Source organism: Sorghum bicolor, chromosome 3 (assembly GCF_000003195.3).
Source record: "Sorghum bicolor cultivar BTx623 chromosome 3, Sorghum_bicolor_NCBIv3, whole genome shotgun sequence".
Lineage (NCBI taxonomy): Eukaryota > Viridiplantae > Streptophyta > Magnoliopsida > Poales > Poaceae > Sorghum > Sorghum bicolor.
The window spans coordinates 38679571-38751659 of NC_012872.2; the positions used below are offsets into that span (position 1 = coordinate 38679571).

At 43.1% G+C, this 72089-nt stretch overlaps 1 protein-coding gene and 1 long non-coding RNA gene across 2 annotated transcripts; both read left to right on the plus strand.

Annotated features, from left to right (window-relative positions):
* On the plus strand, positions 23177–25327 carry LOC8075502. Its single transcript, XR_002450854.1, has 3 exons — positions 23177–23263; positions 23344–23488; positions 25059–25327. It is a non-coding gene; the product is annotated as an uncharacterized LOC8075502 (long non-coding RNA).
* Positions 25917–27271, plus strand: LOC8069595. Its single transcript, XM_002455643.2, has 2 exons — positions 25917–26027; positions 26828–27271. Exon 2 carries the CDS (start codon positions 26834–26836, stop codon positions 27209–27211), a length of 378 nt encoding a protein of 125 aa, XP_002455688.2. The 5' UTR covers positions 25917–26027; positions 26828–26833; the 3' UTR covers positions 27212–27271.

The following is a 72089-nucleotide window of genomic DNA, read 5'->3' on the forward strand; positions in this document are numbered from 1 at the left end:
CTCGTGCTTTAGTTGTCTTCGTTGTACTACGCTCGTTAGCCCCTATTCTCGTCCCTCGGACGTGGCCGTCACAGACTCGATATCGTTATCGACGCGGTTCTTACCCGCACACTCGAGACCTAGGTGGCCTAGTCGAGTGGGATACGAATTAGGGGACAACCTTCATGGAATTGTCGGAGGCCAACTCGTTAGGTGAAGCTCATGCCGCAAGTCCACCTTGCCATGACCATCAGGCTTTACCCCATTTCTCGCGTGCTTTATCCTAACCATCTCGTATGCTTGTACCACTTCGACTATAGCATTTCCTCAGACCTAGCGGTGACAACCGCATCGCTACGGGCCTTAGGAATAGCCTTGTGCTAAATTAGATGCACAGTCGTGGTGCCCTACGAGTGAGTTCGGATCATGGAGTCGTATCTCTCTTTATCCAACCGTCGTTCATTCCATGATGAGTTGGTCGAAAGAGTATGAACTCCACTCTTCTTCTCTCTTGCTATTAATCCCCGCTGATACCGTAAGATGTGGATTGAGCCCCTTTTTCTTGTTTAATGTTTTGTTTCCAATCCCATGATTCCCGCCGTTGCTATGGCGAGTGGATCAAAGGAAGGTGAGTCCCGTGTCTTTCCTTGCCTTTTTGGTTCTTCGTGTTTAAACTCTTGTATGCTTGTACCTATTCGACCATAGCATTTCCTTGGTTCTCGTGGTGACAACCGCACCGTGAAGAACCCTGGTGATGTCTTAGTGCATTTAGTGCACCTAGGTTGTGGTACCCTACAAGTAGTGTGAGCACTCGTGTTCTTGTGTGTCACTCTTTCTGATTCCCCGTCTCTTACCATGGTGAGTGGATTGGAAGGAGTAGACCACTTCCCTTTTCTTCTATCTTTATTCCACCCTCTCTTGACTGTCGCCAATCACAATGGCGTATGGGTTGAGAGAGAGACTAGAACTTCTCGTGCTCGTAGTCTTTTTGGTTCCCGTTGATCTCTATGACACTTGGATCGGAAGACCGTAAGCCGTAGTGTTTACTCGAGAAAAGTTAGGGTCTAAGCCATTTATTAAAGCTGTATAGGTTGACACAGTCGACACGGGAAGTACCGACTAGGCCAAGACTCTAGCTTGTCCTTAGTGAACATCTGCCGAGAGGGCTAAGCCGTTTTCCTTTAGTTGCTCTTCTAGTGTAGTTGTTCTTCAGTGTTATGTCATCTCTTTTCGCAATCTTTTGAGGTCTAGTGGTTTGATTGTTTCGCCTTGTTTGTCACTTACGAGGTAGTTGCTATGGGGTTAGCGTTGATCGGATCAAGACCCGTTGAAGGAAGGACATGCGGATGGAAGAAATACCTTGGATGAGTACAACTACAAGTGAACTGAGGATCTTGGGAATGTCACTCAACAGGTGCCACGTCCCACCCAACCTCGTATAATCCTATTAGACATGCAATAATGTAGATGCTAGTGCTTTACTTTTATGCAAATAAACTGAGATACGTTGCATGGTAGAAGTGCTTGTGAGCCATTGCCTTGTTGCAGCCTATAACCATCGCACACCCGCTGTTAGGTTAGATGCTTGCACACTACTTGCTACTGCTTCTTCTACGCATTATATCTGTGATGTGATGCATTGTGGAGGATTAGATGTGAGTGGATAAGGCACGCGGTGCCGATAACTGGATAAGAAATGGATAATGGGTTTGGCGAGATCTTGGCGTGTGTCTTGGGTGTGTGGTGAGGGTTGAGTCGACCGAGCAGGATCTACGACGAGTCATGGGACAAGTTGTTGACACTAGCTAACACCACTTAGATACTAGGTTGTCATCCCCAGCATGGTGCCAGAGTGTACAAAGGTATTTATAAATGTAAAGGCTCTCTAGAAAATAATCTATTCTATCCGCAAGCGCACAGATAAAACACCTCATTGTAGCATTTCACCAGGATAAGTATTCCAGGTATCGTTATTTATAATTTTGCTTTAGAGGACAAGGGAGATGAAATTAAAATAAGGACAAAATCTATCAAGGCATAGACTAGAGATAAACTTGCAAGAACATGATTACTAATGAGAAACTCATCACACAGTCACTTACTTTAGGAGGGGGTAAACCATAAAGATAATGATAATGAATTATAAGTTCAAGGGATAAATAACACAGTGATTAGAAAATAGACTACTCCTCATATATGTAGGTGATGTCGGATTAGCTAGAGAATGGATTCTAAGTTATCTACTATCTACTAAGTCATAATCTACTCTAGTTATCTACAAGATCATGTATAGCATAAGAGACTCTTCATTCATGTATAAGGAACATTGATAAAGTAATTCAGAGCATCGCAAGACTTACTCCACAATACCGGTTCTGCCTGTCCTATCAACGGAGGGTGGACTATATAAGAATCAACGAAGCTGTCACTATCGCGAACTACCACACAACCCGGCCAATAGGACACATTTGCAGATAAATAACATCTAAGCACCACGCTCACATGTGATCTATCACCTAACTCCCTCGCGTCAAGAGCTAAGCGCTTTGCAAACTTATACATAAACTCATTATCAATCATAACTATATCAAATATAGAACTAGAGCAAACTAAGAACCTAATAATTAGAGACATAATACAATTAGAACAAAGAATTAGAGAAAGATATGAATAATACCAATCTTTATTACCGAAGATCCGAATCCAGAGCGTAGTGCTCTACTTCTCTAATTGCTATCTAATCAAACCTCTAAACTTGAAGGATTAGGGAGTAGCTAATTCTAATTCTCTGTGGGAGAGAAGCTCTAAACCCTAACTTTGATGGCTACCTCTGAATAATGATTTCTTCTCTTCTCCTCTCTCCTCCAGGGGTGGAGAGGCCTTGGTTATATAGTCCTTTCAAGTGAATATGGGCCGTTGGATCAAACCGACATTGATTGTATGGTTTAGATTTATCCTTTAGGTCGGTGGAGCATTGTCCCGAGAGAGAGTCCCGATCCAACTCCTGGCCAGGGCGGGCGCCCTGCCCCCGAGCCCGATCCTCTTCTCGTTCGTTCCCATGGCTTCTGGACTCTTCTAGATTGAGGAAAATTGCGCGGCACGTAATTATCTCGTTGTAAACATGAATGTGGGCCTTCTCTCCATATTCTCAGATAACCCCCTGCAGAAATAGATAAACACCAAAGCTCGTGGAATTCTGTCAGATAAAACCCTAATTCTAGATGTTTGGTGCATATTGATCCTTTTCCATGTTTATTTGATTATTAATTTTAGTACTTAAGGACCGTCAACAAACTCCCCCAAGCTTGCCCTTTGCTCGTCCCTGAGCAAAAAGCTAAACTCAGATGGATGAGGAGTTGCTTCATTGTTTTCTTTCCTGATAGACACACATGCTTTTATATAAAAATTCTTCCATATTAGAGTGAAGTGTTATGGAGCTTAGTACCTACACTTGAGTCTTAAGTAATCGAAAGACAAAATAATTAAGTCAAGCATTATTCCTCCTGTCTATACTTCACTTTTGTTCCAGAGTTTTTCATAAGTTTTCAAAATAAAACTCAGAGTTCCCAGAAATAATTCTCTCAAGTCTCTCTATATGTAGTATTTGTGGATCCTTACCAAAATGTCACTTACCTATAGCTAATGGAATATCTAAGTGGAGCTCATAGGAGTGAAAAAAAACAGCTCATACATGTGTTGTCTAATCGAGCCATGGATCCAAAGGAACTCAGCATATAATTAAATCAAGATGTGCATGTGTGGTGGAGTAAATGATAGTGATGGTGAAGATATGTAAGTGATAATAAAACTTACTTCTCATTGCTCCTCATATTGCTATCTCTCCACTTCTTTGATCTTTGCTTTGGGAGAACATGGGCTATCTTTTTTTTTAGAGATGGGTAGTAGATACCCCTAATTCTACTGTCGGACACTTGTCCATTTTTTTCGCTCAAGTGGGCATCTTTGTACCCCTAATTCTACTCCGGACACTTGTCCATTTTTACCTCTCGTCTCACTCTTTTTCTTTCTTTTTCGAGGTTCCGGGCACTTGCCCCTTTTTATTTCCTCGCATATTTTTGCATAACCCATGCCTCTTCTGCATTGGATCTTTTTGGAGAGAGAGAATAACAATATTTGGGACGGTGAGTGATAATATTATTTTTAGCAATTTTAATATATGGTGGTGAATGGTGTAGTAGATATGTGCAAGTGAATATCTTAATTTAACCATATGAAAAGCTCCAAAGGGTCTACACAGCTCGATCAAACTCAATGTAAGTGTAGTAAAAGTTGTTATAGCAAGTATGGCTGTGGTAGGTAGTTTGTAATGCTAGGAACTCATCATGTGATTTGTAAGTTTCCAAAATAAATCTCCAGAACTTAGTGTAGTAGGAACAAGATAAACAGTAGCTCAAACTTTATATCATACCTTTCGCTTACCTAGACTTTAGTTTTATGCTTCCCAAAGATAGTAATTTCAGTTTTAATAATTCCTAGAAGAACTCTAATATAAAAGCTAGGTACTTGAAAGTAAGCAAACAGAGCAACTGTTCATCGTTTCCATCATCTTTTTGGTCTTTTTATTTTTCTAGAGATTAAACTTAGCAGAAAAATAAAGCACACTTATCTACACACTCTTTTTATTTTGTTTTCATGTTTCTAGAATGCAGTAAAATAAAGCAAGAAAATATTTATTGGGTTTTCTAAGTTTTTCCTTTTAAGATAAAGTACTGAAATAGAAAAGAATAACTAAGAAAAGCAAATAAAAACTTACTTGATAAATTGGGGAGGGACTCCTCCAAGCTGGATGTTGATGTCGGCCTTACCCGATGTTCCATAACCGCATCGTGGTTGTGATATTGTCGTTCATTGTTGTTGTATCTTGTCTCAGCTCTTGTACTGTAGCGGCATGGTCCTGGTTCCATTTTTGTTGCTCTTCCAGGAGTCGTCCATGTTCTGCTTGCGTGTTCTGGATGTCGAGGAGGGTGTTGTCGGTGCGGGTGAAGAAAGCACCGGCCTCTTGATAGTAGTCATTCGTAAAAGCGTAAGAGGCGTCGGAGTATCGTCCTGCATCAAATTGGGGCGGAGGTCTGGATCCTGAAGCTCCATATGGATCAGTGGAGTACCTGCCCATTTGAAAAGGCGGGTTTGTCCACTAGTGATCTTGGCTCTCCGGCCATGTCTCTTCTGTTGGCTCTTGTGGTTGCGCATGTCGAACCCATGGGTCTCGAAGAACTCGGGGGTTGTAGTCGCAATAATGCAGGTGCGCTGCTTCTTCTAGTCCGGGATCAGCTCCATACCAGGTGCGTTCTCGATGGGTGGTCATCCTTTTAGATGCCACTCGTTGTGGAGCTCTCTGATTCACCGGTGTTGCTGCAATCTCAATCAAAAAATTTTGAACAACGTAGAGGCCAAGGTTCGGGTTAGGTAACCGAATCTTGCCTTTATCATCATATAGCATATTCATTATATTCCTCTCTTTCTTTAACATCCGAGCTTGTCTAAATGTGTCATAGCCATGATAAATTCTTAACTCATCTATGAAGTCCAACGACGAGTTTTCTAGTAAGTGAAGATTGGTGGCTAGATGAGTGATAAGTGAAGTACATCCTACTGGTCCCTGAAGACTAGGTATACTAAGCCAATGAGAAACTAAAAGTGTAACAGGTGAAGTAGGTACTTTATTAATAGCAGCATATAAAAGTTGCAAATCTCCTACTCTTACTTTCCTAATATCATCACGGTAGAAAAGATTGTACCCACGCCATTTGTGGAACATCCTAAGAGTGGGGTGTTCCATGTCACTGGTTCGGGCTTGACTATAAAAATTATCTCTAGATATTTCTCTCCAAAACTGGTGTCTCTCAAAATTGGGTAGGTCAGAGTCAATGTTCAGGATGCATCTTGAAGAGAAACCAAGATGGTCGCTCAGCTCTCTCCAAGACAACATAATTCCTTGTTTGAACATCCAAAAAACAATTCCCCCCTCATAGTATTGTAAAGTGCACAGAAATTCGAGGGTGAGAAGACGAGAACCTAGCTCAGTTATATTCCAAAAATTTGTCCAACCTATCATCTGGAAAATTAAGTCAAATTCAGTGTCCATACCTGTTTCTTGTAGTAAGATTGGATCAAGAGTAGGGGTGTGAATAAAATCTTTGTTCTTCAATTGCTGATAGATTTCCTTCTCCCTTCGGGTCTTCAGTCCAAGGTCTCCTATCTTGAGAAGGACCTTGACTTGCTGACCACATGAAGATGACGGAGCTTGCGTAGGCGTAGGGTCGACGCTCATCTCTGATGGGTGTGAGGAGTGTCGAGACGAACTCCTTGTACCAATGTTCTTGAAAGCCTTCCCTGCATTCTTCACCTTCTTGAACATCCTGTAAACAAAAGTTGGCAAAAACACAACTAGTGGAAAATGTGAGAGAAAATCTTAGTGGTCAGCTGTCCGGAATGTTAGTAGTCCAGGGGTTAGTCGTTCAAGACAAGTTTCTATTTTGGCAGAACCTCCCCTAAACAACTTTTACTTCCGCTTTGGACAGCGGGATCACTCCTTACTAGGTGAAACTCACTCTCTCACGAAAACTACCAACTTCTTTCCCACACTTCTCTTTCTCTCTACTCTCTTCTCACTTCACTACAAGAGCTCCTTCTCTGGAAACTGAAACTTGTGTGGTTTTCTGGAGTGTTTGTGTGAAGAAGATGGAGGTAGATGGTGGCTATTTATAGGAGGAAGAGGGGGCAGGGCGGGCGCCCTTTGTAGGTGGGCGGGTGCCCACCTTTGTTGCCCATCCTGGCTGCCCTTTCTCCACTATCTCCCTTCCTTAATCTTTAAGCCAAAGAATAATTCAATGGTGATGGTTGGTCGGTGGAAAAGTGCTGGTTAGTGGAGATATGTTGGTGGATGAAATAATGTGATGGGATGTATGTGAGGTGTGGTGTATGACATGTGGGACCCAAGGAGTGTGGGTCATGCTTCTAGAAAATTAATATATAATGCAGGAAAATCTATGAGAATTGAAACTTAGTTGAAATGATAATGAAAAATATTTTTGTGCCTTCACAATAATTAATAAATATGGGTTGTTACACACCACAAATATTATTTATATGGGGCTTTTTATTATTATAATAATGATGCTATGATTAATGCAAGAATTAATTATGCAAGAATTTAAATATGAGAAAATTAATAATGCGGATAAATACCGATTTACCTCCCGGTGAGGGTTTGGGATTTTTAGGTCCCCCAAGCTGGACCTCCAAATCTTTTAATCTTCTGAGTTACCTTCCTCTGGAGATGGTGTCTCCAGTGGTTCTTCATGAACTTCCTTCATTGTAGAGTCTCTCTCTGGTCTGGGTTTGAATGTGAAGTGTTCTTCTTGTCCATTTATGTTTAACTTGATTTCTCCTTTCCCGACATCAATGTGGGCATTGGCAGTGCTCAGAAATGGCCTTCCAAGGATAATGGACACTTTTGAGTCAGGACTCATGTCCAGTACTACAAAGTCTACAGGCACCAGGAAATCTCTTATCTTGACTGGAATGTTTTCGGCGATGCCCAACGGGTGTCGAACCGATTGATCCGCTAGTTGTAGACACATTGATGTTGGTTCTAGGGTCGCATGCTCAAGCTTTTTGTAGACTGATGCTGGCATCACACTGACACTTGCTCCGAGATCACAAAGTGCATTGTTGAAGTGTTGGTTTCCGATCGAGCAATCAATAGTGGGACATCCGGGATCTTCCTTCTTCTTTGGTGGTTTATTGAGGATGGCCGCACTACATTCTTCTGTCAGCTTGATAACCTCAGTGGTGGGCAGTGGTCTCTTCTTGTTAAGAATATCTCTGATGTACTTTGCATATGTAGGTACCTGTATGGCATCCAGCAGAGGTATGTTGACATATAATTTCTGAATGACCTCTATAAACTTACCAAACTGCTCATCCGACTGCAGTCCTCTGTTTCTTCTGGGAAATGGCAAATAGTTGGTGTCGTAAAAATCTTTCCTCATTTCTCCAGTTCTTGGTGGTTGCAGCAGGTCTTCTGCTTCAACTTGGCTTTCTTCTTCTATCACCGCTGGTTGCACTGGTGCTGATGTTCTTTGTTTCTCTTTTGGGTATGGGGGATCTCTGGTGGCTTTGCCTCCTCTAGTGGTTATATTCTTTACTTGCTCAATGTTAGTAGCAACAGGCAGTGCAGCAGCTAGCTTTATTAATTTAAGCTCTACCCTCTTATTAAGAGTGTTTTGCTCATCAAAGGCAGTTAGTAGAAAATCCATTTTATTGTGTATATCTTTTAGAGATGATTCATTTGTATCTAGCCTTTGTTTAACTTCATCATTAATTTTGGTTTGTTGAGCAATTATCTCTTTTAATGAAAGTTGCTTGAAAGTATTACCTGAATTCATACCTTTGCTATTGGGTTGACTCGAGGTTGGTTGATATTTATGTGTTGTCTCAATGGCTCTTTGATCTTCTTTGAACTTGGCCCTCTGGTCAATCCAATAGAGCAAATTTTCCATCTTATTTGATAATGCATTTACTTCTTCTGGTATTTCTTCAGTTTGATGACATTGTTGAGTTTTATCTTGGAACCAGTTTTGGTTTTCTTCTATCTTATCCAAAAGTATCTCTGCTTTTCTAGTTGTAAGCTCCAAGAATGATCTTTTAGCATATGCATCTAGGCACTCACGAGCCTTCTAGGTTAATCCATGGTAGAAGGTCTGCATAAGTAACCATGTGGCCATTCCATGGTGAGGACAATCTGATATGTATCCTTGAAAATTCTCCCGTGCTTCTTGAATGGTTTCTATCTTCTGCTGTTGGAAACTGACAATATTTCCTCTTAAGACAGTTGTTTTGCCTATAGGGAAAAACTTTGATAGAAAGGCATCTGACAAGTTCGTCCAGTTGTTGATGTTATCTTGATGAGTGTAGAACCACTTCCTCGCTTTTCCTTCTAGTGAGAACGGAAACAGGCGAAGTAGTATGACGTCTTTGTCAACTCCATTGATGTGGATTGTGCTTCCAATCTCTAAGAAATTCTGCAAGTGTGCACTAGCATCTTCATGTGCCTTTCCACTGAATTGTGTAGCTTGTACCAAATTGATGAGGCTTGACTTGAGCTCGAACTCGGGTACTCCTTCTTCTACTGCAAATCCTGGACCAGTTGGAATGTTCTCAAGACTTGGAGCAGAGAATTCTTGTAGTGTCTTCTGTGCCATAGCTTCGGCAATTGGTAGCTAGCTTCTTCTTCTCTTGATTACTTTGGTTCTGATGATGGAGAGTTGAATGTACCCAAAGTCAATCCTGATATACCCTGTATAAAAATATAAACATAGAAAAACAACAGGGTGAACCTGCCAATGCAGAGGTGCCTTGTTATGATTTCTCACTTAGTAGCTGTTTTTTATGCAATTATTTCTCTATTGTCTAGTCTAATATTTTATATGAATAACCTTGACTGATTTCCTGACTTACCTTACCGTTCCTATATATTACCCTTTTGTTCCCTTTATGACTTCCTTATGATTCCTCGGCAACGGCACCAGAAATGCTTGTTGACACTAGCTAACACCACTTAGATACTAGGTTGTCATCCCCAGAATCTATTCTATCCGCAAGCGCACAGATAAAACACCTCATTGTAGCATTTCACCAGGATAAGTATTCCAGGTATCGTTATTTTTAATTTTGCTTAAGAGGACAAGGGAGATGAAATTAAAATAAGGACAAAATCTATCAAGGCATAGACTAGAGATAAACTTGCAAGAACATGATTACTAATGAGAAACTCATCACAAGTCACTTACTTTAGCAGGGGGTAAACCATAAAGATAATAATAATGAATTATAAGTTCAAGGGATAAATAACACAGCGATTAGAAAATAGACTACTCCTCATATATGTAGGTGATGTCGGATTAGCTAGAGAATGGATTCTAAGTTATCTACTATCTACTAAGTCATAATCTACTCTAGTTATTTACAAGATCATGTATAGCATAAGAGACTCTTCATTCATGTATAAGGAACATTGATAAAGTAAATCAGAGCATCGCAAGACTTACTCCACAATACCGGTTCTGCCTGTCCTATCCACAGAGGGTGGACTATATAAGAATCAACGAAGCTGTCACTATCGCGAACTACCACACAACCCGGCCAATAGGATACATTTGCAAATAAATAACATCTGAGCACCACTCTCACATGTCATCTATCACCTAACTCCCTCGCGTCAAGTGCTAAGCGCTTTGCATACTTATACATAAACTCATTATCAATCATAACTATTTCAAATATAGAACTAGAGCAAACTAAGAACATAATAATTAGAGACATAATGCAATTAGAACAACGAATTAGAGAAAGATATGAATAATACCAATCTTTATTACCGAAGATCGGAATCCAGAGCGTAGTGCTCTACTTCTCTAATTGCTATCTAATCAAACCTCTAAACTTGAAGGATTAGGGAGTAGCTAATTCTAATTCTCTGTTGGAGAGAAGATCTAAACCCTAACTTTGATGGCTACCTCTGAATAATGATTTCTTCTCATCTCCTCTCTCCTCGAGGGGTGGAGAGGCCTTGGTTATATAGTCCTTTCAAGTGAATATGGGCCGTTGGATCAAACCGACATTGATTGTATGGTTTAGATTGATCCTTTAGGTCGGTGGAGCATTGTCCCGAGAGAGAGTCCCGATCTAACTCCTGGCCAGGGCGGGCGCCCAAGGGGGGTGGGCGGGCACCCTACCCCCGAGCCCGATCCTCTTCTCGTTCATTCCCGTGGCTTCTGGACTCTTCTAGATTGAGGAAAATTGCGCGACACGTAATTATCTCGTTGTAAACATGACATGTGGGCCTTCTCTCCATATTCTCTGATAACCCCCTGCAGAAATAGATAAACACCAAAGCTCGTGGAATTCTATCAGATAAAACCCTAATTCTAGATGTTTGGTGCATATTGATCCTTTTCCATGTTTATTTGATTAATAATTTTAGTACTTATGGACCGTCAACACAAGTCTTGTCGGGGGACGCTACCTGGGCGTTCTGCACGAGAGATACCTGTGGCGGGTACATGTGACAGGGAGAGGTCCCGGAGTGGAGTGTCTTCGTGGGACGAAGTACCGGGATGGGAGGTGCTGTTTAGCACGGGGTAGCCGGATGTCCCGTCGAGCGGAGCATCGGTTGGCCCCTTGTGAAGATGTCCTGTTCGGTCACCCTAATGACTGAGATGTTCTGAGAACCGGTTCGTAGGAAGCCTTGCACCCCACTCACTCTTATGGGGAGGAGATGGATGTACGACTAGTTAGGGCAATGCCACTACTACTAGGTTGTTGGTAGATAGTGTAGGGAGGTATGGGCATGAGGACCCACACCCTCCTAAGACAGCGTAGTGACCTTTGGGGGCCCGGTACTACGCCTCACAGTCTCAGCGTACCGGTGGTACTCCGGTATGGTCCCAGTTCTGAGTGGTAGGGTGGCATCGTACTTAGTTGGAAGGCACCCCGGCATCAGCCAAGGTGGGGCGCACCACCGATGATGGTGATCTTGTGGTTAGTGCAAACCTCTACAGAGTTTCTAGTTGATCGATCGATACATATGCCGTCTTTTCGGCTATGGACCTTTCCTATATTTCTGCTTCACTTGACTAGTGAGAGGAGTCCCTTCTATCTTCCCCTGGGATTGTGTTGGATCCGGCGTTGGCCATTGAGGCAAGGCACGAGCGGGAGTCGTACTTGCCGCCTAGAGAGTGAGAGTGTGGTGAGATGTGTGTGATGGGATGGATGGATGTGTGGATGAGATGGAATAAAACTTGATGATGAATTATTATTAAATATTGATGAACTTGCATAGGAAGACTACAGCCATACATATAGGCCTTTGATATACCCTTTGCATTTCCACCTACCACAAAGCATACGCAAAAGCATAGGGTGGGAGCCAGTGGCCAGTACAAATCGTACTGAAAATTGTTTAGCAGGTTTTGAACATGGTCTATGACGATAACTACGGAGGCTAGAAGGATTAGGTGGTCTCATTCCTACGCTCAAGTTTGGTTCAAAGATGAAGGCTACGCCCGCTGATAAACTACACCGACTCTGATGATTGCCCGTGAAGGAGGAGCCTTCACCACTAATGCGTCACATCGACTCTGATAAAAATCCGTGTGTGTGTTTCCGCTATAAAAATAATGTAATAGGCTTGTTAATCAGGAGTTGTAAAGTAAACGAGTTGTAATCTTGCTTTTCATGATGTATGACTATGATAACAGCTGAGATATGATAATGTGATGGCTCAATTTCTAAATTATCACATTATAATTTGAATCTGTGGATTTTCCCCTTTGTGGAAAAATCTAGGTCGTTTCAGTTGGTATCAGAGCCATACTTGACCCTAGGACGAGACCATTAGTACCAAACACTAGTTTAGAAGCCAAACGTTCCATCTTTTGTAGAGTTATAGATGCTAACACTTATTTTCTCCCTCCACCTTGAATTCTGCTGCTAACTGACGTTCCTGTTTCATAAAGTTGACCGTTGGAATCTTTTCCCATACCCGCCCATGCTAGATCGGTAGTCGTGTGAGACTTTGAAGATCTATGAGTCGCCTCAAGTCAACACTATGCATTAGGAGTTGTAATGCTGTTTGAGTGCTTGGATCTTACGTTGTTGTGTTTCTTCTGCTTCTTATTGTCTGAGTGTAAGCTATAGGCCTGTTTTATGCGAGTAAGACTCTGGTTCCCGTCCAACCTAGCTGGCTGAACCCAAGACTGTCCCGAGACTGGATAAGTGATCATGACTGTCCCAGCTGAAAAAGGGTGTAAAGCTGATGCATCATGTCTTGCCCATCTATTTCAAAACTATTTTTGGCTTCCAACTAAACTTGTCTTCAAAATTGCCCCTTTGGATGAAAATTTTCCCCTCCTTTTGGTTGAAAGAGTTTCCCTCTTTTACAAAAACATCTTGGTTTCAAAAGGAAAAGTGTTTCAAAACTCTCTCAATATCCTTCCTTTTCACAAAGAAAGCAAGTTTAACCCCTTTTCTCAACTCAACTTTATTCAAACACTACTTATGAAACGGTCCAAAACAAGTCGTCTTGCAAAAGGTATGACAAAATCGCTTCAGAAAAACAAAAGTTTTGCTTTCAATCAACAAAGTTGTTTTCAAACCAGAGATCTTTGGCTCAGTTTTGTTTTAAAGGCCTTGATTTCATCTCGAGAGCCAAATTCCTTTCAAAAGTCAACCTTGTCTCAAAGAAAAAAAAGAATTGCCAGTGATTTATTAAACAAAACCATTGCGACAAGATTTTATTTGCATCCTTTCAAAAAAAATAAGATTTGGTTGTGAAGGCTTTAACTTTCATAATGCGAAATGATTTCTTGTCGTTTTCAAAATTAGTTTGTTTGACTCTAATAAAAAGGGAGCAATGCCTTGTTTCAATGAAAATAATAATAATAAAATAAAATAATTTTAAAATCTCTTGATTTGAAATCTTTTATAACAAAACCTTCAGAAGATTTGGTTTTCAAAACTTATATTGATTTCAACCCTCTTCAAAAGCTCTCTTCATTTTTGAAGTCTCAAAAAAACTTGACTTTGTAAAGCGCGTTCACTCTATTTTTGAAACTTGTTTTCTGGAAAATCTTCCATTCAAAAGCTTTTTGCAAAGAGTGATGCATGAAAAACAGCTAGTGGAAGCCAACAACCCTAGCTAACTTGAGCCTGCCCTACCCTTTGTTGACCGGATGCCACTCTTTGGAAGAGTATCAAGCAAGCGAACAGGAAGGTTTGAGCATGATGATCTAGGTCAACTAACAATAGTCTCAACTTCGAGAGCCCAATGTTCATAAACCCGGTGCGATTCTTGGATACCCATCGCCTTGGTGTAAGAATTTGGATACCCAGCACCCACGAGCGAGCCTTGAATACGCTCGAAACTTGACTCACTCCTATTTCGGAAAAGGTTTGTGGAGCGATCATACTAAAAGCAAAACAACTCAAAACTAAGAAGAACTTCTGGAACAATGCCCTCGTTTCTTCACCGACCGAGCAACGCCTAAATCTCGGGGACGAGATTCCTGTAAGGAGGGTGGTCTGTAACATCCTAGATTTTTACGAAAACTAAAAATAAGAGCTTTTTAAAATTTTTCCTGCAATCGTGTGAATCATATAGTTTTTAGGTCTAACTCGATCCTAACCCGCTAACAAATCGTGGCATACATATAGATTTGTTTGTAGGCAAGTGCTTCTATTTGAGAGTCGTTTTGAGTTGGGACTTGTTTAGGGTTTTGAGTTTCTTTTGGAGTGCGCAAATCCGTAGCAAAGTTTTCCCGAATCTCCCTTGAGCCTATCTCAAAGGCGAAGCGAATCCCTTCTCAATCTTTCTGTTGGAGTACGTCTCAAACTCCTTTGAATTCCTTTGAACTCTTCTCGAAATTCCCCTCTCAATCCCCTCTTTAAAAATCCTTTGAACCTAATCCCAAATTCCTTTATCCATAAATAGGAAATCTTCTTTCCTTGGGCTCCAACTCTTTTTCTTTCTCCCTCTCATTCCAGCCCACACGCGCACCAAGGCCCAGTCTGCTCCCCCCTCCACCTTGTACGGCCCAAGCAACCCCACGCGGCCCAGCTACCTACCTCGGCCCACAGCGCGTCTTGCCCCCTAGCTCACCGCGGCCCAAAACCCCTTCCCCCTCCACTGCGCAGGCATGCGCGCGACCCAGCTGGCCCAAGCCGCGGCGCCCCAGTCCCTGGAACCCTAGGGAGCAGCTGCTCCTGACCCTAGGCCACCGCCGCCCGCCTGCTGGGGAGCGCCAGCGCCCCGATGCCTCGCGCCCTGGGCGTCCGTACCCACCCTGCGATCCGCGCCGCGTGTCCCGTATTCGACACGGACGCCGAGGATGAACGCCTCCACCCCGAAGCCCTAGGTGCCGCCCCTATAAAAGCGCTGCCGCTGTCGCCCCTCCTCTCTTCCCCATGGCGCCGCCGCCACCCTCTCCCTCATCCCTAGCCCTACTGTCCTCCTCAAGCAGCGTAGAACCAGCAGCCGAGCACCAACCTCGCCCCGCGCCTCGACCACGCCACGGAGCTTCGCCATGCCCATGAGGCCCCGACGTCCTCCGCGACCGCGACGTCGCGCGGACTCGCGGACACGACGACCACCGCCGAGCCGCACCGCGAGCACGTCGCCCCCGCGTCGTCCTCGCCAAGTCGAGCCACGACCGCACCACCGCCCCACATCGTCGCCACAACGCCGCCGAAGCCCACAGCGCCGTGCTTGTGCCCCGTCGGACCCGCACACCTGCACCGCGAGCTCCTTCCTGCTCGTGCGCCAGAGCCACTCGCCGTGCCGAGCTTCATCCCGTCCTCACCACGGTCACCAGGAGCCCATGACGCCGCGCCACCAAGGGCCCGAGACGATGGCGCCCGAGCGCCTCGTCCTCGGCACCACCCCGCGCACCCACGGCCCTCGAGCCACGCCTCTACCTCGACGTCGAGCAGGAGCTCCGCACAGTGCCGAGCTACCCCAAGCCACGACGTCGCCCAAGGACCTCGCCGCAGAGCAGCAGCAGAACTGCGACGACGTCCTCACCATGGTCGCTGCCGAGCCACCACGACGCCGTCGTCCGCAACGCTGGTCACGACCCCGCAACCCTTGGTGACCACGACCCCGACCCCGATGCCAGTCCACGCCACCTCGCGACGTCGCCCGTGGCCTCGCCCCCAAGCCCAAAGCCATGGCCCAGGACCTCACTTAGCAGAGGACCACCTCGGAACGCGTCCTCGTCGAGGTTCCGCCTCGACGCAGAGCTCCCCGTAGCGCTTCGCCACCGCATCGAGCTCCTGTCCATGTCTTCGCCAAGCCAAACCCCCGGTGAGCCTCGCCAAGACCAAAGTTTTCCCCTTCCTGTTCTTATCTGACAGCCGACCTTCGTGCCGAGGTTCTCCACCACTGCAGTGAAGCCGCAACTGGAACCATGGCCACCGCCTCCTTTCGCCTTCACTGGAACACGAGCAGCAACATCGGTGTCCTGCCTCGACAGCACATCATCGAGCATCATCCTCGCCCCGGAGACATCGAGGCCGCGCGCCAAGCCCGCAGCCGATCTTCGTCCAACAACAAGGTCGAACCTTGAACCTAGCCGACATCATCTCTGACGTTGGCAAAACCCTTGCCCTTCAATTCGATATCATACATGCCATGTATCATGCTCATGTATGCCTTATGATCTATCTGCATGACCATTTGTTCATCTATCCATGTCATGCACTTGTTATATGATTTATCAATATCCATGCCTGTGTCATGCCTTCGCGCCGGTCTATTTATCTATCTCTCTATCTTGTGCTATTGGAAAGGTGCTACTCCGAGTTGTCGTTGTGTCTTTGTGTTGCTAGTGGTCGAGTCGTGGTTCTTTTTGTGATTGTTGTTGTTTGTGGACCGTGCCATCGAGCCGGTTGAGAGAGCGATGTGTTTGAATGTTACGATCGCGAGCTCGTCTCGCCATGGCCATGACGCCAAGCATGACCCCTCTCTCGTACTTTAGTTGTCTTCGTTGTACTACGCTCGTTAGCCCCTATTCTCGTCCCTCGGACGTGGCCGTCACGGACTCGATATCGTTATCGACGCGGTTCTTACCCGCACACTCGAGACCTAGGTGGCCTAGTCGAGTGGGATACGAATTAGGGGACAACCTTCGTGGAATTGTCGGAGGCCAACTCGTTAGGTGAAGCTCATGGCCGCAAGTCCACCTTGCCATGACCATCGGGCTTTACCCCATTTCTCACATGCTTTACCCTAACCATCTCGTATGCTTGTACCACTTTGACTATTGCATTTTCTCAGACCTAGCGGTGACAACCGCATCACTACGGGCCTTTGGAATAGCCTTGCTGAATTAGATGCATAGTCGTGGTGCCCTACGAGTGTGTTTGGATCATGGAGTCGTATCTCTCTTTATCCAACCGTCGTTCATTCCATGATGAGTTGGTCGAAAGAGTATGAACTCCATTCTTCTTCTCTCTTGTTATTAATCCCCGCGGATCCAGTAAGATGTGGATTGAGCCCCTTTTTCTTGTTTAATGTTTTGTTTCCAATCCCGCGATTCCCGCCGTTGCTATGGCGAGTGGATCAAAGGAAGGTGAATCCCATGTCTTTCCTTGCTTTTTTGGTTCTTCATGTTTAAACTCTTGTATGCTTGTACCTATTCGACCGTAGCATTTCCTTGGTTCTCGTGGTGACAACCGCACCGTTAAGAACCCTGGTGATGTCTTAGTGCATTTAGTGCACCTAGGTTGTGGTACCCTACAAGTAGTGTGAGCACTCGTGTTCTTGTGTGTCACTCTTTCTGATTCCCCGTCTCTTTCCATGGCGAGTGGATTGGAAGGAGTAGACCACTTCCCTTTTCTTCTCTCTTTATTCCACCCTCTCTTGACTATCGCCAATCACAATGGCGTATGGGTTGAGAGAGAGACTGGAACTTCTCGTGCTCGTAGTCTTTTCGGTCCCCGTTGATCTCTATGACACTTGGATCGGAAGACCGTAAGTCGTGCTGTTTACTCAAGATAAGTTAGGGTCTAAGCCATTTATTAAAGCTGTACAGGTTGACAAAGTCGACCCGGGAAGTACCGGCTAGGCCAAGACTCCAGCTTGTCCTTAGTGAACAACAATTCCCATTTCTTTTAGCCCAGGGATTGGACATCCACCGAGAGGGCTAAGCCGTTTTCCTTTCGTTGCTCTTCTAGTGTAGTTGTTCCTCAGTGTTATGTCGTCTCTTTTCACAATCTTTTGAGGTCTAGTGGTTTGATTGTTTCGCCTTGTTTGTCACTTACGAGGTAGTTGCTACGGGGTTAGCATTGATCGGATCAAGACCCGTTGAAGGAAGGACATGCGGATGGAAGAAATACCTTGGATGAGTACAACTACAAGTGAACTGAGGTTCTTGGAAATGTCACTCAACAGGTGCCACGTCCCACCCAACCTCGTAGAATCCTATTAGACATGCAATAATGTAGATGCTAGTGCTTTACTTTTATGCAAATGAACTGAGATAGGTTGCATGGTAGAAGTGCTCACTACTAAGAATGTGAACATCAGTGACGATTTGCTCGTGACGCTAGCTACTGTCGTCATAGAATGGTATTTATCTATGACGAAATTTTTAGTATTGTCATAAGTACCCAGGGAAGAAGATTTGCCCTAAAAATTTGTGACGAAAATGAAAGGAACGTCATAGAACAACACAAGGAAATCGTCATAATCGTCATAGCTCGTTTCGCCCACCTAATGACGAATAACATATTCGTTACAAGATCATTTTTGGTAGTCATGGTCCCACTCCACATCAAGTTGGCACTGACGACCTCGGCCTTTTTTAGAAACACTTGACGCGAAACACTTGACGCGAAACAGTTGACGCCGTTGAGCTTTTTTTTAACTGATGAACTGGGCGAGCAGGGGCAAGTGGCCCGCACCTAGCTCGGCCAAACAGGGGCAATCAGCCTACAGCGAGCAGCGTCTTTTTTTTTGTTGGCCGGGCCCATCATGGATGACTTTGTTGGCCAGGCCCATCATGGATGATACAGCCAGCCCAGCCCGATCGGCCCATCATGAATTACACAGCCAGCCCCCAATTCAGCTTTAAGAAAATAAATCGGGCGGCCTCCGACAAAAAAATTCTGCTCCTGTGAGCCTTCGAACCCACGACCAGACAGACCACAAGTAGGAGCGCTACCACTAGGACTAAGTCATATTTGTTGTTTAGGTCTAGTATATATCCTATTTGTACATGCACTAGAGCCACCAGTGTACGTACACCCGTCGGTTTCCTAGATCGTTCACGGCCTGCATAAACACATGAACGCGAGGCTCAGGCACTTTTTTGTTGACCTAAACGCCTGGTCGCTTCGGACTTTCGCAGCACGCGTGGCAGCTGCGACAACGACGCAGCAGCAGAGGACCCCGACGACAACGCGACGGCGGAGGTGTGCTGCGACGACGACTTGGCGGCAGAGGCGTTACGGCGTTTACGACGCAGCAGCAGAGGTGTTCCTCACCTGTGTTGCGTCTGCAGAGCAGCACCGCCGTGCCATCACGTACCGTGGGTAAAGTAGCACCAGGGACGCGTAGCGAGGGCACAGCAGCGGCGGTGCGGGCAGACTACAAAGGTTTAGTTTTTAATTTCTATTATAAATTTTGTAGATACATGCATGTGTTCAATTTAGTAATGGATTTTTTTAAATTTTATTTACTGTGAAAACAGATGGATAGAAGTTGGGTTTACGAGAAACAATTCACAACTGCATATGTGAAAGGAGTTGAAGAGTTCATGAAATTTGTTAGTGAAAGATACCCTGAAGATGCACACATTCGTTGTCCATGTTGCCATTGTCTTAATCATGTTATGCGACCTCAGCCTGAAGTAGAAACCCATATACACATTCATGGAATGTCAGCTACATACACGAGGTGGATCCATCATGGGGAGTCGGCAGATGCTGTGGTTGATGAGGGTACAGATCAGGAGTTTGAAGGACATGATCATGACTTTGGAATACATGTGGATGTGGATGACAATGTGGACGATGATGATCATGGAGTACCAGAGATGATAGGTGAACTGTATACAGCTGCAGAGGCTGATGGACAAAAGCCAACGTTTGCAAGGGTCATTGAAGATGCGAAGAAGGCACTTAGCCTGGGTTCTAGTCATTCCAAATTTTCTTTTATGGTGAGGTTGTTGTATTTGAAGTCTCATTATCGAATCAACAATACAACATTTTCCGCAATGATGAAGCTGATGTCAGATGGATACCCTAAGAGTGAGTTGCCAAAATCATATGATGAGGCCAAGAAATATCTTAAAGAATTGGGCCTTGCATACGAGAACATCCACGTGTGCAAGAACAATTGTGTGTTGTTCCGGAAGAAACATGCTGAAGCGAATGTGTGCCCAGTATGCAAGGAGTCCAGGTGGAAAGATGAAACTAGGATGAAGCGGGTTCCACATAAGGTTTTGAGGCATTTTCCACTTTTGCCAAGGTTGAAAAAGAATTTTTGCTTCAAAACGAACTTCTAAGGAAACACAATGGCACAAGAAAGTGAGGAAGCCAGTCGCCAATGTGATGAGCCATCCAGCTGATGGGGAAGCTTGGAAGGATTTTGACAGGCGGGATCCAACTTTTGCAAATGATCCGAGGAACCTGAGGCTTGCCTTAGCTACCGATGGATTCAATCCATTTGGCAACATGAGTACCCAATATAGTATGTGGCCAGTGCTTCTATCACCACTGAATCTCCCACCATGGGAATGTGTGAATCCAGCAAACTGCTTTATGTCTTTACTCATCCCAGGTCCAAGATCTCTAGGAAAGGATTTTGATTTGTTCCTTGAGCCCCTAATCGAAGAATTGCTCGAACTGTGGAAGGGTGTCAGTACGTACGATGCATGTACTGGTAAGAAGTTTGACCTTCGTGCTGCTGTGTTGTGGTGTATACATGATTATCCAGCGCTGGGCACTTTATCTGGGCGGACAACAAAAGGATATTATGCATGTATTTATTGCGACAAGGATCCGTTGTCTCGGGCTATAAGGAATAAGATATGCTACATTGGACATCGTCGTTACCTTCCAATGACACATGCATGGCGGAACAACTTGGCTTTCGATGGTAAGTGTGAAAAGAAAGGTGAGCCTAGCAAGTTCACTATGGAAGAGGTCGAACAGGAGCTAGAGAAGGTGAAAGATGTCATGCTAGGGAAGCAGCCTGACATTACTGGAAAGAAAAGGAAACGCAGTGATGGCCCACAGATTTATAGCCGCAAAGCTGGGTTGTGGAGATTGCCATATTGGAAAGACATGAAGCTTCCACATAATCTTGATGTGATGCACATAGAGAAGAATATATGTGAAAATATTCTTGGCACATTACTCAATATAGTAGGCAAGTCCAAGGACACGCATAATGCAAGGCTAGATTTGTATGATATGGGCATAAGACATGAATTGCACTTGCAAGAGGATGGAAACTCAGTTTGTAGGGCTCCACCTGCGCCATATGTGTTGGGGAAGGATCAAAATGTCGAGTTTTGCAAGTTTCTCAAAGGTATCAAGTTTCCTGATGGATATGCGGCTAACCTAGCAAGGTACATAAGTGAAGATGGTTCAAGGGTGGTTGGAAAGCTGAAAACACATTCTTGCCACATACTCCTACAGAGAATCATACCCGCTGGCCTTAGAGGACTCATAAGGAAGGATGTATATGAAGCAATTGCAGAGCTGGGAAACTTCTTCAGGGAACTATGCAGTAGAAATCTAAGGATAGATGTTGTGAAACGACTAAAAGGAGAAATTCCATTGATCCTATGCAAGCTTGAGAAAATCTTTCCACCTGCCTTCTTTGATGTCATGGTGCATTTGTGTGTCCATCTTCCCGATGAGGCACTCCTTAGAGGACCTGTTCAGTATGGGTGGATGTACCCAATAGAAAGGCGACTAGGCACTTTGAAGAGTTTTGTAAGGAACAGGGCTAGGCCGGAAGGATCAATTGCTGAGGCATATATGGCAAGTGACACCTTGACCTTTTGTTCTAGGTACATGGAGGATGTGGATACTAGATTTAACCAGAACGATGATAGTGGTACAGAGATGCCATCGCCTAATGACATATCTGTTTTTAAGCATGGTGCTACTCTTGTTGGAGCTACTAGGACCGATTACATTGATGATGCTGTCATGAATAAGTTAGTTTGGTATGTGCTACATAATGCTGAAGAAGTAGAGGAATATTTGGATGAGCTCCGGCGCGACTCGGCGGTCATCTCCTTCTTGACTGGCCCGGAGACAAACCTGCCCGGCGAGGCATCGAGCCGCAGACGGAGCGGCGCGTTGGGACTATGCATAGCCACGAGGCAATGCGGCGGCACCGGATGAAATGTGCTCCGTTCCTTGCGAAGACATTTGGATAGCGTCCTGAACAGCGTTCTGAGTTTCTTATAGCGCAGCCCTCTTCTCCTATCAAATAGTCCTAAATAGCGCAATGGTAACAAAATCCCTTCTCATTCCTAGCCTCTTGGGTTCGAACCACCCTTGAGGCATATTTTTTTCATGTTTCCTGATATTTTTTATCAATTTTTTCTTTTATTTATTTAGAATGTACAAATGGCATTTTACAAATTGGTTTGTAAATTTCTTCACCTCACTTGTTACAAAACTTATTATTGCTCTTTTGTAACAACCCTTGTAGTTAATATAAATTTACCTTGTCACTTAGTGATACATGTTCATCCTTGTGGGGCATGTATAGTACACATTTCTCCGAATTATTTGAAATTTATTTGGGATGTTCATGGAGGTGTACCATGCTATTATGTTGATTTATTACACAACAAATGGTAAAAAACTCTAAATTAGCTAGAAAAACCTGAAAACATGCATGAACACTTATCCTTGTCCTTAAGTGAGAGATGTTCATCCTTTGTGGGGATGTATAGTACAACTTTCTCCAAATCATTTGAAACTTTTTTGGGAAGTTCATGGAGGTGTACCATGCTATTTATGTGCATTTGCGCAATTTTTAGAACAATTTTACCTATTAATGTAATTATTTGTTGATTTATTACACAACAAATGGTAAAAAACTCTAAGTTAGCTACAAAAATCTGAAAACATGCATGAACACTTTATTTTGGTGTAAAAAAAATTCAAATCATTCTGACAATGTGGTGATTCACATCCTCATAGAGTCATCCATCGCTCACACTTATCCTTGTCCTTAAGTGAGAGATGTTTATCCTTTTGGGATGTGTAGTACAACTTTCTCAAAATCAATATCATATTTTTCTAGAGTCCTCATACACCATAACAAGGTCTCCAATACAAAAAAATATTCCAAAAAAATATTTCAAATAGACAAGGAAGATGAAAATAATAAACATCACAAAATTAGGAAAAAAAAGCCTCCTGTAGGGATCGACCCTGGGAGCTATGGATTAAAATCAACAAGCCTCACCGCTGTGCTACTCAAGTGAATTCATTTGAGCACGGTTGCGATTTTATTTAAAGAAAGAAACCTCATCTCGTGGAAAAAAAATTAGCGCCAAAACCAGCGTCATCCCGAAAATAAATCCCGCCACAAACTCCAATTTATCCCCTTGTTTCCCTTTCCCCCGTCACACACCTCCTCTCATCCCCCACACACCTTCTCCAACCCTAGCTGCCGCCGCCTGGACAACCGCCGTCGACGACCTGCTTCCTCGACCACGACGACCAGGTACCTCATCCCCCATCCACATCTCTCTTGCCCCAAGCACATCTCTGGCCCCATCCACAACCTAACCCTAACCATCACAGGATTTGGGTCCTCATTGAGTACTTCGAACCCGATCTGCTTCGTCGTCGACAAGGATACGCCACAGCAGCTCTACTTCCCCTTTGACGACCTCGATGGTGGCAACTAGGGGGCAGCGCAGTAAGCAACCTTCACAGGAAGAAGAAGGTAATGCACCTGCCCATTAGGTTCAAGTAGGGATTCAAGTTTTTGGGATGGGTTGTCCTATCGAATAGTTTGGAATCAGCCTGTATGTGTTCTGTGGTCCGAGTCCTCATCGAGTCTTGTCTCTTGTTGTCTGATGCAGAGTCCTATGTTGAGTCCTATAACTCTGATTATTTGTGAACACTGCTGCTGTGCAGCAGTTTCATTGAACTATATAGAATAATTAGTCGATGCAACACATGTAGGCAAATGGTCATCGAAATATTTGTTTTTTCAACCTCACTTAATATTTTGCAACCTCACTTGTGATTAGAGTACAATTGAAGACTTATCTCTACTATAATTCTTGCAGTGAAAAATGGAATATCCTCTTTTCCAAAATGTACTCATATGCTAAAATGTTTTCATTCGTGATCGCTCAGGTTTGTCACCATTGAGCTGCAAAAATGAAACAACTAATAGTATGAGTTGTGCACTTCTATATGTTAGATGGTGCTGATTCCATGGCCATCAGAGGGGCAGGCATAGCTTTCCATTTGGGGCAACATTGTAATAGTAAAGATACTCACTGCATTAGCAGTTGTTGCCTTATTACTACTTTTTTTCTTTTTTCTTATCAACAATGGTACAAAATGCCAGCGCCTGATTCAACATCAGGCAAAACCATATAGTGTCTAATATAGGCATGGTTATTGCTGTTGAATTTGTGAGTTGTTGATCTCTTACCTGATATCCAACATCCTTCGCATGGAAGGAGCAAAGGCCCTGGTAATGGAACATTTGAATTAGATCAAAGATGTTTACTGCCTCTGTTGGGATCACTATGATATACAAACTGCAAAGATGAACTTATAGGCATAAAAATATTTTAATTTCTGGCAGGTTGACCTTGAGCGTTCCTGGCTTGATAAAAATATTTTGATTTCTGGCAGGTTATGACTTTTTGATTTTTATTATGTGCTGCACAAAATATCTTACCTTTGATAAAAGAACTTGGTATTTTTTCACCTTCTCTGTTTTGAGCTACATCCGAAGTTTATTAGACCATGTTGTTCTAGTTACTAACTTGCTATTGCTAACACTTTTTTCTCATAGCTGAATGCATCGGTTGTCACTATTGGCTAATCTACTTTTCTTTTGTTTTGGGTGACTGAAACAAAGTTTGGTGAACACTTCACATGGCATGTGAGCCAGATTATTAGGTCATAGCATTAGGCAGCACTAAAAGCATCTTCAGCCTTTTTTAGAAATTTTGATTGATCTTATTGTGTTTGGTGCCTACAGCCAGACAATTTGGCAATATGCCCTATGGTAGTTGTACTGTCGTGTTGGGCTGTTGCAGAAAGGACAGTTTTGAAGACTTCACATGATTTCTTTTAATTAACTGCATTTTTCTTTACACGCGGCATAGTATATGGTCCTTTTAGGACATGGTCCAGAGTATATGCTGGAGGCGTGTCCCATGCATTTCCATGTCCAACTATAGACACTAATGCATTCTTAGTTGCTAGTAAACTTGTTTTTTTAACTAATATAGACACACTGTGCTTGTTCGTATCTATGTTGCAAGTAGCACAACCTACAATAACCGATTATGAGAGAAGCCGGGAAAGACGTGTGGCGGCAAATTTAAAGAAGATGCAAGAATTGCGGCTGCACACTCTACGTGCTGATTTAAATAATTCTTTACCACAACCTGAATCATCAAAGGGGAAAAAATCAGCAAACAAGAAAACCAATAGTTCAGATTCAGATTCATCAGAGTATCTCCTTGACGATGATGATCAAGGAGATAGTGATGATGATGACACTGAAACTGATGAGCAGCCACCACCCCTGGCAATTAAGGTGCTTCTTCAACCTTCCATGTAGTAAATGGGGAATAATTGCATTGCATTTCAATGTTTTCAATCTGACCTTTGATATATGATCCTGCTTTTTTATTGCACAGTCTTATTATTTTGCAATCATACCTCTTATTAATATATGGTCTTGCTTATTATTGCGTTATCGTCTCAAGCAGAAATACTTCAATGGTATACCTGCAAATGAGGTTAGGACAACTTCTCCTGTTGAATACATGACCGATGCGGAGTGGAGGGCACTAGTTGCAAAGTGGTCTGATCCAAAGAACATGGTATGTGTATATTTTCATATATTCTTCTTTCACAATCAGTTTCCAAAGGATCTTCTCATCTAACATGTTCACTCTTTTGTAGGAAACATGTGAAAAGAACAAGCGAAACCGTAGTAAAGTTAAGTATCATCAAGCTACGGGTTCTCGCTGCTATGTGGCACACTTACATGCATATGTAAGTCAAAACTACCTTGTAGTTATACCTCCCATTTGCACTGAACAGCTTATCTTGCATTTGATCTGACACAACTTTGCTGTGATTATTTATCCATGTAACAGAAGCAGAAGAGAAACAGAGAAGAACCTAGTGTAGATCTGACTGAAGAACTAGATGCCGTGGAAGCCTTCCAGACCTGCCATACCAGCTCAAAAAAAGGCCTGACTGAACCGGCAAGGGAAGCACTTGTAAGTTTAGTTGTTTGCTATCTGCAATCTATTTTTGGAGGCTTGTTTGCTATCAGATTGTGTTTGCTACCAGATTCTATCTGCTATCAAATGTAAGTTGAACATGTTGTGTTTGCAAACAAATTGTTTCTTTTTGGTGACTATTTCCTAGTATTCCAAACATGCTACCAGAGATTTTAGTGATTGTTAGCTGCTATTTACCAACAATCTTATCTAGAAATCAGTTTCTGTCATTATTGTGACTGTTAGCTGCTCCTACTCTCGACAAATATGCAACACTTCCTACTCTCGACCTGCTCCAACTTGTTAGTTGGCTCCAAGGGATGGCCTCAACTATGAGTATGCTTTTGTGGGGAATATAGATACATGAATACTCTATATACAATAAAATAAACTGCTACTTATCGAAGGTGCCCAAGTAGAGATCCTTGTTCCTTGGCACCTGGAAGCATGCAAGGGACCATGTATGGCTCGATTTGGTAAATAGACATGAGAAAATATGATATGCAATCATTGGCTATAAATTGTACCATCTCATGTTAGTATAAAAACTGGAGCACCTATTTGATTCTGCAATGGTAAGGTTCTGTTTTATAAGATCTCGTAATAGTAGAGCTAACATCATGGAACTTTCAAAATTTGTTAGAAGCAACATCTTCTGCACTTCATTAGAAGTAGGCATGCTGCGTGCATGCTGCACAGACTAATAGTGCTAGACAACTAATTGAACGGCATGCAGCATAGCAAGGGCATTTGTCATTACCATAAACGTGACTGTTTTTATGTTTATGATATTTCAGCTCCGTATGGAAGCTCTGAGGTCTGAACCAGTTGCTGAAGGTGTGGCGCCAGCATCCAGTGTGGAGGTCGTGTCCAAGGTGCTATCCCATAATAGCTCACACCAGTTCATGAAGAGTGTTGGCATAAAAACTCCGGCATCTTCCAAGTCATCTTCATCAAATGAAAGCGAGCTTCGGGAACAACTCGCAGCTGAAGCGGCGGCTGCTGTTCAAGGAGAACTTGACGAGCTCAAGAAGAAAAGCCAAGAAGCTGAGGAAAAGCTAGCGAGGACACAGATCGAGCTGGAGGAGTACAAGAAGCTAACAGAGAGGAACACCAAGGAGATGGAGGAGAACAATCTAATCCTGAAGAAGCTATTGTCCTTGCATTCTAACGCTTCTTAGATATGAGGGCTGTTGGTCAGTGCTGTTGTGTTTGGCCTGTTCATTTTGGGTACTCAGTAACAAAAGTTGCACGTGGTTGACAACTTTTTATTATATGCTGTTATGTTTGTGCAAACAGAACTATAGTGTGATGTCGATCAAGTGTCTGGTGAACTAAGTTCTTTCCACTTTTTAGTAGTGTGATGCAAACAAATGCTGTGAACTAAGTTCTATGTTATCCAGTTAGTTAAATCATCACTGGATACTGGTTTTATTGATCTATGGAATTGTGTGGTCATTCAAGTATCATTTGGAAATTCCAATATTATTTGTACTTCTGTGACCAAATTAATTGTATATCTGTAATGATCTGAAGCAAATGTTGTGACGATTTGGAAGAGTCTTGTGTGTCGATTTCAAAAAGTACTATGTGACCATTTCAAACCAATAACGTCAGCAGCCACGTCACTGATGACGTCAGCAACAACGTCACTGATGACGTCAGCAGCCACGTCGTCGATGACGTCAGATGCCACGTCACCCCCGCTACATCAGCGCTGATGTCATCTGCCAGAATGACAAACGCCGTCGGATGCTTACAACGGTGACAAAAACTGGTTACATCTGTGACCAAAACGAATCGTCACTGAAAAATAAACACCGTTAACGGCGCCGTCAGGACGGTCGGCAGGTGGCGGATTATGACGAAAACGAGACTCCATCCGTGACCAACGCGTATCGTCATAGATTGAAATTGCTTCCATGACGACGTGCGTTTCGTCACAGAATACTTATCAATCCGTGACGAAAATGTCCAATTCGTCACAATAGAACAAATGTGACGCAGCTACAATGACGAAGTCATTTTCGTCACGAAAACGTCACAAATGAATATCTGTGACGATATTGGCATCTTTAGTGACAAAAGGTGAACGTCATCAATGTGAACTTCCCTACTAGTGGGTTGTGAGCCATTGGCTTGTTGCAACCTATAACCTTCGCACACCCGCTGTTAGGTTAGATGCTTGCACACTACTTGCTACTGCTTCTTCTACGCATTATATCTGTGATGTGATGCATTGTGGAGGATTAGATGTGAGTGGATAAGGCACGCGGTGCCGATAACTAGATAAGAAATGGATAATGGTTTTGGGGAGATCTTGGCATGTGTCTTGGGTGTGTGGTGAGGGTCGAGTCGACCGAGTAGGATCTACGACGAGTCTTGGGACAAGTCTTACCGGGGGACGCTACCTGGGCGTTCTCCACGAGAGATACCTGTGGCGGGTACATGTGACAGGGAGAGGTCCCGGAGTGGAGTGTCTTCGTGGGACGAAGCACCGGGATGGGAGGTGTTGTTTAGCATGGGGTAGCCGGATGTCCCGTCGAGCGGAGCATCGGTTGGCCCCTTGTGAAGATGTCCTGTTCGGTCACCCTAAGGACTGAGATGTTCTGAGAACCGGTTCGTAGGAAGCCTTGCACCCCACTCGCTCTTATGGGGAGGAGACAGATGTACGACCAGTTAGGGCGATGCCACTACTACTAGGTTGTTGGTAGACAGTGTAGGGAGGTACGGGCATGAGGACCCACACCCTCCTAAGACAGAGTAGTGACCTTTGGGGGCCCGGTACTACGCCTCACAGTCTCAGCGTACTGGTGGTACTCCGGTATGGTCCCAGTTCTGAGTGGTAGGGTGGCATCGTACTTAGTTGGAAGGCAGCCCGACATCAGCCTAGGTGGGGCGCACCACCGATGATGGTGATCTTGTGGTTAGTGCAAACCTCTGCAGAGTTTCTGGTTGATCGATCGATACATATGCCGTCTTTTCAGCTATGGACCTTTCCTATGTTTCCGCTTCACTTCACTAGTGAGAGGAGTCCCTTCTATCTTCCCCTGGGATTGTGTTAGATCCGGCGTTGGCCGTTGAGGCAAGGCACGAGCGGGAGTCGTACTTGCCGCCTAGAGAGTGAGAGTGTGGTGAGATGTGTGTGATGGGATGGATGGATGGATGTGTGGATGAGATGGAATAAAACTTGATGATGAATTATTATAAATTATTGATGAACTTGCATAGGAAGACTACAGCCATACATATAGGCCTTTGATATACCCTTTGCATTTCCACCTACCACAAAGCATACGCAAAAGCATAGGGTGGGAGCCAGTGGCCAGTACAAATCGTACAGAAAATTGTTTAGCAGGTTTTGAACGTGGTCTATGACGATAACTACGGAGGCTAGAAGGATTAGGTGGTCTCGTTCCTGCGCTCAAGTTTGGTTCAAAGATGAAGGCTACGCCTGCTGATAAACTACGCCGACTCTGATGATTGCCCGTGAAGGAGGAGCCTTCACCACTAACGCATCACATCGACTCTGATAAAAATCCATGTGTGTGTTTCCGCTAGAAAAACAATGTAATAGGCTTGTTAATCTGGAGTTGTAAAGTAAACGAGTTGTAATCTTGTTTTTCACGATGTATGACTATGATAACAGCTGATATATGATAACGTGATGGCTCAATTTCTGAATTATCACATTATAATTCGAATTTGTGGATTTTCCCCTTTGTGGAAAAATCTAGGTCGTTTCAATCTTCGTGCACCTTCCCACAGAACTGGTTGGCTTGCACCATGTTGATGAGCCCAGGCTTGAGCTCAAAGTTGCAATCGATCTCTGCAGCAAGTCCAGTGCGGATGTTGTCCGTAGTGGGAGCTGAGAACTCACGGATCGATTTGTTCGCCATAACTTCAAACTCTGAAGACAAGTTCCGGGTGAAACTTCGGTGATCTTCTTGATTGGATGAAGCTTCGTGCTGAAGTGTCGACGATCTCTTCTTGAGCTTGGCTCTTGTTTTTCTGAATAATGCTTCAGGATTGTCAACAAAATTTCCTAGAAGATGTCTTCTATTCATACATTACCCTGCATAAAATAATCAAAATAGAAAAATACAGGGGTAAAGCTGTATGAGAGAATTGATAATCTCAATCATATTAGTGATGCGAATGATGACTCAAAATTCCGTATTCATTCCTTATTAGTAATCAACCTTCCCCGGCAACGGCACCAAAAATGCTTGTTGGGCATTCTTCACATCATTACCAAAAGTAGATATAGTTTTCTAATTCTAATAACGGCGCCAAAAATACCGAACCTATCCCTCATGCCACTTAAGCCAAGTTATCATCCCTAGCATGACATGAGAGACGCGATATTGAAATATGCAATTGCTCTTCTGAATGAATAATAAATGAGATCTGCAAGCGCACAGATTAATACCGATGTAGCATTTTAACCGAGAAGTATTCCAGGTATCATTATTTATATTTTTACCACTGGGAAGGGATTGCTAATCATCAATGTTGATTATGGAATGGAATATGAAATTGAGTATCTATCATCGCATGTATAATAGAGAGCATTTATCTATCTCTTTCATACAGGGATAAATGTCATATAAAAGATAGATAAAGTATGAATGATGACAAAGATAATTAATCTGATCAGCATAACTAGCCACATATAATAATGATAAGCACCTCAACAGATATTCTAGCAAGTCATTAGCATGGAATTAGGATAAACTACAAGAATATTTCCTAAGTTATTCTTAACTATAAAGTCTAACATATCATAGTTAGTGCAATTATACTTGGCAATCATTGCGAGACAGGATTACGCCCAAGCATAGTGATATTATCAAAGAAGATGAGAAACATAACAATCACTCCCCTGTAATAATGTTGTTTTGCCTACCCTATACATGAGAGGGGGAGTATATAAAAATCAATGGAGCTATCACTACCACGAACTACCCCGCGATCCGGCATATAGGGTACAATCACAGATAAATACGGTATAGGCACCATGCCTACACAATACTTATCATTTACCCAGTGTACACATCGATAAACGCTATACGATCCTAAACATGTATATAATTCCAATCTAACTAAGCCAAGCATATAACTATGATAAACTAAGAACAATATAATTGTGAATATAAACAAGTAGAGCAAAGTCATAATCAATGTATTGAAGTAGAACAAAGTCATATCCATAATATTGAAGAACAAAGATGAACAAATGAAGAACAATAGAGGAATTACCAAGAATTGTCTTGACAGATCCGAAAACCAATCGAAGATTGACTCCTTCTAGTTCTAATCCTATGTAGCTATGCTAAACTAAAGATCTAGTTGATGTGGTGGCTCTAGGGCTTGATCAGAGACTTCTTCTCCCAAGATAGATGAATGAATTAGGGTTTCAGAGGTCCTCTCCTCTAGGCGTTAGGGGGTCTACTTATATAGTCCTTCCAAATGAATGTGGGTCGTCGGATCAAACCGACATTAATCGCACGGTTTTCCTTAATCCCTTAGGTCGGTGGAGCATGATCTGCAAGGTGGAGCATGATTGGCTCTCAGGCCAGGGCGGGCGCCCAAGGGGGGAGGGCGGGCTCCCTGCCCCCGGGTCCGCTCGGTCTCCCGCTCGTTCCCGTGGCTTCTGGACTCTTCTAGATGTTGGATAATTGCGGTGCACGTTAATATCTCTATGTAAACTCTACGTGTGGGTCTTTCCTCCATAATTCTTGATAACCCCCTGCAAAAATAGACAAACACCAAAACTCGTGGAATTTTGTCAGATAAAACATTAAGTCTAGGTGTCAGTTGCATTTGGATCCTTTTCTTCGTTTATTTGTTGATTATATTTGATACATAAGGACCATCAACAGCACGCAACCTTGGTGTACCTTGGATACCTCAGTCACTGGAACGGTCCTCGGGTACTGGCAGTACCTGCCGAACCCACAAATTGGTCCTGGATAGTGTAATACGGTGACCTATAGCTCACTAGTAGTATGGCCGTGCTAACGCTACGGTGAAAACCAAAAAACAGTATTTTCTAGGCACATAATTTTTTGTATCACCGGTGCATTCACGTTATTATATATATCATCATCGCGTTAATACAGGATGTTAAGAGGAACTTATTGTACAGGCTATTTAGTTCACTTCATAGTGCTTCTAGACACTTAAAAACTCTCCAAAGGAGATATTAAATTAAGGGGACAGAGAATATTTATTACCTCTTACGTTCAGTAAACCTGTTTGAAACTGCAATATCATTTGGACAATAGGGTTCTCATATATTAAACTGTACTCGATTCTTGAGAAATAACTTTGATTAAATATATATTAAAAATATTAACATTTACATTACATAATTATTATCATTGGAAAGTTCTTTAAATCTAGTTTTTTAACAAATTTATTTGAAGATACAAATATTGCATATATTTTGTACAAATCAAAGTCAAACTTGCGACACAGAAACCTAAAACGATACTTAATTTGAGACAGAGGGAGTAACTCGTAAACAACACAACAGCAAGTCATGTAGACTATCTTTTGTCTTTATTTGCTTTTTAGTCTCAGAGTGTATTTCCAGTGCATTGATATTTCCTATGTTCGTGTATGTCCACATCAGTAGCCATAAAAATTCGATATACAAAAGACACAAAGAAATGAAAACAACAAAAAAGAACAAAACACTGAGTGTAAATATCAAATAATATCATAATTATAGAGCAAAGCACTAAGGACACAATCCTAGTCATGAACCCGTAAACATCAAGTCAAATAAAAGATAGATTAAACCTTTCTGAATATGCACAAGGAGCAACCAAGGTACAATGCGCCACAAGTTTGAGAAGCCTCCACTGGTCCTGTATCTGTGTCTGCGCACGAGGCTCTCAAGGTGTATGTAGTACCTAACAAGCAACGTGTGCCCAGCCGAGCAGTCAGAATCATGGTCTATTTATTTCCTAAAATGATACCCTAACTCTTTAACTTTTCTCTTCAAATAAAGTTTATGTGAAGAAACAAAAGAAAACATTCCCTCACCAAGCCATCTCCTTTCTTCCCAAACCATATGCATGCATTCTGAACCTTAAGCTTCTACCTTTCGAATTCAACATGCAACCACTTGTTATATGATCTATTTTTTTCCAAAAATCAAACCCTACTCTTTAACTCTCCTCTTGAAACAACATTTATCAATGGTTTGGTTGGAGTCTGTTTTGTCTAAAAGTTTCTTATAAGAAATAAGAGAAAACATCCCTTAGCTAGCCATCTTCTTTCTTCCCAAACCTGGTTAGCACCTCCTTATTCCACGGGCCGAGCCTAACCCATATGTCGTTGTTGCCACTCGGTCCACCAATGGCACTAGGAGTCATGCTGTGTCGTGACACCTACATCATGCCACGCCGAGGTCGTCATCGATCCATGCCAACCCTGTTGACTCAAAGCCATGCGCCATGGCACTCTGGGGATCGACGTTTGCCACTTATGTGTGCGGGCCTAGCTATTGAGGACTAAATTTCACACACAAAAAGTTACATAGAAACACTATGACATAGATGGACTAAGATATTATTCTTTAATTCTTTATCCGCCCAGTACCGTGGGTGCCACACGGCTGACGGCTCAAAGATACCAAAAGCTATTTATTAGTAGTAATTACAAAGGAATTGCCACACAACTTCTATCCTGGGCTCCTTTGGCTCTGATTGGTTGGTGGCGTCGGGATGTTGGTCATTCTCAGTAAGCCAGATGCTGCACAAATACAGATAATAATAAGAACTAAGGCCTTGTTTAGTTTCAAAACGATTTTTTTTGGGTGTCACATTAAATATGTTGGCATATATTTGAAGTACTAAATATAGACTAATAAATAAACAAATTATATATATTTGAAGTACTAAACATAGACTAATAAAAAAATAAATTACACAGCTCACTTGGAAACTATAAAACGAATTTATTAAACCTAATTAATTCGTCATTAGCACATGTGGGTTACTGTAGCATATGGCTAATCATGGGCTAATTAGGCTTAAAAGATTCGTCTCGCGATTTACAACCAAACTATGCACTTAGTTTTTGTTTTTGTCTACATTTAGTGCTCTATACATGTGTCCAAAGATTCGATGTGATGGATGAAAAGTTTTTGGATGAAAAACTAAACAGGGCCTAAGAAGCACAAATACAAAAAAAATAAATTAGTACTCATTTGGAGCCCAGCCCATCGTAAAACAAAGTTCCAACAATGGTATTTAAGCACACAAACACCATTCAAGCTACCGTGACTAAATTTCTTCGGTGACCGCTGGGCGCTGGCGGCTATAATGTGCTTACTACAAAAGATATCCCCTCGGACTCCTAGGTCCACTTCAGCAGATATCTCGGAGAAATAAGCGTGCATCTATCAAGTATGTATCCAGTGAGTCGAATCCAAGCTCCACGTCAGCGAGAACGCCCGAGAGGAAAATGAACAGAACGCACAAGCAAACAGAAGGTACGTAAAGATAACAAAAAGAAGCCACATCGTTCTTGCCTGGGACGAGGAGTGAGGTGACGGTGGCGGAGGCCTAGCAGAAGCAGAGCAGCGCTGGCCTGGCAGTCCCGGCACCTTGCCCACGACGAAAAGGGTCCTTCCCCAGCGCCTCCACCTCCCTGGCTCGTGTTACTGGCTTTACTGCACAGCCACGCAAGCCGCCGCCGTCGCCGTCGCCAGCGTAGACGCTATTGGCCTGGTCAGGGAACATAACTGTCAGGGAACCCTCGCAGGGTCCTTGCGCTCCTTGATCGTGTCAAATTTTTGGAAACAAAAAATTAGGAGAGGGGGACGCGCGAGATCTGGAGGGGAAGTTTTGCGTGGTGCACGGTGCAGGGATTGCGCGGGGTGAGATGGGTGAGAAGCCAGGCTTCCCACATCCAATCGTGGCCATCAGATTTGATTTAGATGTTTTATTAGCCCTTGATTTTAATGAAGACGGATTCTTGTGTGTATTTTTCTGGGTGCACAATGGTTGGAGGCTCTCAGTAGGGGACGTTTTACTGGGTAGACCAAGTATAATTTAAGTGTTCCATTATAGTAGAGATTTGATCAGTGAGTGTGGTTTGTGTGGGGAATAACTCGCCAGCTAGTCAGAAATTGATTCAAATCGCCATCACTCCTGGATAGTGAGCACTTGACTTGAGCTTCGTCCTCGTAGTAAGGACTATGGAACACTCTGGTTATGTGATGTGATGAAAGTTGAATGCTATATGATGTGGTACTATCATATTGAAACAACTGTTTCCAATAGTACAGGTGCTAACCTAGATGGTAGCTAATGATACTTAAACTGAGCTAAATAAAAGCAAGAGGTTTCATATATAAATTTTTGGATGGGTTAAGCTTTTATGCAAAAGGGTTTATGATGGGTAAGTCTAGCTAAGTACATTCTCATACTCAGGGTTCTATTCCCATGTTGTTTTGCAGATGAGTAGATGTATTATGGTTATTGCATCAACTACTTGTACCTAGCAATGGGTGATGACTGGACCAAGGGCAATGGTCACTCTACCTCCTCTTTTGCTTCTGTGGGAATGATTAGACTTTGGCACTATGTGATTTCAAACTAAAATGCTTCCGCTACTGTTGAACTTGGTTTGTAATAACTATGTTGAACTCTGTTGTAATTTCTGAAATATTGTGAACTGAATGAAGCTTGACAGTGACTCCTGAACTTATTACGATCTTGGCTATGAGTACAGAAAAAGGTTTGAAATCCCTTGAGATTTTACGGACTATCGGGATTATATGGGCTTAAGCTACATGGTTTGACTATGTAAATGGTCGCTGTCAGGCTTAATATCTTATAATTTGGACGGTTTTGTTACAGCTGGTATCGGAGCAAGGTTTAGCAGATTATTGTTCATAAGTATGTTTTAAAACAAATTAAAATGGTTTAACAAACTAATTCCCTATTACTAATGATCAAGGTGTTAAAACGAATTTTTGGAAAACTATGAAGTACGCCAGTGGTCATATCCTTTATACCCTGTTAAGAACTCTACGGTGGCTAGTTAAGTACTAACTTGGGGGTTGTGCATCATATTTCTATTTTCATCGCTCATACGACGTGCAATAGTATGAGTGCCATTCAGTTGAATGGTAATGAATGGATCATTTTTCCCCTACGCCTTGGTAAGTGAGAGTTGTGAGAGCATGATCAGATACACTGCCGGTCTAGGGAAGTGCTTCAGGTTGCTATGTCCTACACACATATTTCGTGTGCTTGAAAAACAGTACCGCATGGTGGGTGATTCCGTCCTGAGTGGCGATGTTGTCATTAGGGTGATCATGTGGGTAGTAGCATGCCACATACAAGTGTGGGGTACCTGTGTGTGTGGAATGCGTAGCTTTAATTCCTTTTCTGCATGTTTCATGCTGTGGTTGGACTAAAATGAGTTTTCTGTAGGTACCCTAACCACGTTTCCGAAGAGAGTGATAGTTACGTTGACGAGAGAACATTGTATGCCACCGTATATACCGATTAGTATTAACCCTTGTTTCTAAGCTTGTGAGATCATAAGTTTCGTGCATGCATCATGTTCATTTCATATCATTGCTGTAACAGAGCCATCCAATTTATAAGAATTCAAGTGAATTAGCGACCACGAGAGTAGTCAAGCCAATGGACTTGAACGCATATAAACCCGGTAGTCCAACGAAATCTTAAAAGATCTCGATTCGACCAACATACAACTAGGACCGTACATGATCAAGCATTTGCATCACAGATTACAACCATTCAACACAGAACATAGTTTTACACACATCGGAGTTCAATAAAGTTATTACAACATAGTTCGGTAGTGGAAGCAATGTAGTTTTGAAACAACACACACTTAGTTTAATTATATGCCAGTTCCATGATCATCCCAACAAAAGCATAACCGAAGATACAAGAGGTCATCTTGCCCAAGATCTACTCATCATCCGCAGCTGGATGGTGACAGTTAGCACAGTAGCCATGATACACGACATCATCTACAACAAGGGTAAATAAAACCCTGAGTACGAGAATGTACTCAGCTAGACTTACCCGTTATAAACCAGAAATAAAGTGACACCAAGGAGTATGCAAGGCTCATATTTCTGGGCTGGTTTGACTCACATTTTGCATAAAAGCTTTAGTTTTTGAGTAACCCATTTATAACATTTTCAGCAGCAAGTTATTACTTAAAACAGCTATCCACTAGATTAGCACCTATTCTAAGTATACAATTGAGCATTAAGCATCACAATAATAACGATATCCGAATTATCACATAGCCATCATCATTCTCATCATAACCATTAAGTATATTTAGTGAGAACTATGTTGCCGCTGCTCGAGTCAAGTTCTCACTATCTGGGAGAGACGGCGATTCAAATCGATTCCTATCCAGCTGGAGGGGTATTCCTAGCACTCACCTAACCATACCTCGCGAGGGCAGCTCCGATCACCTTGAGCACAACTCTGGACCAATTCGCGGGTCCGTACGGCGCCACACCCCCAGGGACCGCCAATCTGCCAGGGTCAGTACTCTAACCTGACACCTCGATCTTACGCCATTGACTCCCGCACATCCTTGCTACCAACCGGGGTGTGCACTTAAACCGATTGATGTATCCGACCAGAGATGCACTCGTAGGCTTCGCGGTCGGAACGACTTATCTGTCCAACTAACTGTTAGGCATGTGTTCAACATGACAAGAGCACGTACAGCGTATCGGTCTTTAAACGACACAGACGGGGACAGATTCACACACAAGACCTCCATGCCTTGTTGCTTCACTATCGTCATCCCACCCGATCTCATTTCATTATTAGCGCATGTTTATTTCCACGATAGCAAATATAGCCAACCGTGATCAAGTATCCACCTATCTCTCGCAGGTGACAGGAATCACCCGGCTTCTACCAAGCTAAGCATGGCTAAGCATTAATTCGATCCTAGACCTACTCAGGTGAGATATAAGGTGGATGTTGACGGTCCTTAAGTACCAAATATAATCATCAAATAAATAAAGAAAAGGATCCAAATGCAACCAACACCCAGACTTAGGGTTTTATCTGACAGAATTCCACGAGTTTTGGTGTTTGTCTATTTCTGTAGGGGGTTATTAGGAAATATGGAGGAAAGGCCCACATGTCGGGTTTACAAAGAGATATTAACGTGCCGCGCAATTTTCTATCATCTAGAAGACTCCAGAAGCCACGGGAATGAACGGGAGGCCGAGCGGGCCTGGGGGCAGGGCGCCCGCCCTCCCCCCTTGGGCGCCCGCCCAGGTGTCTCAGCCAATCAGGCTCCACCTCGCGGATTATGCTCCACCGACCTAAAGGATTAAGAAAAACCGTGCGATTAAAGTCGATTTGATCCGACGGCCCACGTTCATTTGGAGGGGCTATATAAGCAGGCCCCCTTGCTCCTGGAGGAGTGCAATCCCATTATTCATTAGCATATTTTCCAGAGAGGATTCAGAGAGAGAGGTCCCTTTAGGGTTCCAACCTCATAGGGCTTAGCATCCAATGTGAGATTAGAATTAGTTCTTTTAGATTGAGAGAGATAGAGTGGAGGTGTAGAACAGAGGGAGCCTGGCCTGTCGGTGTCTACTCCGATGTTGTACCTGCGGGATCAAGTCTCCTAACCCGAGGCTTGCTCCTAGGATTCCTTAGTATTTCGACTTCTAAATTCTAGTAAGTTCTTTGTTCTTATTGTTTTTTTTGGTTTATGAGTTACTTTAATATCTTCCAGTAGAGTTTAGAGTAATCATTGCTAGCGTAAACGTGGTGTTTGGGCTAGGGTACTCATAGATATCCCCTGTCTAGCCGGACCGTGGTAGTAGCGAGGAACGTGACATTTCTATTGCTACCTTTGTAGCCCACATCCCGTTAGCAGGATCGGTAGAGTTTATCGGTGCGGGTCGAACATCCTTTGTGGTGTCTAGATTCCGTAAGCCTCCCCAATAGAATAGTAGATCATCCTTACCAAGGTTAGATCATCCTTTGTTGGTTTGGAAGTACTCGACATACTTCTATTGACATTTAAATTAGGCGTGGTGCTTATATTAAATAGCCTTCCTTAATCTGATTAGACATGGAGTCTAGTTTGGTTACTGAACTAAAAACTGCTTGAGTAGACATTGGTATATTTTGTCGGACTAACCCCTGTAGGAAAACTTTCAATATCAACCTAGGAAGTCCTAAGATACAAACTCACATTGGAGACAAAGGAGACACATGAAGTTTAATGATTTGAACAAGGAAGACATAGCTCATTCATCATAGAGAGATGATCCATGGAACGAGACAAAGAGTGCCACAAACACGGTGCACAACCGCTAAGAAAGGAAAGCTTCCACAATGTGATACTGTACCATAACTCTTCAAGTAAGGTAACATCTTAAGGTACTCGACTATCACTTTTATAAGCTTCTCCTTGGTTCTGGTGTTCACATGAATAAAGAGACAAATATAAATTAACCAACCCAATTAGTTCAACATGTTTAGTCCTTTAATATTTGTTCTTAGTACTACCTTCGTGATCCCACACTCCTAATCATATAAGCTAAAATGTTGCACATTCAATCTTCGGAAGATATAAAAAAATATAAATATAGATAGATTATCTTTCCATTAGGTCGAGCGATCTGATCTGACAAATGTTTTAAATGCTACACTCATGATCTTATTATCCATCAACTTTGTCTTGCTCACTATGCTTAAGGTTAGAGAAGAACAAATACACTTTTGGTTCTGTTGTTGTTTTTCACCAACGGGACCCATGCACTTGATCTCTGCCTTGTCTCTATAAGCAGGTACACTTCGAGCAAAACCTGAAGGAGTTTTACAACTCCCAAATTCCATCAAGTGAAGGACTTGGATCTACGAGCATAAACACACTGAGCAGGATGCTGCCAATGCTACACCTCGAACTACTGGACAAACAAATAACATGGGTGACACCGTATCAAGAGGTGCAGATGTCATGGCCCACACCTAAGCAAATGATGCACTTAAAGGATGAACACGGTGAGAAGTCTTGTCCTGAAGACTTAAAACATTGGATCCTTGCCGGAAGGAAAAATTGGTATTTATCCATATTTATCTTTTCTGCATTCCTTTTTCTTTTTATTCCATCACTTGCATTAACATATTTACTTTTCCATAATTAGCATTAGAAAAGAAAACAAAAATATTTGTTCGTTACACTGCATAATAAAATCTAAAGCCCCATGTGAGTAGACATGTGGTTTAAAACCCATAGGTATATTGACTGTGGTGGCATAAAATAATTTTTCATCTTACAATAAAAATATAAAAATAATAAGTGCATGATCCTACTAAATAAATAAAATTTATTAGGAGGAATCTCAATATGATAAAGGCTAAGAGATTTTATGCTAACACTTAACCAGTTCCACAAAGCTTTGTTGTCTATTTGAGCTCCACAGAATTCAAGGATCAAAGAAGACTAGCCGGCGGAGGACATAGTAATTGCTGTCAGGGTGCTGCTGACATTCAAATACACCTCCGTCACCTGCTAGCTACATCGGAAGAAATTATGTCAAAATCCAGCTTGGTTGAGAGCACCCCCATTTATCCAGCTAAGTGTCTCTACTCGCGTTTATACTTTACTCAAATAATAAAAATATGCATAATCATGAAAACCCAAATAAAATTTTTTTGTGCTTATATATATCTTTGCTTAGTTTGCTAAATAAATAAATAAATTGTCTAGGCCAAACTGAACTTAAATGATAAACTCTTACATGGATATGATAAATAGTTGCTCTGCCATGTACCTAGTTTTCAAGTTTGAGCTCTCTCTCAAGTTTAGGCATAACTATTATAATATAAACCTGCTCTAAACCTGAACTTGTGGGAAGAATACTTGATCTAAAGTCTAAGTCGTTAATGGATACGATATGGAAAGGTTGAGCTGCTGTTTATCTATTCCTAGAGATGCTAGAATTCTAGAGAATTTTATCTTTGAAAATCTTTAAAATATTGCATGATGAGTTCCTGTATGATGAGAGTTTAAATTCCTACCACAGCCATACATACATACATATTAGACTAAGAACCATACATTTACTTTTTACTGCTTATGAGCATTGAGTGTGGTCAAGCTGTGTAGACCCTTAGGAGCTTGTCATGCGGTTAAAATCAAGATTCACTTGCAAGTGCACTCATGCATGCTACTTCTACTCCGCAAGTACGCATCCACATACATCCACTAAATTCCATCTCCAGATTCACCTAAAATTATTCTACTCCTATCCGGGAGAGAATAGCCAAAAACTTTTTCCTATCCCTATTATTCCCTGTGAAATAAATGCTCGAGATATTTTGGTTACTACCACTTGCTACATTATTCTAGGAGGGTGAGTGCTCTGAAAAAAAGGGAAAAATACGAGGAAATAAAAAGGGGCAAGTGCCCGGAACCTCGAAGAAAAGAAAAAGTGAGACGAGAGGTAAAAATGAACAAGTGTCCGACAGTAGAATTAGAGGTACAAGATACCCACCTAAGAGAAAAGAAAAAAATTATAGAGCATCTCATTCTCCTAAAAAAATCTTCAAAGTGCAAGAAAGGTATGTATCTCCTAAAAAGAGCAAAAGTAGAATTAGACTTTCACCATTGTTATCACAGTCATCACCATACACCATTCACTTGCCACACATGCACATCTTGATTTGACTTATTGACTTGTTCTTCTGGATCCATGGTTTGACTATGCAATAAATACCTTGTAAGTATGTATTATCTGTCTCCCACCTATGAGCTCCAGATATCAAAACCTTATTAGAGTAGGGTGAGAGAGAAGGCAATATCACTATGCCCCATACCAAAAATACCACATACTTTGAGAGAAGGCATATACCATTACTGCCTTGGAAATGATCCAGAAATACCACAAAAGAGAGATCTGAGAGAGTCATACAAGGAATCTCTGAGTTTTATTTGAAAATCTACAAAAACTCCAGAGCTATAGCTGATCAGAGAACAAGAGACATGGAACTTGACTAGATTGTTCTATCTTTTAACTGCTCAAGACACAAGTGACGGTTGCAAGCCCCATGATGAAAGGTAAAATGAGTAAGTTCTAAGTCTTAAGAGTTTACTCTAACTCAGAGATGAGATCTTGCTTGAATGCATGTGTACTTTTAAGGTATGAAACCACTGCAGAAACTCTTGAGTCCATCCTTGGTCAGGGACGAGCAAGAGGTAAGCTTGGGGAAGTTGTTGACGGTCCTTATGTACCAAATATAATCATCAAATAAATAAAGAAAAGGATCCAAATGCAACCAACACCCAGACTTAGGGTTTTATCTGACAGAATTCCACGAGTTTTGGTGTTTGTCTATTTCTGCAGGGGGTTATCAGGAAATATGGAGGAAAGGCCCACATGTCGGGTTTACAAAGAGATATTAACGTGCCGTGCAATTTTCTATAATCTAGAATACTCCAGAAGCCACGGGAACGAACGGGAGGCCGAGTGGGCCCAGGGTGTCTCAGCCAATTAGGCTCCACCTCGCGGATTATGCTCCACCGACCTAAAGGATTAAGGAAAACCGTTCGATTAAGGTCGGTTTGATCCGACGGGCCACGTTCATTTGGAGGGGCTATATAAGCAGGCCCCCTGGCCCCTGGAGGAGTGCAATCCCATTATTCATTAGCATATTTTCCAGAGAGGATTCAGAGAGAGAGAGAGGTCCCCCTAGGGTTCCAACCTCATAGGGCTTAGCATCCAATGTGAGATTAGAATTAGTTCTTCTAGATTGAGAGAGATAGAGTGGAGGTGTAGATCGGAGGAAGTCCGGCCTGTCGGTGTCTACTCTGAGGTTGTACCTGTGGGATCAAGTCTCCTAACCCGAGGCTTGCTCCTAGGATTCTTCAGTATTTTAACTTCTAAATTCTAGTAAGTTCATTGTTCTTATTGTTCTTTGGTTTATGAGTTTACTTTAATCTCTTCTGGTAGAGTTTAGAGTAATCATTGCTAGCGTAAACGTGGTGTTTGGGCTAGGGTACTCAAAGATATCCTCTGTCTAGCCGGATCGTGGTAGTAACGAGGAACGTGACATTTCTGTAGCTAACTTTGTAGCCCACATCCCGTTAGCAGGATCGGTAGGGTTTATAGGTGCGGGTCAAACATCCTTTGTGGTGTCTAGATTCCGTAAGCCTCTCCAATAGAATAGTAGATCATCCTTACCAAGGTTAGAACGAGAGTGCGGTTGTAGTCTTCTCTATACATCGCTCACATCGAATCACATTGTTTGTAGCCAAAAGGGTAGTAGCAATAGATTTGGTTAGTCAGATGCACGCTTTCTCCCAGTGATAAAAATATAAATACGATACTCTGGATAACCTCCCGGGTGAAGTGCTCACCGATATCCGTGCGCTTGCGGATCATTTCCTGATGGCGTTAACAAATATCAACAGTGGACAAGGTAGTCAATATGCAACAAGGTTGTCATATCAACGCCTAACACTTAATGCAACAATACATAGCCATAGTTAATTGACAGCTGGACATGATAACAAAATAGTGAGAGTCTTATAATGCTCTGGGGCTTGCCTTCGATGTAGGTGGAAGGACGGTGGTCAGGACAATCTAGTAGATCCTCCTCCTCGTCAGCTCCTTCTCCTTGAGGTGGCTCCCTCTGCTGCTCCTCCGGCTCGGGTGGTGCGAATTCCAGAACCGTCACGCCCTTGGGTACACCTATGTATGCATGACAAGGCGATAAACATAGGGAATGCACATATGATGCAATATGTCATGACGAGGAGCCAAAGGAACATAAAACAAGGTGCAAACATGATCACAAGCTTCTAAGATTAAGTGAGTCATGAAATAACAGTAAGTGCATACTTCTTCTCTGGTAGAGAGGCTAACTAGACAAGCTAATAAACCTTAGCTACTCCTACTCAACAGCTGGTGTCGTGGACAAAGTGAGTAGTCACACGTTTTTGCTATAACATAGTCATCATTTGGCCAAATTAAGCAAGTAAGAACTTTCTGGAAAGCTTAACAAATTATCTACAAAACACTTTTAGACATCACAGAAGGATTCCCAACCGAAATAGGCTAAAACAGACAAAGTATCAGACCTGCTCTGGAAAATCCAGAGAACAAGCACTTCGCAGTAGCTACTTGTAACAGTCACAACTTTTAAACTACTCAGCCAAAAGCTATGAAATTTGGATACAAGGTGGACAAGTAAGTTAGCTACAAGTTTGTTACAGACAAGTTTTCCAGCAAACTTCATCTTCAAGCAGTTCTTAAGCAATTGCTATCAGCTACCCAGAATGTGCTCTAGACAAGGCATAAATAGCAAAATAATATTTTAGCACATATCAAGAATGCAACATTGGTTCAGACCAAAAGTACCAGTAGCTAGAATATGTCTAAGAAACACCATAAAACATCATGGCAAGGTTAAAACTCATTTTTATTATCCTCTTTTCTAATTAATCGCTTATTAAGGTGAATTAATGAGCATGTAGTACAAGTGCTCCAAAAATTCTAAGAAAATTACAGCAAGCTACCTAAGCTACCACAAGGTTACTGTAAAATTTTCATGGCTCTTGCACATGCAGATTGTGAGGTACAAAAATGACAAACTACTCATGGCATTAGAGGCATAAATGTGAAACCATATCAAAAAGTGTCAAACAACAAATTTCAGATTTTTCTTAGCTTTAACTTCACATGCTTACATCACCCAGCAAGTTCCATCATACAAGGAGTCATACTCTATTTATTAAAAATACCATAAGAAACTCCTATTTAAACAATAGCTATTTATAATTTCACCACAATGCATCCGAAAATCATGAGAAATTTACCAGAGCCTACAAATAGCATAAATAACCATCTCCTAAATTTGTATGGTTATAGTACTTACAGATCTCAAGATATAATTACCTTCTTTTTATCAAAGATTAAATCATATCTATTTATTTCTGCAAAAAACATGGCCTGTTTAATATTTTTATTAAAAACTAGACTAACTCGAGTGTGAAAAAATTGGAATTACTCCATTTGGATCTGTCTAACTCAAGTTATGATTTTCTAAAACAGCATTGAATCTACCAAAAACAGAAATAGGGGGAGAGAGGGACAGTAGCTGACAGAGGGGTCCCACTCGTCGGCGACACACAAAGCAGAGACGAGCTCGGCTGCCGGAGATCTCATCGACGGCGAGGTCTCCAGGGAAACCGAGGGCATCTACTTGTTCCTCACATCAAGGCGAACCTGTTGACCTACTTGGCTCACGCTCTACTGGACTCTAGGGTGCTCGCCGTCGAGAATGGCAGAGCGGCGGCGCTGCGCGGCGGTACGCCAGCGTATAGTAGAGGTTGCAGACGAGTAAGAGTGAAGCAGGGGAAGCATTAGGAAGAAGAATCACGACAAGAGGTGAACCAGAGACGTCTGGCCACGTTGTTGGTGATCTCTGTGAACTCCGGCGAGGTGGAGTTCGCGACGGAGTTGGCAATGTGACCTCACCGGTGCTCGGCTAGGGAAAAGAGATGGATGTCGAGGTAGAGGACATCGCGGTGGAGCTCTGGGCGAAACAGCTCAGCTCGGGACACGGTGGTGGGGCAGGGAGAGCTTAGCGAAGCACGGCGAAGCTCGTCGAGGATGATGGCGGGCGAAATGTGGAGCGCAGGAGGGATGAATGGCGCATCTGAGGCGTCCAGGCGGTGCGTGGCGCTCAAGTGGACATGCTAGGACTGACTGGCGGGGTCGCCTCGACGTACGGTCGACACCTGGCCGGACACGCGGCGGCGGATGGTGGCTGTCCAAACTAAATCGGCCGATTCGGTCGCCGTCGACAGTGATTGAATCCCGATCTTCGTCGACGTTTTACTCGTGATTCACTCTGTGGTTTTTGCTCGGATTTGTCCCAATGGATAGAGCTACACGATTTCTACAAGTTTGCTTAAAGGATCAAGGTCTGGTTTGGCCTAGAATTCGAACTACAAAGCTCCCAAGTACCCTACCTCGAATCTGCAAAACCCAGACTTAGCCAAATCGCCTAAGTGTTGAAAACAGCACTGATTTGTGTCTTGTGGGCCACGTTTGGTCAGGTTCCATCCATTTTCATGAAAAGGCACCAAAACAACTTTTGTAGCTTATACAATTTACTACAACGTTGCTTTAGATGTCATTTACATGCAAGGTCTCTAACACAGGTTTCATGAAAGATCTTTAAAAAGAGGTTTAGGGGGTCAACTAGGTCAACCTAGGGTTAACCATGACTTAGGGGCATTTTTGGAGGAAACCTCAAACACAAACTTTGTTCCAAATGATATTCTAAACATGAATAGAGTATTTTGGATGACAATGTGTACTTGTATACATTGGTCATACATTACTTACACTTATAACAAGCCATATAAGCATTTCAATCATATAGTGTACACCAAAATGACATGTGATCATGGTAAGATGCTCAAGAGTGTGTATGATGATGCTCATGTTGATGCAATGCTAATGGTTAACATGCAAGCTAACACTAGGAGTGTTACAGCCCTCCCCCCTTACAAAAATCTCGTCCCGAGATTTGAAAGACATACCATTTTTCATAGAAGGAGGGGTAAGCCACTTGTAAATAATCTTCCCTCTCCCAAGTGGCATCGCGTTCACTTTGATGGTTCCACAACACCCTATAAAGTTTTATCACTCTCCCTCGAGTAACTCTTTCCTTGACATCAAGAATTTGTACAGGCTTTTCTTCATAGGATAGATCTGATTCTAATTTAAGACCTCCTGTTTCTACTCTTTCTTCGAGCACGCGAAGGCATTTCTTACGACACATGGAATACAGGGAAAATAGTCTCATCTCAGGAGGCAGTTGTACCCTATAAGCCACTTTGCCACTTTTCTCAATGATTTGGTAGGGACCCACATACCTAGGGGCAAGCTTCCTCTTCACACCGAAGCGGTTCACTCCATGGGAGATACTTTTAGGTACACAAAGTCACCTACTTCAAACTCAAGTGGTCTTCTTCTTCGGTCAGCGTAGCTTTTCTGTCTTGCTTGGGCGGCTTCCATGTGTTTTTGGATAATGAGAACCTGCTTTTCAGCTTCCTTGATGAAGTCAATTCCATAGTATCTCCTTGCACCAGGTTCGACCTAGTTTAGAGGAGTTCTACATTTGCGGCCACACAAAGCTTCGAAAGGGGCCATTTGAATACTCACTTGATAGCTATTATTGTAAGAGAATTCAGCTAAGGGTAGCCATTTCTCCCATAATCCCTTGGAAGAGATGACACATGCCCTCAACATATCCTCTAAGATTTGATTCACACGCTCAGTCTGACCAGAGGTTTGAGGATGGTAGGCTGAACTACGAACCAACTTTGTACCAAGGAGTGAATGTAAATGTTCCCAAAAGCGAGCAGTGAACTGAGCACCTCTATCAGAAATAATAGTGCGAGGCACTCCGTGCAATTTAACGATCTGGGAGAAGTACAACTCAGCATACTCGGATGGTCGGTATGTAGAGTGTACCGGAATGAAATGAGCTGACTTGGTCAAGCGATCAACAATCACCCATATGGAATTGTAACCTTTTTGAGTAGGGGGAAGCCCAACAATGAAATCCATGTTGATTTCTTCCCACTTCCAACCCGGAACCGACAAAGGTTGCAATAGTCCTGCAGGCTTAAGGTGAATTGCCTTTACCCTGAAGCAGGTATCACACCTAGCAACATAAGCTGCTATTTCTTTCTTCGTTTTGGTCCACTAGAAACGAGGCTTCAAGTCTTGATACATTTTGCTACTACCAGGATGGATAGACAACTTAGAGGAGTGAGCTTCATCTAAGATTTTATTGCGTAGGTCACGGTCTTTGAGTACTACATGTCGATCATCAAACCATAGTACACCCTTCTCATCTACCCTGAAATGATTGGTGTCTTGTTCTTTCATTTTTCTCTTGATATGGAAGATACCAGGGTCGGTGTTTTGCAGTTCTATGATTTGACTTTCTAAGGAACAACTGACTACAATATTGTGCAAGACCACGAGGTGTAGTAAATTGAAACCTTTCTCGAGGAGGGGCTCAACATGTTGCTTTCGGCTAAGGGCATCTGCTACAACATTGGCCTTGCCTAGATGATAGTGCACTTCAAGATTATAGTCCTTAATCAACTCTAAGCATCTTCTTTGTCTCATGTTTAGCTCGGGCTGAGTGAAGATATATTTGAGGCTCTTATGGTCAGTATAAATGTGACACAAATTACCCAACAGATAGTGCTTCCAGAGTTTCAACGCATGCACATCTGCTGCTAACTCTAGATCATGAGTAGGATCAGTTGACTTCATGCTTCCTCAGCTGCCAAGAGGCATAGGCAATGACTCGGCCTTCTTGCATAAGTACACAACCTAACCTAGTGCCGATGCATCACAAAAGACATCAAATGGATATTCAATGTCAGGCTGTGCCAAAACAGGAGCAGTGGTCACAAATGGTGTAAAGCATTAAAAGCGACTTCACACTCCTGAGACCACACAAAATTTCACATCTTTTTGCAGCAGCTAGGTCATAGGTTTGGCTATCTTGGAAAAGTCCGGAATAAAGCGACGATAATATCCCGCTAAACCGAGAAAACTTTGAACCTCATGCACCGAAGTCGGGGCCTTCCAGTCTAGAACCTCCTGCACCTTTGACGGGTCAACAGATATGCCGTCTTCGGATAAAATATGGCCTAGAAAAGGCACTTTCTTCACCCAAAACTCACACTTGCTGAACTTGGTGTAAAGCTGATGTTCTCACAATCTAGTGAGTACAATCCGAAGGTGCTTCTCATGGTCTTGGGCATTTTCAGAATACACCAATATGTCATCGATGAACACCACTACAAACTTATCTAGTTTAGGCATGAACCTTCATTAGGTACATGAAATGAGCAGGGGCATTAGTCAGGCCAAAGGACATGACTAGATACTCATACAACCCGTACTGGTAGAGAAAGCCGTTTTAGGAACGTCTTCAGGCCAAATTTTGATTTGATGATATCTAGATCTCAGATCAATCTTCGAGAATACCTTAGCCTTGGCTAATTGATCAAACAGAATATCAATGTGAGGCAGGGGATACTTGTTTTTGATAGTCACGGCATTTAGCGGATAGTAGTCTACACACATACGGAGAGACTTGTCTTTCTTCTTGACAAAAAGAGCTGGACAACCCCAGGGGAAAGAACTAGGCCGAATAAGACTTTTCTCTAGGAGTTCTTGCAATTGCTTCTTCAATTCTGCCAGTTCATTGGGTGGCATTTGATATGGCCTTCTAGAGATAGGTGCGGTACCCGGAATTAGATAATTTTAAGCTCTATGTCTCTGTCCGGAGGCAACCCGAGCAAATCCTTTGGAAAGACATCCGAGAACTCACAAACTACAGGAATCTCTGCCACAGTAAGTGGTCTGATAGCATTTGTAGCTTGACGAATGTCGTCATTTTTAGGAAGTTGGACTAAGAAAGCTTCTTTACTATCAGGCTCCCTAAACATGACTACCCTTGTTGAGGTATCTATTAACACCCTATGAATACTCATCCAATTCATTCCTAGAATAACATCTATCCCCAAGCCTGGCAAAACTACCAGATTTGCTGAATAATTACGCCCTTCAATGGCAATGTGCACATCCCTCACTAATTGATTTGTAGAGATTTGATTACCAGTAGCACTAATGCAAAATTTGCCCTTGTCAAGATCAACTACATGATGTCCATGCTTAGATGCGAATGCTTGACTCATAAAAGAATACGATGCTCTAGAATCAAACAAAACAACTACGGGATGTTGGTTGACAAGAAACATACCAGCAGTAACCACTTCACCTGTGGGGATTTCTTCAATGGTAGTATAGTGCACTCAGCCAGTACGAGTATTAACCCCAGCTGCAGAAGTGTTCTTAGGATAAGGGCAATCCCTTGCCTAATGACCAACCTATTTGCAGTTGAAGCAGGGACGGTTATCACGGGATGTTTTGGAGCTCCCTTGACCGGTGGCAGCTCTAGGAAGAGCAACTGTGAAGGACTTGTGAACTCCCGTCTTCACATTTGACTTCTATTGCGGCGGCCTGTACATTGTCACAACATTGGGTGGGCGATAGGCCGGCTTACTTGTCACCGGAGCCTTGGACTGCGAAGCACCTGCTTCATAGGCCCTCTTGCGGTTCTTGGATGCAGCATATATAGCATTAGAGTTCTCCTGAGTCAAGGCATCACACATGAAATCATTGAAGGTGGTACTCTTGTTACCAGCCATATTCTTGGACAGCTTGGGCCCAAGTTCCCTCTTGAAACTAGCAAGCTTCTTAGCATCAGTGTCAACAAACTCAGTAGCATAGCGAGACAAATTATTGAAAGCATGAAGATACTCAGTCAAACTTTTGGTGCCCTGAGTTAAGTTCATGAACTCGGTATGCTTGATGGTCATTAAGCCCTATGGAATATAAGTGTCCCAGAAAGCAGTTTTGAACTGGTCCTAGGTTACAACAGCATTGGCAGGCAAGGAGGCCCTATGATGACTCCACCAAACACCTGCTTTGTCCTCCAATTGCTGTGCTGCATACTCCATCTTTAGCTCCTTAGTCACCCTCACCAAGCGGAACTTCTGCTCGAGAGTGTTGAGCCATTCATCGGCTTCCACAGGTTCAGAAGCCTCCTTGAAAACCGGTGGCTTGGTGTCCTAAAAATCCTTGAAATTGCTATACTGATTCGCTTCTCCGCCTTAGAGGGCATGGCGACCGCCCCGGTTCTGCTGCGCCATGGTTTGCATAGCTTCATTGAGCATCCGCTGGCCCTCAACAAGAGTTGCCAGGAGCTCAGTAGGCGTAGGCAGGGGAGGAGGTGGTGGTGGCGGCACCTCATTATGGCCGAAACGAGTATTGCGAGCCATCTACACAAGGCATACCAAGTGATCGTTTAGGATGACAGAAATAATTGCCATGAATTTCAATTGATGCCATACGGAATTTACTGAAATAAATCCACATAATACAAGGCACAATAATCCATTAACAACAAGTAAACATCACCCACGATACTGGTTACACTTGCAATCATTCACAACCACATGAATTCTCAGGGATTAAAGACATCACTGGAAATTTATTCAAGCTCAACATAAACATGGAGCATCACATACAGGTGCATATGGTTACACAGGGTCATTGTCACAGCTTAAGTCTTACAAGAAGGGCATCATGGCCAAATACATAGAGTCTCAACTAGAAATTTAGATTACATATCAAAAACATAAAGGGACATGAGCTGGTACATAAATATGACAATCACTGCTAAATTATAGATCTTCCTCAGATTCTTCATTAGAGACCATGCCATCATCCTAATCTTCCTCACTAGGATCCTCTTCATGATTAACTGGGACAGGGTGTGGAATAGGATTTATAACATTGTTTAGGCGATGAACATCTAACTGCAGCTCAGCAATCCTATGAATTAGCTCTTGCTCTCAAACCTCAGCTTGGAACAATGCTCTAACTCTAGCAGCTTCTCTATTTTCAGCCAAGCGCATAACATCATCTCGCTCTCTAGTCATTTGCATCATGTGGGCTTGTGCCTCATTGCGCTCTCTAACTGCATTTTCAACTTGGTTGCGGCGGGCTTGCAAAGCGGTATGATAGTTTTGAATTTCAGCTTGTGCATCACTAAAGGCTTTACGGTGCTTGCACACGCGCTTGCGCAGTTTGCGCTGCCCAGATTGAGCTTGCTGAAGCGCTAGCATGGCTTCTATGTAGGTATCTTGGCGTACATAGTACATCTTGAGTACCGCCAGCATGGCACTCATGGCGGGACTAGAGCTATACCCTACCATGGTTTCTCTCATCTCCAGGGGCTCCGTTCCTATTTGGGATACAAAGGTATCAGTTACACTCACTCTAGGAAAAGATCCAGCTCGGCTATTAACTAGCTCATCACCAAAGTCCTGGCATATTTCCAACAACACTTCTAGGGCTGCTACTTGGGCGCCCTCAAAAGGAGTTTGACCATCGGACTCCACTACCCATCCTAGCCACTGTGGGTTATTTGGACAAGGGGAAACTGTGATTTGGACATCTACCCAAGGCAAAGATCCTGCATGCTCTGCCTCTCCCCAACTATACTGCGGTGGTTCCTCATATCCCACTGAACTTAGCACCCTCCACAACAGAGTAAGAGTGCCAAACATGTCCAGAAAAGTTTCCCTTGCATGTGGGGCTGCCATTTATAGGGAAAGACCACAATTGAGTAAGGAAAAATTACTTATAAGAGAAGATAATTATGTACAAGTTTCAGATTTACAATAATTTAAGTAGTGCATAAAGGGATGCATGAATGATTCATGGTACATGCACACTCCGTACGTCCTTACCATTCCTAGAAAGACAATTCTAGCGGTATAGTCGGTGGCATACATACGTGCTCTCTTTATACGGATCTACACGGTCTACATGTTTCGTTGTTAGCGTACCAGCAGAAAATTTCATTTCAGCCCACCCGACAATAATATATGTGCGGAAATGAAAGTCTTGATCTTCTAAATTCAAGCTAGGTACTCCGATATAGATCCCCGAACATATATCGCAGCACACTAACCATGTGAAGTACACCCATATATACATCAAATATATATACACGGTTGCACCAACTACCCATAATTAAGTACTTTCATATATACATGTGTGCAACATGTAAATATTCCAGTAACCACAACTAACACTCCCCTAGGCCGACGGTTGGACGGTCATGCTCTCACGGCTCACACTTACCATAGCGTAGAGGCATATAGATCCATGCATTACCACTTAAGTAAGTGGCATCTATACTATTGCATGCCGTACGGACGACGAAAAGAAAACCCCCCCTTGGTTAGTAGTACTTAGCCACCTAGAAGTCCTTAAGCGGGCATAAAGGGTATGACCACTGGCATAGTATATTTTGTTCAATCATTTTAAAACAGCCCTATGCATAGTCTAAGTTGCCAATTACTTTGGGAAAAACAAATTCATTTGTTTTTAAATACATCTATGAAGGTTAAATGCTTAATCTTGCTCGGATGCCAGCTGTAACAGGACCATCCAATTTATAAGAATTCAAGTGATTTAGCGACCACGAGAGTAGTCAAGCCAATGGACTTGAACCTATATAAACCCGGTAGTCCGACGAAATCTCAAAATATCTCGATTCAACCAACATACAACCAAGACCGTACATGATCAAGCATCTCCATCACAGATTACAACCATTCAACACAGAACATAGTTTTACACACATCGGAGTTCAATAAAGTTATTACAGCATATTTCGGTAGCGGAAGCAATGTAGTTTTGAAACAACACACACTTAGTTTAATTACATGCCAGTTCCATGATCATCCCAACAAAATCATAACCGAAGATACAAGAGGTGATCTTGCCCGAGATCTACTCATCATCCGCAGCCGGATGCTAAAGTTAGCACAGTAGCCACGATACACGACATCATCTGCAACAAGAGTAAATAAAACCCTGAGTACGAGAATGTACTCAGCTAGACTTACCCGTCATAAACAAGAAATAAAGTGACACCAAGGATTACGCAAGGCTCATATTTGTGGGCTGGTTTGACTCACATTTTGCATAAAAGCTTTAGTTTTTGAGTAACCCATTTATAACATTTTCAGCAGCAAGTTTTTGTTAGGCATGCGTTCAACATGACAAGAGGACGTACAACGTATCGGTCCTTCAACGACAAAGACGGGGATAGATTCACACCCACGACCTCCATGACTTGTTGCTTCACTATTGTCATCCCGCCCAGTCTCATTTCATTATTAGCACATGGTTATTTCTACGATAGCAAATCTAGCCAACCGTGATCAAGTATCCACCTATCTCTCGCAGGTGACAGGAAATCACCCGGCTTCTACCGAGCTAAGCATGGCTAAGCATTAATTCGATCATGGACCTACTGAGGTGAGGTATAAGGTGGACAAGGTAGTCAATATGCAGCAAGGTTGTCATATCAACACCTAACACCTAATGCAACAATACATAACCATAGTTAATTGACAGCTGGACATAATAACAAAATAGTGAGAGTCTCATAATGCGTCGGGGCTTGCCTTTGATGTAGGTGGAAGGACGGTGGTCAGGACACTCCGATAGATCCTCCTCCTCCTCAGCTCCTTCTCCTTGAGGTGGCTCCCTCTGCTGCTCCTCCAGGCCCTTGGGTACACCTATGTATGCTTGACAAGGCGATAAATATAGAGAATGAACATATGATGCAATATGTCATGACGAGGAGCCAAAGGAACATAAAACAAGGTACCAGTAGCTAGAATATGTCTAAGAAACACCATAAAACGTCATGGCAAGCTTTAAACTCATTTTTATTATCCCCTTTTCTAATTAATTGCTTATTAAGGTGAATTAATGAGCATGTAGTACAAGTGCTCCAAAAATTCTGACAACATTACAGCAAGCTATCTAAGCTACCACAAGGTTACTGTAAAATTTTCATGGCTCTTGCACATGCAGATTGTGAGGTACAAAAATGACAAGCTACTCATGGCATTAGAGGCATAAATGTGAAACCATATCAAAAAGTGTCAAACAACAAATTTCAGATTTTTCTTAGCTTTAACTTCACATGCTTACATCACCCAGCAAGTTCCATCATAAAAGGAGTCATACTCTATTTATTAAAAATACCATAAGAAACTCCTATTTAAACAATAGCTATTTATAACTTCACCATAATGCATCCAAAAATCATGAGAAATTTACCAGAGCCTACACATAGCATAAATAACCACATCCTAAATTTGCATGGTGATAGTACTTACAGATCTCAAGATATATTACCTTCTTTTTATCAAAGATTAAATCATATCTATTTATTTCTGCAAAAATATGGCCTGTTTCATATTTTTATTAAAAACTATACTAACTCAAGAGTGTGACAAAATTGGAATTACTCCATTTGGATCTGTCTAACTCAAGTTATGAATTTTCTAAAACAACATTGAATCTGCCAAAAACAGAAATAGGTGGAGAGAGGGACAGTGGCTGACAGAGAGGTCCCACTCGTCAGCGACACACAGAGCAGAGGCGAGCTCGGCTGCCGGAGATCTCATCGACGGCAAGATCTCCGGGGAAACCGAGGGCATCTACTTGTTCCTCACATCAAGGCGAACCTGTTGACCAACTTGGCTCACGCTCTACTGGACTCTAAGGTGCTCGCCGTCGAGAATGGCGGACCCAGTAGAGGTTGCGGACGAGTAAGAGTGAAGCAAGGGGAAGCAGTAGGAAGAAGAATCACGGCAAGAGGTGAACTAGAGAGATCTGGCCACGTTGTCAGTGATCTCTGTGAAATCCGGCGAGGTGGAGTTCGCGACGAAGTTGGCAATGTGACCTCACTGGTGCTCGGCTAGGGAAACTAGATGGACGTCGAGGTAGAGGACATCACGGCGGAGCTCTGGGCGAAGCAGCTCGGCTCGGGACGCGGTGGTGCGGCCGGGAGAGCTCGCCGAAGCGCGGCGGAGCTCGCCGAGGACGATGGTGGGCGAAATGTGGAGCGCTGGAGGGATGAATGGCGCGTCTGAGGCGTCCAGGTGGTGCGTGGCGCTCAAGTGGACGTGCTGGGACTGACTGGCGGGGTCGCCATCAACGTACGGTCGACACCTAGCCGGACACGCGGCGGCGGATGGTGGCTATCCAAACTGAATCGGCCGATTCAGTCGCCGTCGACAATGACTGAATCCCGATCTTCGTCGACGTTTTACTCGCGATTCACTCAGTGGTTTTTACTTGGATTTGTTCCAATGGATAGAGCTACACGATTTCTACAAGTTTGCTTAAAGGATCAAGGTCTGGTTTGGCCTAGAATTCAAACTACAAAGCTCCCAAGTACCCTACCTCGAATCTGCAAAACCCAGACTTAGCCAAATCGCCTAAGTGTTGAAAACAGCACTGATTTGTGTCTTGTGGGCCATGTTTGGTCAGGTTCCGTCCATTTTCATGGAAAGGCAGCAAAACAACTTTTGTAGCTTATAAAATTTACTACAACTTTGCTTTTGATGTCATTTACATGCAAGGTCTCTAACACTGGTTTCATCAAAGATCTTTAAAAGAGGTTTTGGGGTCAACTAGGTCAACCTAGGGTTAACCATGACTTAGAGGCATTTTTGGAGGAAACCTCCAACACAAACTTTGTTCCAAATGATATTCTAAACATGAATAGAGTATTTTGGAAGACAATGTGTACTTGTATACATTGGTCATACATTACTTACACTTATAACAAGCCATATAAGCATTTCAATCACATAGTGTACACCAAAATGACATGTGATCATGGTATGATGCTCATGAGTGATTATGATGATGCTCATGTTGATGCAGTGCTCATGGTTAACATGCAAGCTAACACTAAGAGTGTTACAGCTTAGTTCCTCCCCTTATATAAATCTGTCCCATTTTAATAAAAATGACAAGAGTTAATCCTCAGTCTTACCCAAGGTATCCCATTTTTCAGTAGATGGTTCGCACCAGGCGTACCGCTCACAAGTCCACTGGAGGGTGGGTTCCTCACCATCAGCTGGTACCTAGGGACACGTGTCGTAAGAGCAAGTTCCTGGGAGTGTTTGGTATGCCTACTTTGTTGTGGAGGGTGCTTAGTGCGATGGGGTATCCTGAAGGAAGGGAACCTCGCTACTTTTGGAGCAGGGAGCAGCTTGGTGACGGGACTCTAGTTGGGGTCGAGGCAGTGATTCCTACTAGTGGCAGTGACCCCACCTGGGGCGATTGGGTGTACGAGTCCTGAGGCAGAACTCCTTTTTAGGGAGCAAGCAGGGTTGCTTTTGCAGTTCTGAGGGATATCGTGGAGAGGTTTCCACAAGAGCTAGCTCATGCCTTCGCTGGGGTGTTTCCCCAGGGTGACCCCTACACCTCAGTGTGGGATCAGTCCGAGGGGAGTGCCTTAGAGAGGAGTGCAGATGAGGACCAACACAGTGATATTACAGCTATGAGTGCTATGTTTGCTATGATGAAGACCTATGGGGGCCTAGAGCGCTGTTTGGGGCGGTTGACTAGGTCTCTACTAACAGTCTAGGATGAGAAGCGCTAGTTGCAGAGTGCATTCGACAGTGAGGTTGAGAGGTTGCAGGCAGAGCTTGCCCGTGTGACTCTAGAGAGGGACCAGGCAGTTCAGTAGAATAACGTGCTGAGCTAAGACATGCTAGTAGTGAGATAGCAGAGAGATAGGGTGACCACAGCCCATAGGAACTGTGAGCGCATGCTAGTTCATGTGCTTAGACAAAGGAATGAAGCCTGGCATGAGGAAGACACCCTTAGGACCCGACAGCTAGAGCTTGAGCAGCATAGCTAATGCTGAGGAGTATAATGAGAACTTGCATGAGAAGATCCACCAGTTGCATAACCAGCTCCATCCACATCACCTTTCTGGAGCAGCTGAGACAGATTCTAAGGAAGAGATGAATGAGGATCTAGAGATAGAGGTGGCAGCAAGTGAAGACAAGGAAGGCGAGGGTTCCGGCATGGATAGCGACAATAGCGAGTAGACGCTAGTGTTCTAGTGCTAGTCTTTCTTTTGTTGTTGTTGTTTCTGCATGGCATGTACTCGTAATCTGGGTTGAGACTTGGTTGTGTGTGAGACTTGATGTGGTTGAGTTGTGTTGACATTTGAAAAGTCCAGTGTATGTATGTTGGTAATTTTGGATGTATGCAAACCACTTTGGCGATGTGTTAAATAACTCTGTTAGTGATGTTGTGTGTGGATGATGAATTATTGTGCCTTTGTTTATTGTGTGGATTTATTCTCATCAGTAAATTTAGTATGGCACGATTTTACATGTATCTACTGATTGGTGACAACTCCTAATGGTTGCATATCATTGACGCGTGCAGATGGTGGAAACACAAGGTAGGGGTAACCACAACGAGGATGCTAGGGAAGGTTCCTCGGGAGGCGCGGCTCGCAGAATGAGAATAGAGCACTACCACTGCCACCACCACCTCCCCCTCCGTACACTGCAAAGGTGTTCTTCACGTAGTTTTTGGGGAGTCAGCGAAACTTGGAACAGATGCAGTAGAATATGGAGGCTGCCCTACGCAATATCGCTGACAACATCCATTGTGGGGCTAACCCAGGCGGCCATGAAGTGAATTAGTAGAGTTCCTCCAAGGACTTCATGGACACAAAGCCACCGGTATTTAAGGAGGCCATAGAATTGCTTGAGGCTGATGAGTGGATCAACACTATGGAGAAGAAATTCCATCTCCTCTGAATGACTGAAGAGCTAAAGTCGGAGTACGCGGCACATCAACTGCAGGGGCCCACTGAGATTTGGTGGTCTCATCATCGTATCACTTATCCTAAGGGAACCTTGATCACCTGGAACCACTTCACGACTATGTTTCGGGGAAACTATATTCCCCCAGGCTTGGTGGAAATGAAGGTCAGGGAGTTCATGAAGCTATCTTAGGGAACCAAGACTGTGAAAGAGTATTTGCATGCTTTCAACAATCTTGCTCATTATGCTCTAGAGTTTGTGAACACCGAAGCTAAGAAGATCGCTTGTTTCCAGAGGGGCTTGAGCCCTATGATGCTGAAGACTATGGACACAGGGACCCGAGCTACTTTCAATAGCTACATCAGTGGCTGTCTGAGGCCGGTTCGTCCAAGTTGTGTAAGAGGGCTTTTGAGGCCGGTTCGTCTCAGTCTAGGGCACCAATGGCAGGGCGTCAGCAGTATCGTCCTCCTACCCTGGGTGCTAGATTCTAACCTCCACAGAGATGGAATACGGGGCAACCAACTCAACAAAAGCCATACACGGTAGCAGTGACCCCACTAAGCCAAGGGCCAATCCTGCCACAGCACCTGCTACTAACACCACGGCCAAGGGACCGTGTTACAACTACCACACGATGGGGAACTTTGCCAAGGAATGCTCCTACCCCAAGAAGTAGCAGACGACCTACCCAGCCCGTGTGCACCACACCTTGATTGAGGAGATTCCAAAAGGAGAACCGGTAATAGCTGGTATGTTTCCTGTCAACCAACATCTCACAGTTGTTTTGTTTGATTCCGGATCATCGCATTCATTCATGAGTCAAGCATTTGCACAAAAGCATGATCAAGCAGTTACATAGTTGGATTATGGCTACCGCATCAGCTCAGCAAGGGCAGATGTTCTAACAAGTAAAGTGGTCCGAGGGGCAACCCTAGATATAAGTAACCGCATGTTTCGAGTAGATCTTGTGGTCATGTCTAGCTTAGTCTTGGATGTCATCATAGGCATGAACTAGATGAAGGAGTGGGATGTAGTCATAGATGTAGGGAAGAGGATGCTTTCTCTTAAGGAGCCTCAGGGCAATGGTTCTTTCCAAGTACCTTTACCTCGTCGGTTCGACTTTGCTTGCATCTCTTGTGCTACACAAGTGTTTCCTTTAACCCAAATCCCTGTAGTTTGTGAGTTTCCTAATGTTTTTCTGGAAGAGCTACCAGAGCTTCCCTCAGATAGAGAAGTCGAGTTTGCCATCGAGCTAATACCCGGTACAGCGCCAATCTCTAGGAGACCATACGTGATGTTGCCAAATGAGTTTGCGGAATTGAAAACCCAACTGAAGGAACTGCTAGACATGGGTTTCATTCGGCCAAGTTCGTCCAAATGGGGGTGTCCGGCACTGTTCGTGAAGAAGAAGGATCAATCCTTGCGCATGTGCATAAACTATCATCCACTCAATGCTATGACCATGACCTGTTTGATCAGTTGTCAAAGGCAAAAGTGTTCTCCAAGATAGATCTAAGGTTAGGGTATCACGAAATCAAGATTCGACCGCAAGACATACCAAAGACTACCGTTTTTTCAGATACTGGTTGTATGAGTATCTTGTCATGTCCTTCGGATAGACAAATGCTCCGGCATACTTTATGTATCTGATGAATTTTGTCTTTATGCCCGAGTTGGACAAGTTTGTAGTGGTGTTCATTGATGACATTTGAGTCTATTCAGAGAATGAGCAAGACCATGCCAAACACTTGAGGGTCGTATTGAGTCGACTACAGGAGCATCAGTTGTATGCGATGCAAGTTTTGGCAGAAGAAGGTTTCGTTTCTAGGTCACATTTTGTTGGAAGAAGGAGTAGATCCAGCTAAAGTACAAGTGGTCATGAACTAGAAGGACCCAACTTCTGTCTCAGAAGTTGAAAGCTTTCTTGGGTTGGCCTGTTATTATCGTTGTTTCATCCCCGACTTCTCCAAGATCGCTAAACCGATGACTAGCCTACTGCAAAAATATCATGAGTTCACCTTGACAAAGGAGTGTGAAGTTGCCTTCCGCACCTTGCAAAAGCTACTGACCACTGCTCCTGTTTTGGCACAACCGTATATCGAGAAGCCTTTTGATGTGTTTTGTGACGCATCAAAATGTGGTTTGGTGTGTGAACTTATGCAAGAGGGCAGAGTCATTGATTATGCTTCCCGTTAGTTAAGAAAACATGAAGTCAATTATCCTACACATGATCTTGAGCTTGCTATTGTTGTGCATGCTCTGAAGATCTAGAGGCATGACTTGCTTGGAAATAAGAGTCACATCTACACTATCACAAGAGTCTTAAGTACATATTCACTCAGTCAGAGCTAAAATATGAGGCAACGATGATGGTCAGAGCTAATCAAGGACTACGATCTTGAGGTACACTACCACCCGGGCAAGGCTAACATCATGGTGGATGCCTTGAGTCGCAAACCACACTATCATACAGTTTAGCCTTTGTTTGAGGATGGGTTCAACCTGATGCATACTGAAATTGCATGGTATTCCCAAGACTATTGTATTAGATAGAGGTTCGCAATTCACCGCTGATTATTGGGAACGAATGCATAAGAGTTTAGGCACCAGCCTAGTGAGGAGTACATCATATCATCCTCAAACCTCAAGCCAAACAAAGAGACTTAATCAGATCCTAGAGGACATGTTAAGAGCTTGTGTGTTGTCTTCAAAGGGTTCTTGGGGGGCCTGGTTACCTTTAGCTGAATTCTCTTACAATAATAGCTGTCAATAGAGTATCAAGATGGCTCCATTCGAAGCCCTGTATGGTCAAAAGTGCAGAACTCCATTAAATTGGGTTGAACCCGATGAAAGGAGGTACTACGACATCGACGCTGAGAAAAAGGTGCAAATCATCCAGCAGCACATGAAAGCCACAAAATCATGTCAGAAAAGTTATGTTGATAAGAAGAGAAGACCACTTGAGTTCGTCGTAGGTGATTATGTATACCTCAAAGTTACACCAATGAATAAAGTCCAGCGTTTTAGGGTTCGAAGTAAGCTTGCACCGTGATATGTGGGACCTTATCAGATAATAGAACAGAAAGGCACTATGGCCTACAAGATACAGTTGCCTGAAGAGATAAGTTCTATATTTCCAGTATTCCACGTGTCCCTGTTAAGAAAGTGTCTGAAAGTATGTGAGCAAAGAATTGAACCCCGAGGTATCAAGATAAAGGCAGACCTAGAGTACAAAGAGCAACCATGGATTATAATAGATACTGTTGATATTTGGGAACACAATAAGGAATTGATCCGCAAGCGCACGGATATCGGTGAGCACTTCACCCGGGAAATTATCCAGAGTATCGTATTTATTTTTTTACCACTAGGAGAAAGAGTGCATCTGACTAACCGGTCTATTACTACTAACCTTTTAGGCACAAAGAATGTCTCTCGATGTGAGTGATAAATAGAGAAGACTGCAACCCTAGTCTCCTTCTAACCTTGGTAAGGATGATCTACTGTTCTAATGGGAGGCTAACGGAATCTAGACACCACAAAGGATGTTCAACCCGCACCTATAAACCCTATCCTTCCTGCTAACGAGATGTGATCTGCAAAGGTAACTCGGAATTGTCACGTTCCTCACTACTACCACGGTCCAGCTAGTCAGGGAATATCTATGAGTACCCCAGCCTAAACACCACGTTTACGCCAGCAATGATTACTCTAAACTCTACGCGAAGAGATTAAAGTAAACTCATAAACCAGAAGAACAATAAAACAAGAACTTACTAGAATTTAGAAGTCGAAATACTGAAGAATCCTAGGAGCAAGCTTCGGGTTAGGAGAACTTGATCCCGCAGGTACAAGCTTGGAGTAGACACCGACAGGCCGGGCTTCCTCCAATCTACACCTCCACTCTATCTCTCTCAATCTAGTAGAAACTAGAAGATCTATTAATACCTTACATTGGTTGCTAAGCCTAAAAAGAAATATTAATTAGAGAAGAGGTTTTCCTTCGTGGGCACCTCTCAGTCTCTATGATAATTTCTTCATGTCTTCTCCAGGGGCCAGGGCGGTCTCCTTATATAGTCCTCCCCTTCTATGCGTTTTTGGGTCGATAGGCGAGGTGGTACTATGTTTTTCTTGATCCAATAGGTCGGTGGAATATCCCGAGCGAAGAGAGTCCTGATCTGGTTCCAACAGGGGGCGGGCGCCCTGGGCCTGGCCCCTTTCGGCCTCCGTCTTCTTCCCGTGGCTTCTGGAATCTTCTACATGGTGTAAAATCGCGCGGTGCGTTGATATCTCTATGTAATCCCGACATGTGGGCCTTTCTTCCTTATTTCCTGATAACCCCCTGCAGAAACAGATAAACAACAAAACTCATGGAATTCTATCAGATCAAACCCTAATTCTAGGTGTTGGTTGCATATGGGTCCTTTCTCTTGTTTATTTGATAATTAAAATTGATACTTAAGAACCGTCAACAAATACCCCCATACTTAGGCTTTTACTCATCCTCGAGAAAAGGATGGTTAAGAAAAATATCTGGGGTAAACATTTTAAAGCATTCTCTATATAATTGCATGGTGTTAAAAATCCACTGTGTACCATAGTCAGGGAAGTTTATGATCAAGAGTAAAGATCCTTTCTTCTCAATCCTATCACTTGGAGTTTTTGTATATTTTTGAAAGAAAGTTAGCATACCTTTTGATCCTCATAGATTTTCTCAGATCACTCATTATCTTTTATATATATCTCACTGAGGCTGTTTTATTTTGCAAAAATTCTCAAGCATTCTTACTTTGCATTTATTGCCTGATCAAAACGGGATCCGAGGAGGGGAATGTCATACTCTTAGATCAAAGACTTTGGAAATTAAAATCTTTGTCAACTCTTGCTGGCATATTGCTTATTAGAGGGACCATGGGCTATCATTTTTTTCTTTTTTCTCTCTTTTTTTTAAGTGGATACCGAGGTACCCCTAATTCTACTGCCGGACACTTGTCCATTTTTTTCTGCGAGGTTATCGAGCACTTGCTCCTTTATATTTCCTCGAAATATCTCTATTTTTGCATAGCCCATGCCTCTATTGCAATAATACTTCGGAAGAGTGAATCTTACTGAAATAATGTCTTGATCTTGGGAGCATGATAAATCTCTCAACAAAGATCTAACTCATTTTGAACAAACTCAATACAGAGCAGATAGCTTTTATAATCATAATTAATATTTTCAGTTTTATCAGGCATATGAAACACTAAGGATGGTAGCTAGAAATTTGAATATTTTGAAATAAATTCTCCAAGCAACAATGATATCAAGAATAAGAAACTCATACTCTACCATCACATATTCCATATTGACTTAAGTAACACAGGGTTTTAAAAATGATTTTATAATAATTGCAAGTTTTTACGAAATATCACAGATCATGATTAGAAATATTTTAATCTTTTTATTTTATCATGTCGGAAACAGTAATCTGCATAATTCAAAATAAATGTATGTGTAAAGTGTGCAGAGTGTGTACCTGAATCGTGGAGTGGTTTAGTCGGAGCATGTCGAGGGATCTCCCCCATACTTGTTTTCTGCTTTCTTGCACAAAAATAAAGTAGAGACACACAAGACATAATAATAATAATAATAATAATACTCTTTATTGATCTTGAGGCATTTATTACAAAAGACTGATAGCAAACTGATAGCAAACTGATAATAGCAAACTTGAACCAAATTTAAAGATAGATGACTAAGATGCATTGCCTCAAGGTCTAATCTAGATAACTTAGCGGCGCTCTAATTCCTTGATCTTCTTGTTGGCACTGGCAAGATCTTGCCTAAGGCCTAGTATAATGGTGTTATGGTTAGAGAGCTGCCTAGTGAGGGAATTAATCGAGGACTGGAGGTCTATGATAATTCTATCTAGCCTGCGAACTTCCTCATCAATATCCATTATAGTCTTGCGACGCTTGGGAGGTGTCTCAAAAGCATTGAGAGAGTGCTTCGGGGCTGCCTTTGGAGGGATGAAACGGACTTTGGATGCTCTAATCCCTTCAAAGTAAGGCCTTTCCTCCTCTGTAGTGTAGCGAATACTGCTGATCTCACCGCTCCGGTTGGTCTTGACTCCAACGACCCTCTCATTGGGTCTAGGTGGAAGGATCCTTGTGCCGATTGGCACCTTGATAGTGGTCTTCGTCTTGGATGATGATCCTTTGAGGAGTAGGGGTTGTGGCGGTGCGGTGAGAACTGGTTGAGCATGGTAAGATTGGGCGGAGCTGCGTTGGCATAATGGCATGGCTTCTAGTTGACGCTCTGTGTTGGCCGGGACGAGAGCACGGGCATCGGGGTCCTCCACAGGCTCCATGTTGAGGTTGAAGGGGACGACTTCCCAATCATCGTGGTACTTCTCGGCCATTGGAACAGCAAGGAACTAATCAAACTTTAATTGAAGGAGAGCTAATCAAGCTCTAATTGAAGGAGAGCTAATCAAGCTCTAATTGAAGGAGAGAAAGCTTGGTGGCTTGGTGTTTGAAAACTGAGGTCAGGGGTCTGTTTATATAGGGGTCAAAAGGGTGCCTCTATGGGTTGTTCGGGTTGCTCCCGTCGACGTGCGTGCGAGACTTTCCATCCGAGGGATTATTCGGATCACCCTAAGTGCATTTTCCATAACAGAGAAAGTCGGGACCGAGGGGGAATAGGGGCTGGGCGCCTGCCCACTTGATCTGGGCGCCCGCCCTCTCTCTGGCCCCTCTCTGGGCCCACTTCTCCGAGCGCGTTTCTAGATGCGGAATTATTTAGAAAAATATATATATGACCCAAACCCATCAGACCAAAAGTGTCGGGCTCTAATTCTCCATGGGAAGGTAAAAATGGACTACGTCTATTTCTTCAAATTCCTCATTGGGCCCTAAAAATAATTTAAGACGTTGACCATTTACCTTGAATAACGTACCTTCGCTATTTTGAAGTGTGATAGCTCCGTGGGATGATGAATTGATTACCTTGAATGGTCCTTCCCATTTGCTCTGGAGTTTTCCATGCCCGAAAAGCTTCACCCTAGAATTAAAAAGTAATACCTTATCTCCGGGTGTGAACTCCTTCTTCTTGATTCTCTTGTCATGCCACCTCTTGACTCTTTCTTTGTAGATCTTTGAATTGTGATATTTTGAATTGTGATATGCCTTCTCTTGCCATTCTTCCAATTCTGATAGTTGCATTCTTCTATAATCTCCAGCAACATCTAGGTCCATATTCCATCTCTTTATGCCCCACTGTGCTTTGAACTCTAGTTCAACAGGTAGATGGCAAGTCTTCCCGTACACCAATTGGTATGGAGACATTCCAATTGGGGTCTTGTATGCTGTCCGGTATGCCCAGAGTGCATCGGGTAACTTGTCTTTCCATGTCGTTCCCATTTCATTTACTGTCTTCTGAAGAATATTCTTGATTTGTTTGTTGGAAGTCTCTGCTTGGCCACTTGTCTGAGGATGATAGGGGGTAGCGACGTTGTGACGGATTCCATGTCTTGATAGATATTGCTTGAAGCGTTTGTCGATGAAGTGTGCTCCTCCATCACTTATCACTACTCTGGGGACTCCAAATCTTGGAAATATAATTTCTTCGAACATCCTCTTTGAACTAACGTTGTCGGCATGCTTGCAAGGTAATGCTTCTACCCACTTGGAGACATAGTCAACTGCCACCAAGATGTACTCACACTTCTTTGATGGAGGAAATGGACCCATGTAGTCTATTCCCCAGACCTCAAAGAGCTCAATCTGAAGGTTGTTGGTGAGTGGCATTGCATCCCTTGTATTTATGTTTCCATGTCTTTGACATGGCCCACATCTTCTGATATATTGCCTTGTGTCTTCATACATTGTAGGCCAATAGAATCCACACTGCCAGATCTTTGAATGTGTACGGAATGCTCCATAGTGACCTCCATATGGTGATGAATGACATCTGTCGATGATCTTCCATCCTTCCTCAGTGGTCACACATCTCCTGAGTAAGCCATCAGAGCATACTCGGAAGAGGTATGGCTCATCCCATATATGTGAACGACTTTCTTGAATAAGCTTCTTCTTGTTTGCTCCAGGTGGTACATACCCTGAAACCATAAAATTAACAATATCTGCATACCAGGGGTCAGACCTGTTAATCCCGTAGAGCATGTCGTCCCAAAGTGAATCATTGATGGGGGTTTCCTGTGGACTCTTAAAATACATTCTAGACAAGTGATCAGCAACAGAATTTTCTACTCCCTTTTTATCTTTTATTTCTAAGTCAAATTCTTGGAGTAATAAAATCCATCTAATCAGGCGAGGTTTAGCATCTTTTTTAGTGAGCAAATATTTTAATGCAGCATGATCAGTGTAAACAATTATTTTAGCTCCAACAAAATAAGATCTAAATTTATCTATGGCAAAGACAACAGCCAGAAGCTCTTTTTCAGTGGTTGCATAGTTAAGTTGAGCTCCTGTCAAAGTTTTACTGGCATAAGCAATTGCATGATGCTTCTTATCTTTAGTTTGTCCCAATACTGCCCCCACAGCATAATCACTAGCATCACACATAATTTCAAAAGGCAACGACCAATCAGGGGGTTGAATGATTGGCGCAGAGATGAGTGCTTACTTTAATAAATTGAAAGATGTTAGACATGCATCATCAAATTCGAAAGGAGCATCCTTGGCTAGCAAAAGAGTAAGTGGTCTAGCAATAAATGAAAAATCTTTTATGAATCTACGATAAAAACCAGCATGGCCAAGAAAGCTTCGAATTCCTTTTATATTCACAGGTGGAGGTAGTTGTTCAATTACTTCAATTTTAGCTTTGTCTACCTCAATCCCTCTTTCAGACACTAAGTGTCCTAGCACTATTCCTTCTCTAACCATAAAATGACATTTTTTCCCAATTAAGGATTAAGTGCTTTTCTTCACATCTTTGCAAAACCTTGTCTAAGTTTTCAAGACAACTATCAAAAGTTTTTCCATAAACAGAGAAATCATCCATGAAAACTTCCATAATCTCTTCAATCATATCAGAAAATATAGACATCATGCATCTTTGAAAAGAAGCTGGTGCATTACATAACCCAAAAGACATTCTACGGTAAGCATAAGTTCCATAAGGGCATGTAAAAGTGGTTTTGCTTTGATCATCAGGATGGATCGGGATCTGATGATACCCTGAATATCCATCTAAGAAACAGAAGAACGAATGGTTTGCTAACCGCTCTAGCATCTCATCTATAAAAGGTAAAGGAAAGTGATCCTTTCTCGTGGCTTTGTTTAGTTTTCTATAGTCTATGCACATCCGCCAACCTGTAACGGTGCGTTGCGGAATTAGCTCGTTCTTTTCATTCATAATAACTGTCATGCCTCCCTTTTTGGGCACAACTTGTACTGGGCTCACCCACTCACTGTGCGGCACAGGATATATAATCCCTGCATGCAGCAACTTTATAACTTCCTTTTTAACTACCTCTCTCATAGTGTTGTTAAGTCTACGTTGGGGTTCTCGAGAGGGTGTAACAGAAGGATCTGTTGGAATACGATGGGTACAAATCATAGGACTGATTCCTGTAAGATCTTGAAGTGAGTAGCCGAAAACTGAGTGATGTTTCTCAAGAATGGTCATTAATCGCAGAGTTTGATCCTGAGTGAGTTTATCGCTAATGATCACAGGGAACTCTGGATTATTGTTTAGGAAAGCATAGGTAAGACCGGGTGGTAAAGTTTTAAGCTCTGTGGGAGGTCTAGGTGTTTCTGCAAACTCATCTAAGGGTTCAGGCTCGGAAGGTTCGTCTTCTTCTTCTGTGAAGAAAGGAGTTTCGTCTTCTAAGTCTCGTTCATCTAAAAGCTCTAGAGATGCAGCCTTTACCTCCTCCATAGGATCAGGCAAAAGATATGACTCGGCCTTATTGTTTAAGGAGTGTGAAATTATTATTGGGAATTTAAAAGTTTTTCCAAAAGAAATGTGTAGCTTTCCAGTATGACCTTCATAAAGGAGTCTTCTAAAAGGTTGTCCTATCAACAGGTCGAAGTCCCATGTATCAAAGATATAGAAGTTCAAATGAACCATGGAGCCTTCTACCATAAGAGGTAGGACATTAATAATTCCAAGACTGGGGACTAATCGTCCCGAAGATTCCTTTATGACCTTTGTTGTGGGGGTTAAGACAAGATTTTTAAATAGTTTAAGTGCAAAAGATTCAGACATGATGTTGATCCCCACAACAGGATTATAAAGAGCATTAAATCGATCAGAATTATAAGCACAGCGTATAGTTATAGAGGGTGTGTCCAAACGGATCACATCAGAGGAAAGCTCTGATTCCTCCAACCATTCGCTACTCATTACTGAGATAAGCTCTCTCAATTGATATTCACTTGGCAAATAAATGCTAAACTGGCCGTTTTGGGGTTTGTCAATAGAATGGTAGTTTGAAATATTTCCAAAATCGGCAAAAAGATCGGATTCTATATCCAGCATGAAGTCCGGTGGTGGAATTTCTTCCTCTTGTGGCTCAGAACTTGGGATAGCTAAAGTAGATGAAGAATTCGGCAGAGTGTCTACTTCGGCTTCGTAGGTTTCATCATGAAGTGTATTATCCATCTCAGCTTCTAGGATTTTATCTAGGATCACTCTAGCTTCCTCAGCAGGGATGCGAAAGAAAGAACCTCTAGACATTGTGTGTAGCATTTGTTTGTGATTTTTCTGAAGACCTCAAAAAAAGTGAAATAAAAGAATAGGGCCTTCAAGATTAAGGTTTGGACCATATTCTAAAAGATCAGAAAAACGTTTCTAGGATTTTCCCAAAGTTTCATTATCTTTTTGTTTAAAAGATAGGACTTCGAGTCTAAGGTCGGCTATACGGTCAAGGGAATAGAAATCTAGACAAAAGTTGGCTCGTAAAACTCCCCATTCACATTGTTGTTGACTTACCTTCTGACTGTACCATTGTCTAGCTTCTCCCCTTAAAGAAAAAGGAAAAAGCTTCCAACGTAAAGTTTTATCAGAAATGCCTTCAATGCGAAGACAATCACATGTGTTGACACCGTTTTTGGGCACGTGTCCAGGATGGTAGGACAGGGTGGCAGTACGATACGGGTTGCTGGTAAGGATGGTTGCCGATGAGGGAAGGCTTGAATGTGACTAAGTCCTCAGACAGTAACATGGTACCGATGACCAAGTAAAAGGGTCTGCCGATGACTATGGCAAGGGGATTGCCGATGACGCGAAGGAGGAGTCCGGAAGTTGCCAGTTGTCATGTGGAGGAGTTTCGGTTTGTCACGAAGGATGGTTTTATTATTTCCTTATGTTATTCGTATCGTTTTATATACGGGTTCCGTGTAATTTGGAATTCGAATTCTAATCGTGTCTGGTCGTAGCTCTTTGAGCAGGGTATAAATATAAGCCCTAAGACCTTGTAATCAAGATATCAAGTCAATCAAACATACGTTTTTACTCATATTCCAGCATCTACTTTTCGACGACTTCGTCACCCTTTTTTCTTCTTATTACGAGTTCTTAGGAATTCGTCGACTTAAGCTCGGCGTGTTCTCGAGTTCCGCGTGAGTACCTCTTAGCCGTGACATCCGGGCGCATCGCTGTTGTCAGGACTAAAGTATTCGAGTTATCACCTTTGCCGATAGCAAGGTCAAATCGGCTGGCACGCCTTAACGTTTGAATCGGGTATTAGCCCTTTGTGTTTGCAGATCAATTTTGCATCAACACATCTTTTGGCACGCCCAGTGGGACAGATTCAAGATCAAGATCAACATGTCGATCTCTGACCTCGATCAAGACAACGTCATCCCTGTGACGGAATCTAACCTCAAGGATGAGCAGAAGCAAGCTATTGCCCAAGCTATGGAAGAGTTCAAGCAGCAATGCCTGAAGTCTTTCAGCATAAACAGGAGCGGCGAAGTGGTCCAGAAAGATGCACTGCCGGCACCACGGCAGGTCACCTTTGACGCCAATCCTGGCAAGCTTCAAGACATGGTTGATAATGCCATCAATCGAGCGTTGATTAACCAAGCTGGTGTACTATCTAATACGGTTTTCAACGCCGTGGCAAGAACCTTCAAGGAAGGACAAATCCCGCCGGATTATGTGGGCCCTTCCCATCATCAACCCACGGCACCAGAGGTCACGGCTCCATCGGCTGCCTTGACAAGTGCGAGTGCACAGTCTGCCGTTCCTCCGAGTACATTGGGGACTACTGGTGCACTATCTATGCCGATGGCAACCAACCCACAAATTTCAGTTGGGCAGCATAAACTGACAACAGATATGTTGGCATCGGCAATGTCGGGGTTAACTCTTCCTCCTAACTGGTGGGGTTATGGTATGCCTCCAGAGTTGACGCCGGGAACATCACAGATAACTGACATGAGGGGCAAAACTCCTATGACATCAGCACCCTCCAATGTGCCGGTGAACCAGAGTCCTCGGTATACCACAACTACTACTGCAAGGCCTCACACTGGAAATCCTCAAGATTCAATGTTCCAGATGCCTAACGCATCGGCAGAGTCAATGCTGATGCAACAGAGGCCTATGGCGCAGTCAGGGTATGTCAATTCAACGACGGTACCCAATTACCAATCATCGGCAGCACCTATGCCGATGAACGCTAATAATGGATGGCTTGGACAGCAAGCCTTTCCACAGTCGCCCCAGCAGGTTTATCAGACTACAGGGTTCCAGCAAGGGCAGGTGTATCCCGGGTTCCAAGGTCAGGGAATTCCCAACCAGCCAATAAATTTTGGACAGCAACTCGGAGGACAGCCAATCGGTGGACAACAGTTTGGTAGTCCGCAGATTGGAGGACAGGTGACCAATACGATGTTCCATACAGGTCACGTCCCGAACAGACACGTGGAGGTTCGCCACCAAATGCCAGATCCGCAGCCGCCTCATCGGCAAGATGCCGATGCGTATTGGGCCGATAAGATTGCCGAAGTAATGAGGGAACAATTTGGGATAAAACCCAAAGTCAACACTTATTCTTATCGGACACCGTATCCTCCAGCGTATGATTTGATCCCGCTTCCACATCGGTACAAAGTACCGGATTTTACAAAGTTTTCCGGACAGGACGATACGTCAACCATGGAGCACGTCAACAGGTTCATTATTCAATGTGGAGAGGCTGGTAACAGGGACGAATTGAGGGTTCGCCTATTTTCATCATCATTATCTGGATCGGCCTTTACTTGGTTCATATCATTGCCTCCCAATTCAGTAATTACTTGGGCCGATCTAGAGAAGCAATTCCACAGATACTTCTTCTCGGGGGTTCATGAGAAGAAGATCACCGACTTGGTCAAGCTGAGGCAACGTAATGATGAGTCGGTTGAGGGATTTGTGCAGAGGATACGAGAAGTCAAAAATAAATGCTATAGCCTGGTTCTGGATGATCGGCAGCTAGCCGATTTGGCTTTCCAGGGTCTGTTGCCACACATCAGGGATAAGTATGCCTCTCAGGAGTTCGAAAGTTTAAGTCACTTGGTGCAGAGGATATCTGATCAAGACATCAAGCCTTTCGAGCCTAAGAGGGCATGGAATAAGAAAGTCTCATTTGTTGATGAGGCAACAAGCTCAGATTCCGATGAAGAACCAGTAATCGGTTTGGCAGAATGGGTAAAAAACAAGAAGCCGATGTCTTGTCCTTTTGGGCAGAAGGAACCAGAGAAGTTTGCATTTGACACC

Excerpts from the sequence above, each read along its gene's own strand:
- LOC8069595 (XM_002455643.2), top strand. The coding sequence starts at position 26,834 with ATGGAAGCTCTGAGGTCTGAACCAGTTGCTGAAGGTGTGGCGCCAGCA.